The sequence below is a fragment of the Chenopodium quinoa genome, unplaced genomic scaffold (assembly GCF_001683475.1).
Source record: "Chenopodium quinoa cultivar QQ74 unplaced genomic scaffold, ASM168347v1, whole genome shotgun sequence".
Taxonomy (NCBI): domain Eukaryota; kingdom Viridiplantae; phylum Streptophyta; class Magnoliopsida; order Caryophyllales; family Amaranthaceae; genus Chenopodium; species Chenopodium quinoa.
The window spans coordinates 692,510-764,598 of NW_018744887.1; the positions used below are offsets into that span (position 1 = coordinate 692,510).

The 72,089-nt window shown below is 36.8% G+C and overlaps 2 protein-coding genes across 2 annotated transcripts; one reads left to right on the forward strand and one right to left on the reverse strand.

Annotated features, from left to right (window-relative positions):
• Positions 1-31,260: 31,260 nt before the first annotated feature.
• LOC110705899 (peroxidase 44-like) lies at positions 31,261-36,999 on the forward strand. The gene is made up of 3 exons (XM_021883817.1): positions 31,261-31,482; positions 32,022-32,669; positions 36,858-36,999. The coding sequence occupies exons 1-3, from the start codon at positions 31,261-31,263 to the stop codon at positions 36,963-36,965; spliced, it is 978 nt and encodes a 325-aa protein (XP_021739509.1). The 3' UTR covers positions 36,966-36,999.
• Positions 37,000-37,512: 513 nt separating this feature from the next.
• On the reverse strand, positions 37,513-41,026 carry LOC110705916 (peroxidase 57-like). Its single transcript, XM_021883838.1, has 2 exons — positions 40,764-41,026; positions 37,513-38,485 (listed from the first exon to the last, which is right to left on the reverse strand). The coding sequence occupies exons 1-2, from the start codon at positions 40,971-40,973 to the stop codon at positions 37,724-37,726; spliced, it is 972 nt and encodes a 323-aa protein (XP_021739530.1). The 5' UTR covers positions 40,974-41,026; the 3' UTR covers positions 37,513-37,723.
• Positions 41,027-72,089: the final 31,063 nt, after the last annotated feature.

Sequence of the window (72,089 nt, forward strand, 5' to 3'; positions counted from 1 at the left end):
GTCTTCCAAGATACGCCGTCTTCAAGACTTAACCAAACTATGCAAATACTAGTGTCTACGACTAGGAATAATCTAAATATTAAGGTACAAAAATACTTAACGGTGCGTAGACCGTATTTAGATTTACAAAAATACATAACGGCACGTAGTCCGTATTTTCTATCCTAATCGGGTCCCACTAATTGCCATTTCATAAAACCTGTGAGAGAGAATATACATTCCATTCATCCATTCACTATTTGTGAATGGCCCATGCAATTTACAATATCAAATAAGTAAAATGCATTTAAAAAACGCGCGCACTAGTAACTAATCTAGGTGGTTAATCCGATTAACACGCCTAATTTAAAACTAGTCAAAGTTGTTTAACCGATTATGTAATTTGACGTCATTAATTAATTGAAGCTCCCACTAAATTCCGCATTTTTCTTAATTAATCCAATTAATTAAGTCGATAGCACCCAAACTTGTCAAAATAAAATTTTGCCAATGCCGCTCAAAACCGAGGCCTAGCCTCCCAAAATTTTAATTAAAATAAACAAAATTAATTAAAATAAATAAAACGGCAAAATAAGCAATATTAAGCCAACCGCATTGTGGCTTTCGCTTTAAGCGTTTTGCCAAGGAAACTCGAATAATCGCGGCTCATGCAAACCAAGCATACTACAGCTATTCACCTCACTGCACCAAGCATATGCACACACAAAAAAACTCCGCACACACGGCCCGCAGCAAGCAGCCATAGGCTGCTGCCACTGCCGCACGCACGCGCACGCACAGCCATGGCTGCTGCGGCCGTGTGCTGCTGTCGCGCGTGTGGCCGCACGCAAGGCGGGGCAGCCACATGTGGGCTGCTATGCAGCCCGGCTAGCCAAGGGTGATTATTTGCCTCGTTTTGCGTGCCATGGCCTCGAGATTTGATCCCATTTCGCGAGACATAATTAATTAATTCTAAATTAATTTTAGAACTAACTTAATGAGCAAAAAATAAAAATTTTAAACAAGTCTAACTTAATAAAATTTCAAAGTCGAAATAACCAAAATAATTACAAGAACCATTCTTAATTAAATTGATTTAGCTTGGTGCAATAACAAAGTTGAGGCAATTTCTCACTTTTAATTTAATCAATTTAAATTAAACTTGAGAATTTGACAAAGTAAGGGGAAGTTGGAAAAACATGAACTTTTATGTTCAAATGAAAATTCCAACATCTAAATTTTGTGAATACTTGAATATTATATCTTCTAACATGAAGATAACCAAATTTCTATCACAAAAATTGAAACTTTATGTTTCCAATCAACTCAAAATGATTAAAAACAACAAAGTTAACACAAAATAACATGGAATTTAGTGGTTTTTAAAGTTTCAATCACTTATCACAAATAAAGATTGAATCTTTAACACTTAGGAAGCCTCAAAACAAAAATTTTCACACTAAAAAGCAATTAGTTTGCAATTATGTGAAAATAAATCAACCTTTAAGCATCAAATACTACCAAGTAAGTGTGCTTTAAGGGGACTTAAAAATGCAGAAAAATAATGCAAATAATCAACCACATAATCAACAAGTTATGCCATTAATTTCAAGGTTAGAAAAGACTTAAAAATTTTCGTCAAAAACGAAAAATCCCTCAAAAAAGGCATTTCTGGTTAGAATTTGGCTCAAATCACAGATCCCAAGGGGTAAAAACCTTTCCAGAACACCTTTTCCACGCAAAATTCACTATTTTTGGGCGAAAATCCGGGTTCTGGGCCAAATTCGACATTAAAAACGGGATTAAAATAAATAAAATCGAGCTACTAATCTAATTAGAAACTTAAACCAGAAAAAAAAAGCCAAAATAAACCTTGAAAAACATGATTATAAAAATAAACGAGCGGGGCTCCGATACCGCTGTTGGGGTTTGGTGAGTCCGACTCACCGCGGAAACAACCCCGACCCAAGGAACCACTCGTAATTAATAAAACCATAAAGCATTAATAAATAAATACAAGAAAAGGAAGAACGAATCATACCCTTGAAGCGAGCTTCGCCCTCTCAAAACGGGCTCTTACTTGAAAGCCTTGAGCACCGCAAATGTCGTGCCTCCAACGGTATCCACCCACAAAGGACGAACACGACTTTTTAGGTCCGCTGCATTGGAGTTAGCAAGGTCCAACCAAAACCCAAGTGTTAATGGATTTTAAGAGTTTTTCCAAAATATGGAATGCTCTTTCTAACTCCCACTAAAGCACTTTACTCCAAGTCCCAAGGTTGGTATTTATAAAGGAAAGTATGAGTGGGAATTTCTATCCCATCAATGTGGGATCATGAAATTCCACAAATTAATTTAAACCTAAATTAAATTAAAATTGCAAACTAATAATAAATCTACAAGTGGCATTACCATTTGAAATGGGTTGGTGAGGACCACATGGAGAGAAGGGGACCATACTTGCTCCCCACTCAATACTCTCCTTGTGCCACATGTCCTTACCCACTTGCTCCCATATTCCTCAAGCTTCACCATAGTGACCGGCCCTATGGCCCAGCCACGAGCCCAGCCCCGAGCCCAGCCCCGCACCAAGATGCAGGCTGCTTCTGTGCGCGCAAGCCACGCACTTGGTGCGGGCTTGCTGTCGTGCGTGGCTGCTAGTGCGTGCGCTGCTAGCACGCCTAGCTTGCGGCAGCTAGCTACTGCACGCACCACGTGCACGCGGCTGCTAGCTGCTGCTGTGCGTGGCTGCTAGCACGGTGCGCTAGCACGCACCTAGCCAGCTATGCTAGGCTCGGCTTGGTGCGCTTGCTAGCCACCTATGCTGGGACATTTTTGCCCCTAGCATTCAGATGCTCGGGGCATTCTGATGCTAGGGGTATTTTGGGAATATGGTCGATTTATTATTATTTTGCGCGTCTCGTCTTTTTATTATTTTTGACTCGACTTCCAACGATCGGTTTCGATGCTCTAAGCTCGAATTACTGACGTCTAAATATTTAACACTCGGGCGACGAGTTAATTTCTTCCGAATTAATTTGTCGAGTCAGTTCGTATATTTTGCTTGGGTGTGACCCGAAGGGTTCAGTCAAGATTAAGCTGTAATATTAATTATATTAATATTACTGAGCGGAAGCGGCCTCCACCCAGGCATTCCGATCACTTGACCTTACTAAATATATTAGCTTTCTAATAATTCTGAACCCGCTATCAGAATAATACACTTGTTCGAAGGACACCATTCCTTTCACCTTGGTACACTAGTTAGCCCCTATAAGCAATTTGACATGATTGAGTAGTCGATTTGATTACAATCGCAAATAAGTGATCGACCTGACGAAAAATCGTCTCACTTAGCTTAAAGCACCTAAACATTGGCTCATCACAAAGGCACCGACATACTGGTTTACAAGCAGCAGAAGCGCCGACGCACTGGCTAAAGAAAGTTTAAGCGAGCTTTAAAGATCGACAAGCGTTGGTCTTTGGTAGTTTTCTTCGGAATATTATTGCAACAACTGAGGATGACTTCAAGTAGAGTTATTTTCGACAGCGTTCGCTAAGATTGTGGAAGTTGTCACAAAGATTTGAGAAGATAGCACGAGATGGGCGGTCTTCGACAGCGTTTGCTAAGATTGTGGAAGTTATCACCAAAGATTTGAGAAGATAGCACGAGATGGGCGGTCTTCGACGGCATTCGCTAAGATTGTGGAGGTTGTCACCCAAGATTTGAGAAGATAGCACGAGATGGGCGGTCTTCGACGGCGTTCGCTAAGATTGTGGAGGTTGTCACCAAGATATGAGAAGAGCGGTTCATGATGAGGCGGTCTTCGACGACTTTTGCTATGATTGGAAAGGTTGTCACTATGATTCTAGAAAAGGCTCGAGATGTAGCAACATTGATCGACGGCGTTCCCTAGATTGCGGAAGATCGTCAAAACAAGCAGCAAGATGGCATTCCATAGATTGTGGAAAGTTGTCAAAAAGCAACTGAAGGTGATTTCAGGCGAAGTTGTCTTCGATCGTGTTCCCTTAGACGTGGAAGATGGTCATACAGCGGAAGGGGATAATTTCAAGCGAATTTATCTTCGATAGTATTCCCTTTGACGTGGAGTATTATCATAGCGAAAGAGGATTGTTCCAAGCGAAGCAATCTTCGATAGTATTCCCTTGGACGTGGCATATTATCAAAGCGGAAGAGGATTGTTTCAAGTGAAGCAATCTTCGATGATATTCCCTTGGACGTGGAGTATTATCAAAGCGGAGGAGGATCGTTTTGGGCGAAGCAATCTTCAATATTGGAAGCAGTTACAAGCGTAGCGGTTTTCAAGCGGGATGACATTCTCTTGGCAGGAGGTCATCAAAACAACAGTATAGCGGCAGCAAATCAGTTAATTTTAGAGACGTGTGCTCGACGGTGCAAGATACGTGTTTCTTAACTCTTTTATCTGTTTAACTAACGCTAGTTTGCTGGTATCGGCGTTACAAGAGTGATTTAGGATCGCAGAACGTTCTGAATCATTCTCCGTCCCTATCGATACTTTGACTTTTGTTTTCGAAACTTGCGTTTCTCCAAACTCAGTCAAAGTGGGGGCTTCTGTAGACACCCATTTGTGTCTCCCCAAAACCAAACCCGGTAATGAGTACCTTTCGCATCGAATCATAATCGAATGAAGTGAAAGTGTGGAAAGTTTAGTGTTGCGGATAGTTTTAATTTCTTTTCTCTTCACTCTGTTTTTGAAAACTTATTTTAAGAAAACAGTCAATCCAGTTTGGTTGGTCCATGATATGGGTCCAATAGTGGTGTAGTTGGATGGGGTTGACAAGAGTTTTCCAACGATATACTATAAGCCCAATTCCGATGAATATTGAGGAAGTTATGGCCAATTTACTAAACTGGGCCCGGTTTGAGCCTTATATTCGGACCAATGATCTAGGGGAGGGCCTAATATAGATTTATCATACCTAATGCAATTAGGAATGGTTTTAGTCTTCTAGATTCTTCTAGAAGGTTCTTTTCATTCCTAATTCAATTAACATTGATAAATTGACTTTTGTTGACTTTTCAGAGTTTTAATTAAAATCAAAGAGCATTTTTGAGGAAAATACGATTTTAACCTCCCGTACGGCAATTTTTATCTGATTTTAAGAAAACGCGTGATTTTCTGAATCAATGCCAAATGCCAGTTGTAGAGCCTGGTGCTACGTTTGGCGCCTGGCGCCGGCATTGGCGCATGGCGCCAATAGCCAGTGTTGGCGCTGGTTCAATTTTTTGTGCGCCAGACTCTGTTTTGATATTTTATCTTTTTGGCTGATTTTCTCTATAAATAACGTATTAAAAACTCCGTTTTCGATCACCAGTTTTCATCAATTCTCATCAGTTCTTATTTTAAAACCAGTTTTCACCTACAATCATCAATTTTAACCAACTCTCATCAAGATTCTCTTGATTACTCTCTCTTTCTCTTTTCTAAACTAGCTTCTCTCAAATACAAAATTCCGCATTCATTAGATCTAGATACACCTAGCCATATTCGAAGTTTCCTTCGCCCTAGACGTGAAAGGTTTAATTTCTGAGGCTTTGGTCCCAAATATCTCTTTCAATTATTTAATTTAATTGTTTGTTTATTTTTTCCTTGAAGTTACTAACGTGTGTATTTTGTTATTAGAAAGAGGTACGAGGTATCGAAGTAAGTACTTTAATGGTTTTTATTGTTATTATAATCATGCTTAGGTTGTTATTATGATATTTCTAGTATCATGTCTAGGGTAATTTTAATATCAAGTATGATTAAAAGTATGATGCCTCCTATGTTCTTCCTAATATTTATGATTGTTAGTATCATGTTAGAGTTAAAGCTTTGATTTTTATTGTTTAGTGACATGCTAGGGTTTGTTATTAATCTTGTTAGTATCATGCCTAGGATCTTGCTATTAATATGCTTTAACATGATTATTATGATTATGATTATTATAATTGTTATTATGATGATTATTGTTTTGATTATTATTTATCATGATTATAATTTTATTATGATGATTATATTATGTTGCCTGATATTTATTTTTATTGCTTAATCACACCTTTTATGCATGTTTAAAGGGAATTGATATTTGTAATCACGCTTAATAAGATAATTAATAATCTTGTTAGGGTTAAATTTGATTATAATTCAAGTGATCGCCAATAATAGATTTGTTTGTGCATTAAAATTCAACCAACATAGATAAACAGGTTTAGGCTTAATCCTATTAATTGTATGTTAGTCAGAAAGCGCACATGAATACGATCAGAATAAAGTAGAGGCCTATTATTAGGGCAGGTTCAATCTCTTTTAGGTTGGATTTGTACCTTCATCCCCGAACCCTTATTTGGTTCAAGACCTTATGGAGTTGACGATCTCTTGAATCGTTAAGGGGTGTAACCTTCACCCTGTGAACGGTTTACAAGTTCCTAAAACTTGTTGGCGACTCTTTTGCTCTATCTTCTTTCCCTTTGGACGCCACCGTACTTTAGTGTATGATCACAGTGGGGTTCAAGCTAGGGGATTAACGCTTGAAATATTCCCTACAGGGGTCAATTGCCTTCTCCTAACATAGCCTCTATACTTCCACATTAGAACGATATACTAGGAGGTGCTACCAAATAACAATCGATATAAATGAACCTAGCTAAGTCAACTTTCGTTTCATGTTAGCAAAGATTCACACTCCCAATCAACTAGCAACATGGATTTTGCAAATAGATTGAAGAATATCAAACATATAAAGACTTTAATCACAAATAAATTAATTCCAAACCCTAGAACATGCTCAAGATCCAACTACACCACAACCATCCCCTTAATGGGGAAATTACTCACTAATCATGATAATAATAAGATTAATTAACAAATAATCAAGAATCAACATGATTAACAAGCAACACTAACAACTAAAACAATAATCAAAAGAAAGCAAATAAAATAGAGGAGAGAGAGTTAGAGATTCTCATTTATTGAAGATGAAAGTCTACAAACAAGATGATCAATCGTGTTCTTCAAAATCCAAGCTCAACAATGGTGAAGTCCTCACTTTCTCTCTCTAAAACCCTAACTAAGAGAGAGAAACTCTCAACTTAAACTAATTAATTAAATAGAATGATTGATGATTGTTGAATAATAATGTATTTCCCCAAAAGGGGTATTTATACTAAGCTAGGAAAAATAGAAATAAAAAGGGAAAAATAAAATGAATTAAATAAAGAAGGATAATAAATAAAGAAGGAAAGAAAAGGAAAATAAAATGAAAAAGGGAGAATGAAATCCCCACAAAACGCATTAGACCCAAATCCTTCTTCTTCGATATTTCGGTTGCTTCAATGGGAATAATCCCATGCTTCACTCAACATCAAACTCCATCATCAACCATCATGATCAAATCAACACCGCTCATCAACATCTCCTATCATTGAGCATCAATCAAGGCCGTTCAATTTTTTAAACAACCACGTGAGAAGCTCGTGATTAAACACACATTTGCGCGCCTGCGAAGATATCGCGCATTGGTCGCGCATTTGCTACTGTCTCGACTCTGATTTTGGACTACGATTGTGTGCCTTCTGACAGAGCTGCGCGGCCGCAAATAACTCCAATCAAATTGGGGCTTAATTGAGGGTTTTCTGAGGTGAGAAGCAGCGTAGGAGATGCGGGCTGCTCTGTTTTGGTGCGTGAGGGGGCGAGAAGATTAAGGAGTTGTTGCAATTAAGGATGGCGAATTGAGATGGTTGTGCAGCGTTTGGTGGTAATTGGTGTTGCGTTTCTGGGTTGCACTACGGCTCGGTGAACTGGTGGTTGGAGTGTGGGTTTTGCGGGTTGGTGTTAACTGTGGTCAGGTGGCTGTTGTGATTGTGGTGGAGATTGATGGGCTGCTTGCGGTTTGTGGGGTTTTGAGAAGATGGAATAGGGGTTGCTACCATAGTGCGGTTTGGTGGAGATTGGCTGCAGTATGGGAGCAGGGGAATGTGGTGTAGGATAAGAGATGGTGGGGTGTAGGATAAGAGGTGGGCAGTAGTAAATGAGTGCTTGATTTAAACCTCGAACTTTGGAGTTCCGAATATGGCCTCAAATTAGAACACGAACCTTGACCCAAGCGCATAGCTACACACATCTAGAAAATCAAGAAGAGAAGTAAAACAAAAATAACATGAAAATAAATAAAGTAAAAATAACTAAAGCAAAATAAAAATAAGAGAAATAAAACTAAAACTAATAAAATAAAGAAGTCAAACTAAAACACTTCAAAATTACCAAAATAAACTAGAAACTTTATTAACGAGAAAGCAAGAGAATAAAAGGAAAGTAAGGGAAAAATAAACACGAAAAAAACTCTAAAACTACTCCCTAAGAGTGACATAAATGTCACTCATCAAATAGTATTAGAACCCCTAACTTTATCCGAAAGATATTCAACTTGATTAAAATCACCAATCAAAAGCACATTAGGATGGGTTCTAACAAAGTCAGCAATGGCAGTCCAAATAGCTAATCTATCTGCTAAATGAGGCGTTCCATACACAAACACTACATATTTTATTTCATTACCAACTGAAACTTGACAAACTACATAGTTTCGAGTTATATACAGTGGAACCACCGAAAAGGGGGCTAACCAAAATAATACTAAACCATCACTTAAACCAATTGCATCTAGACCATAACAACCCAAAAAAGGCATAGATGCTAACTTTTAAACAACATTATCTACAGGGAGCATAGTTTCCATTAAAAAAAAAACCAAAATCCAAGCCAAAAGAGCGTACTAGTGACAAAATATACGGAACCTTAGGGGAGTCCGACTGTCCGATGCCCCTACAGTTCCAAGTGCCTATCCTCATTCCGACCGTGGTGGCTATAAGGGGGGAGCCACCGAACCCATATCAGTCGAGCCTTGAGAAGGAGATGATCCATTGTGTCCTTTGCGTTTCTTAAAGGGTAAAAGACATGAAAGACATTCGGATGAATCTACATTGGTAACCTCAGTCGTCGACATAGGAGGAGCCAACGGAAGAGCTGCCGCAGCCCCCCTCTTTGTAGGACAGAGTTGAGAGACCTGTTGAACCCAGTGAAGCACTTTATTCCCTTTTTTCCTCGCCGGAGAACAAGGGCTGCGAAGCTTCTTAGCAACAGGTGTTGGTAAAATAACTGTTGAAATCAATAACAAACAAAATATTAGAACTTTCCTGGATTGAAGATCCCAAACTCACAGTCGCGCCGTGGAACAATAATCCACTGCCTTAGAAGCGAAATACGCCACCACCGGTACAAGTTTCCTAGTGACGCACGCCCCCCAAGTTTAACGCAACTCTCTCCGTAATCCTTGCACCCAAACTCGAAGAGTGGAATTGCTCAAGAACTGTTCAGATCTCAAAAGGTAGGTTTGTGTTTTTTGGCTAGAAAGTGAATGAATATCATGAAAAGGTATGACTCGTATTTATATGAGTCCTGGAAAAAGGAAACATGTAATCAAACCGACCTAGGAAAAAAGGCGGGCCCGATCGGGCGAGCTGCCGCCCGATCGGGCGCGAGATCAGATTTTTCCAGACGTAGCTTTGCGCTCGGTCGGGCGAAGCCCGCCCGATCGGGCGACCTGAAATCCCCATTCCGGGCGAGCCATCGGGCGAAGCCGCCCGATCGGGCTCGTCAAAACCTTGAGTCCGCCGCCCGGTCGGGTGAAGCCCGCCCGATCGGGCGCGAGAGATCTCGTAGAAAAACTCTTGTCCGTCGCCCGGTCGGGAGAAGCCGCCCGATCGGGCGCGAGAGTTCCCGTTTTTTCCTTGACCACCTTTGCCCGATCGGGTGAGAGCCGCCAGATTGGGCGCGAGTCATCCGATTGCATTACTATTTCCAACAATCCCCCACTAATGCGAGCGGATCTTCAACATGAAATCTGAACAGTAAATGAAAGTCTAAGTACTTAAATGCTAGTATCCAAAGGTTTGAACTAACACATTAGTGCACAAGGTTTTCAACACTTCCCTAGTGAGTATCCTAAGATTTGAACTCCTAGGAGCGAGGAAGGGACCTTGAATACACATACCTTGACTTTAGAGCTTAAGAAACTCCGCCAATCTTAGCCAACACTTGGGCTCTCATGAGTACTTCAGGAAAACAATACTCCAGTCTTCCCTTGAGAGAGGCCACCTCTCGTACTCACGTAAGTGTTCGTCCTATGTGTTATTCACACACGTTCCCAGCAAATTCAAAGATCTTTCCCTGCAGGCTTAAATGTGTTTAAGCACCTTGCAAACCTAAGAAATCCATGCAGTGGAACTAGAACATTAAGAACATAAGTTCAACCCTTCAACTTTCGGTGTCATTATCTATCCTGTTTTAAGAGCCACTTGGACAAAGGTCTTAACTATATAAGCACCTCCATCTATCCCTGCTCAAAAAACAACTGGACTAATGACATTAAGAGATAAACTCATCCTAACAGAATCAACTTACAACTCTTATAGAGTAATTGATTCAAACACATGATACACATATAACAAATCCACATGATTCATTTCAATGAAACAAATTAACCAAAACAGGTTCTTGAATTTATTATAACCAATGTATCATATCACATAGCTAGAATAGCTACCATTTCAAGTCATTACAACAAAGGTCCTAAACCCATACCAGTTGATGACTCCACCACTAGTCTACGACTCAAACCCTTAGTAAAAGGGTCTGCCAGGTTTTTCTCTGTTCGAACATAGTCCAACGAAATAACCCCATTCCCAATAAACTGCCTCACATACTCGTGTCTGACTCTTATGTGCCTTTTCTTGCCGTTGTAAACACTATTTTTAGCAACACATATAGCGGCTTGTGAATCACAATGCATAGAAACAGGTGGTGACGGCTTCCCCCACTGAGGAATATCAACAAGCAAATTTCTCAACCAATCTGCCTCTTGTGTGGCCAGATCCAATGCGATGAACTCAGCTTCCATAGTTGATCTAGCTATACACGTCTTCTTACCAGACTTCCATGAAACTGCACCCCCACTAAGGGTAAACACATAGCCACTTGTAGAGCTTGTTTCATCACTATCCGTTACCCAATTTGCATCACAATACCCTTCAAGAACCAAGGGATGACCAACAAAATTCAATCCCCAAGACATGGTTCCACATAGATATCTGAGTACACGCCTCAAAGCAACCCAATGTTGCTCACTAGGACAATGAGTATAGCGACTAAGTCTACTAACTGCAAAGGCAATATCAGGGCGAGTGCAATTCATTAAAAACATCAGACTACCAAGCACCTTAGCATATTCAGTTTGAGACACACCGTCCCCCACATTTTTCACCAAAGCTCTAGAAGGATCAAAAGGAGTTCTCAAAGGAGGCAAATCAAAACAATTAAAGTTCTTCAGAATTTTCTCCACATAATGAGACTGAGACAGAAAATATCCCTTCTTGGTTTTAGTAACTTTAACACCAAGGATCACATCTACCTCTCCCAAATCCTTCATCTCGAACTTTGAATTTAAATATTTCTTAGTTTCATTTATGACACACATGTTTGTGCCCAACAGGAGCATGTCGTCAACATACAGGCATAATATCACACATTGCGTACCATACATCTTAGAGTACACACATGCATCACTACCATTGACAACAAAACCAAAACTAAGAATAGTTTTATGAAATTTTTCATACCATTGCTTCGGAGCTTGTTTCAAGCCATATAAGGATTTCTTTAGTCTGCACACCTTATTCTCCATCCCAGGAACTACAAAACCCGAAGGTTTCTCCATGTAGATCTCCTCCTCCAAATCGCCATTCAGAAAAGCTGTCTTAACATCCATCTGATGCACAATCAAATTGTAAGATGAGGCTAAGGCAAACAAAACACGAATAGTGGCAATTTTAGTCACCGGAGAATAAGTGTAAAAATAATCAAGGCCAAATTTTTGAGTGAATCCTCTTATCACCAATCTAGCTTTGAACCTCTCCACGGTGCCGTCGGTTCTCATCTTTCTCTTGAAAATCCACTTGCACCTAATAGCTCTACTCCCTTTGAGCAGATCCACAAGCTCCCAGGTACCATTTGACATGATTGAGTCAAGCTCACTGTTTACAGCTTCCTTCAGAAGGTTGCATCAACTGAACTCATAGCTTCTTCAAACGATTTCGGATCTTCATCCACAACCTGAAGACACAGCATGATCTCATCTAGATCATATTCGAACTCACCTAGATTTCTGCATTCTACTATAAAGGCTGTTAGGAAATCAGGTCCAAAGCTTGTCTCCACTCTTTGCCTTTTACTTCTCCTAGGTTGAATCTCACTTTCAACCCTAGGGGAAGCAACTTCTGGCCCTGCAGATGAAGGAACTGAAGAAACATCGTCAGTAACTAAATTTCCCTTCAAAGGAAATACCTGTTCAAAGAATTCTGCATCACGAGATTCATATATAGAGCGATCTTCCAGACTCATAAACCTGTATGCGGCACTATTCTCAACGTAGCCAATGAATAATGTATCATAGGTCCTAGAACCTATAGTTGAGCGCTTGAACGATGGATAGCCCACCTTAGCTAGACACCCGCATACTTTCATGTGATTCAAGTTTGGAGCATAGCCCTTCCATATTTCATATAGAGTCTTGTCTAACTTCTTGTGAGTTACTCTGTTCTGTACATAATTAGCTGATAGTACCGCTTCACCCCACAAATTATCTGGCAGCCCGGAACTTAGGAGCATTGCATTCACCATTTTCTTCAAGGTCCTATTTTTCCTCTCTGCCACACCATTTTGTTGCGGAGTATACGGGGCCGAAACTTCATGAATTATTCCCTCACTTTCACATAAGTCCTTGAGGAAATTGGAGCCATACTCTCCACCCCTGTCTGAGCGAACTCTTTTTATTTTCTGCTCCAACTGATTTTCTACCTCTACCTTATACACAAGGAACTTGGACTCAGCTTCATCCTTCGTCCTCAGAAGATATACCCTGCTATATCTAGAGCAATCATCAACGAAGGTGATATAGTAGTGTTTCCCGCCTCTACTTTCCAAGTTCTTAAAGTCTGCTAAATCTGAATGAATTAGATTGAGTGGTGTGGTCTCTCTCTTCGTGACAGATTTATAGGGTTTCTTCATGAATTTAGACTCCGCACACACTTCACACTTTTCAAGTCCATCTAATGAAATATTTGGGAGCAAATTTAAACTTTTCATTTGTTTCAATTTTGTTACACCAACATGACCCAATCTACTATGCCATAATTCAAAGGACTCAACAATATAAGCAGAAGTAGAAATCTTATTCATTGAAGGAACGGTTACAATTTCAAGAACAAATAGGCCCCCACTAAGGTAACCCTTTCCAACATACTCCCCATTACGGGTTAACACAAGTTTATTAGCATCAAAAACTAACTTAACTCCTACTTTGTTCAACAAAGCACCAAAAATTAAATTTCTACGAAGAGAAGGAACATACAGCACATTGTGAAGAGCCAAGGTCTTTCCCGAAGTCAGCTTCATAACCACTTTTCCCTTTCCAAGTACCTCAGAGCTGCTTGAATTTCCCATGTAGACTTGTTCACCTTCCTTTGCATCTTCCATACTGGCAAACAGGTCCTTGTTAGCACAGAAGTGTTTAGATGCACCAGTGTCCACAATCCATTCACTGTTGTTCTCAACTAGATTGACTTCAGAGACAACTACAGCAATGACATCTTCATCCTCATTCTCAACCAGATGAGCATGATCCTTGTTTCCTCCACTAGATTTCAGATTTTTCTTCTTCTTGTTTTTGCACTGTGAAGCAAAGTGCCCCACTCCACCACATGAACAACACTTGCCAGTGACTTTCTTCCCAATCTTGCCCTTAGCTTGGAGATTTCCCTTCTTCTCAGAGTTCCCCTTCTTGGCACGATTATCACTTACTTTCTTTTCAGAGTCAGCACCAGATTCAACAAGGTTAGCCTTGATTGCTAACACATTTTTAGGCTTAGAGGAAACATCCTTAAGCCTATTGGCTTCCTCAATCTTCATGTGGCTCACAAGTTCTTCTAGGGTTAGATCCCTCTTTTGATGCTTGAGGTGATTTCTATAATCAGACCAGGAATCAGGCAATTTTTCAATCAAGACATTAGCCTGAAGGATTTCACACATCTTCATACCCTGAGCAAGAATTTCAGCAACATAATTTTCATACACATGGACTTGGTCCATGATAGGCTTAGTATCAACCAAATTAAAATTCAACAAATTTCCAGTCACATACTTCTTTTTCCCAGCATCATCAGCACCATATTTCTTCTCTAAGGACTCCCACATCTCCTTAGAATATTTCATATTAACATACAAATCAAAAATGTTGTTTTTCATGCTGTTCAAAAGATGACCTCTAACAAATTTATTATCACGATCAAATTTCTTGATTTCAGATTCATTAGCAACAACAGTAGTGGTCATCTGACTAGAGCTAGATTCTTTATTCCCAGGAATAGGAGTACTAGGAATTTCAATCATGGTATTGGTTTGCTCAATAGGTTTTGGAGCATCCCTAAACAAAACATAATCAATTTCTCCTCTTCTTCAGAAAGCGACGAAGCACTAACAACAATGAAGAAACTACTTGTTCAAAAGCAATTAACATCCTTTGTGACCATCTCTTATAATTAATTCCATCAAGAGACTCAACCTTAGAAAATCTAGGTATAGACGAGTTTGAGAACTGCTAGTCATGATATCAACAGAATAAATCAAAATATTTCGCTTCTAAATTGTTGGTAAAATAACTGTTGAAATCAATAACAAACAAAAGATTAGAACTTTCCTGGATTGAAGATCCCAAACTCACAGTCGCGCCGTGGAACAATAATCCACTACCTTAGAAGCGAAATACGCCACCACCGGTACAAGTTTCCTAGTGACGCAAGCCCCCCAAGTTCAACGCAACTCTCTCCGTAATCCGTGCACCCGAACTCGAAGAGTGGAATTGCTCAAGAACTGTTCAGATCTCAAAAGGTAGGTTTATGTTTTTTGGCTAGAAAGTGAATGAATATCATGAAAAAGGTATGACTCATATTTATATGAGTCCTGGAAAAAGGAAACACGTAATCAAACCGACCTAGGAAAAAAGGCAGGCCCGATCGGGCGAGCTGCCGCCCGATCGGGCGCGAGATCAGATTTTTCCAGACATAGATTCGCGCCCGGTCGGGCGAAGCCTGCCCGATCGGGCGATCTGAAATCCCCATTCCGGGCGAGCCATCGGGCGAAGCCGCCCGATCGGGCTCGTCAAAACCTTGAGTCCGCCGCCCGATCGGGCGAAGCCTGCCTGATCGGGCGCGAGAGTTCCCGTTTTTTCCTTGACCACCTTCGCCCGATCGGGCGAGAGCCGCCCGATCGGGCGCGATTCATCCGATTGCATTACTATTTCCAACAACAGGACGAGCTGATTCGTCACCCATTAAGGCCCAGGAAGCTGCCGAAGTAGAAGAATCCGATTAGCTGGGGGTGTTTGATGGCACCGGAAAACAGTCCATGGGAACAGCTTCATCTTGTGGTGGAGGAGAACCTCCGTCAGTAGGAGTATCTGATTGAGGATTGGATAAAAAGGAGAACTGAATCGAAGAAGAATCTGCCATGTAACCCGAGCTTGCTGACGAAGTGGTAGGAAACGATTATGATAGAGAAGGGGAATGCTGAGAAACCTGGTCTCCCAACCAATTACTCGGGCCTGGCCCAAACGGGTCATTAATAAGAGGGCCAGAAGGGCCTAAAGGAGGTGTAAAGAATCCACTTGCAAAGAGATCCATTTCTGGGACTCTTTGATCCATAGTAGGAGCTTGGGTCGTCCTTTCCTGATCCATATTTTAACCCATAACACTATCCATATTGGGCTGGCCCATGTGGTTAGTTGAATTCCTCAAAACGGGCCCACGTGATTCATGCATTCAGAAGAAACAATTCTAAAACTTAAACCCCACATGGAGGTAGATTAGCCCAAATTAGAGGACTTAATCGCTTCATGATGTAAGTGTTCACGTGATGCCACCTGGCGATAAGGATCCCCTTTGTCTTACAGTAGATAAGAAATGCACAGTAGGGCCCCACCAACAGCATTAGAAGGTGATTGTTGGCTCCAACCATCAACACTTGTTGTAGAGTTCTGTCATCCTCCCATATAATTCCATTGTGAATTATCATGAACTGTTGTAGATAAAACACATCAGTTATGTGTTTGTACTTTTTGAAAGGTTAACTTTTATATAACCACACAAAAATGTAACCATATTTGAACTAATCATCCGTTTAACTTTTTATTTCAAATTGCCACCCCTTAAATAAAATAAATGCTCAAATTACCACCCACTTCAAAAATCTGGTGGCGTTTCCGTCTATGGGCCCCACAATAACGCTTATTTTAACCATTTTGACTGATTTTTCTCTTTAAAAACGCTCTCCGAACTTCAATTCATATTTCCTTCACCAATTTCTACCAAATTTCACTATGATGGGGGTAAATAGGTAGATTTGGGAATTAGGGTTCATGGAATCAAATCGAATTGGGGCTGAAATTGGGGCGTTGAATTCAAATTGAATTGGGGCTGAAATTGGGGCTTTGAATTCACGAGCTTCCTCGAAAACAATGGAATCCCATTGAAGAATGATCTTCTCCACTGTCTCAACCACCTTCTCTTCGCCAGAGCCACCATCTTCAGCTTTTAGTAGTGAGGGGAAGAGAGAGAAAATGAATGAGAAGGGTCACTGTAATGGATTTTTTGTTTGAAATTGTAAAATTTGGGGGTTTAGAAATGAAATTAAATTTGTGTTGAATTCAATGAAGGAAACGATGATAGGGTGAGTGAAATATATCATTAAGATGATTAAATCGAGAGAAAAAAAAAAGAAAAAATAGGATGGAAGTTAGTTAGGTGGGCCCCACAGACGAAAAATCGACTTGAAATGGGTGGTAATTTGAGCATTTATTTAATTTAAGGGGTGGTAATTTAAAATAAAAAATTAAACGGGTGTTTAGTTTGAAAATGGTTATATTGTTTTCCCCTTTAATGTTTCTCTTTAGAAGGGTTTGTTAGTTCCCTCAAGGGTTTTCTCTTGGGAGGGTTTTTTCAGCCTCCATTGCTAAATTTTTTTTTACTTTTTTTAAAGGTTTTCCTTCTGTAGGCTTCGTTTGAAGTGCGCCTAGGTTAAGCATGTGTGAATATGCTTGACACTCATAGGAAGTGGGAATTGACATATTCAATTAGGGACAAATAAAGTTGGGAGTCGCCAACAAGTTTTTAAGGAACTTGCCAACCAATCATGGGTCATTAAAGGCAACCACGATTAAGGGACAACGAAAGGCAACAACGATTAACCAGTTGTGGTTACACCCCATTCATAATCCATGAGATTACTTACTTCATATGGTTCAGAACCCCGAAAGAAGGATCGGGGATGATGGTACGAAGTGATTCATGGAGTCACATTCGCCCGTATTGGCCTCTACTTGATTCTTATATTGAAAAGTAATTCTTGCGATCTCAAAAGCATACAAACAAAGATTCAATTCGGTCCAAACTATTATTATGCTAAATTGGTTGAATATTAATGCAAAATATAATCCTAAAATATTGTGATCATTTGATATAACAACAAGATTAAAAGGAACATAAACCGGTTGTCCAAATTATCTTATTGGTCGTGATTTTTAATTATATATTCCCTTTAATATGCAGTATGGTGATCATAAAAAATAATATAATCAACATTAATATCGGAAGCGATTCAACAATAATTCCAACAACTAATATATGACAAACATAATAGAATTTGTTAGAAAAGTAATAGAAATAATAAAAGGAACATGATTCCTTACTTTAAATTGATTTTATTTGCTTGCAACTACAAAATAATAGACATGTTAGTAACTTCATGGAAATTAATAAAACAATAATAATTAAAATTCAATTAAATAAAGTTGATTTGGAGCTAAACCCTCAAAGAGTTCTACCTTTCATACCTTGGTTTAAGGATGGAATTTCGTGTAAAGTATGGACTCCTTGGAGTGTTTAGGGGAAATATTGTGAGAGAATAGAGAGGCTAGTGTTTAGGCTAGAGCATAGAAGAGAGAATGATTTTTGTGTAGAAGAGAGGAAGAGAGGATGATTTGGTGCTCCGAACTGTAGAGATGAGGCTCGTATTTATAGAGGAAATGATTAGGGGATTACATAGAACCCTAGAAAAGATAAAAACCCTAATTTGGTTCACCGTGACACGACATTTGTCTGTCGTGACACGGTACAGGTTACCATGTCGCGGTGCGCCATTTTGCCCTTAATACGTGTAAATTAACAACACACGTGAAAATTGTACGCGGAGAGCACACAGACAAAACTCGTGTCACATGTGTACCGTGACACTGCAAAGGACACCGCAACGTGTCATTGTCCACCGTGGCATGGCACGTGGCACCGTGTCACTACAGTGCACATTCTACCTGAAATTGCGTCCAAATTCATAAAATGCGGAATAGACACGGAAAAGCTCTATGTCACGATATGTGTACCACGATACGGTGCAGAATACCATGTCACGGTATTAAGCACTGTGACACGTTAAAAATTGTCGTGACGCGGCAATTTAGTTGTTGCCCTGTAATTCCATTTTTTACGCGTTTTTAAAACTATGATAACTTTTGATCCGTAAATTGGAATAAGACATATAATATATCATTGAAAATCTTATCAAGTCTACTTTCCAATTCAATTAGAATCAGGTCAAAATCATGTGTTGATTTTAAGATATAGCCCTTTTAGGTAAAGGGTGACGGTTTTGGGGCGAGTTTAGTGTATGGCTCATATCTTTTTCATTTTAAATCAAAATTGGACTTATGATATATCGTTGAAATCATATTGAAAGGACAATCCAACCAAATAATAATTGGATTAAAATTATAGAGCCACAAAATCAGTTTCTCTCGGTTTTGTGATGTGGGCATGAAAAGAGAAAAATAAGTTATGGTTTAGCAAAATGGGCTACGAATTGAGTTGGTTTATGAAATGTATTGAATGAAAATATAGATTAAGCACTCCAAAGATTAAATACATAATCCGACCAATAATGGCAGTGAAATGTTGTTTATCATCGGGTTTGGTTTTGAGAGACATTTTCAGGTGTCTACATCTTCCCTCTTCTCTTTTTTCTCTTTCTCTTTCATCTCTTTTCTTCTTATCTCAATTGGAAATTTTTGTAGGGGCTTCTACCGGTGTTTTCAATGGTGGTAAGCTCCAAAAAACTTTTTATTTGCTTTCAATAAATGGATCTCATTTTTATGATGATGATTATTTTATTAGGCTTAATTTCTTTGTTTGTTCGTCTGCAAAAGAACAGGGCCTAAGGCAGAAACATTGGCTAAAGAGAGTAATTACGACATATGCAATATTGTACTAAAATACACATAAGAATATTAAAAAACTAATAATAAAATTTAAAAATAAGAACGTTTATAGAACATTCTCTTTTTATCTTTAGTAACCTTTTCACATAAGCCCTTAAACTAACTTTTTGAGCTAGATATGTTTTACAACGAACCAAGCTTTGCAAAATAATATTTCCATTTGGTACCATTGTGCTTTGAGTTTTTTTCATTTGGTATTTAATTTTTTCTTTAAATTCAAAATGATAAGTGTCGTGCTACGTTGGATACATTTAAATAGACTTTATTTACAAGATTAAAAAAAAATTAGTTTAGAAATTTTTTTGGATAGAATTTTAGGATAAAATTGTTGAATTAGAATTTTATTTTCGATAAAATACCAATATTTCAAATGTAGAAATTGAATTATAATTCTATTCAAAAAATTATTAGATTATAATTCTACAAAATTATAATATAAATTTATTTTTTATATCATAATATATTTTGGAGCTAATGGAGTAGTTCAAAGTGTAAAAATCCATAATCTAATAGAATTTTATTACTATGTAGACCTGCCAATTAGGGTTAGGTCATGAGTCATCTCGGATTGGGTCACTTCAAGTTACAAGTCAAGAAATTTTCAACCCTTGCCCAAAGTTTTGGTTTCGCGTCAACCCAACGGGTTTTAAACATTTATTTAATTTAATTTTTTTTGCTATTTTTTTATTTTTTAATGTAATTAAATCGAATATTTCCACCAACATTATTATTAGTCATTATATGCCTACTAGATAACAAATCATCACAAAAGAACGTCAATTACTAACTAATTTTGTATCAATGATCTTTTTTAAAATTAGACATCTTAAAATTCAATTAAAAAAAAACTCAGGCATCATCGCACGGGCGTGCGATGCCCGGGTTGTTTATTGAATTTTATGATAAATTTTTAATCTATATATCAATTTTTTAGTAAATCATTGATACAAAATTAGTTAGGAATTGATGTGCTTTTGTGATGATTAGTTATCTAGTAGGTATGTAATGACTAATAATAATGTTGGTGGAAATGTTCGATTTAATACATTAAAAAAATAAAAAAATAAGCAAAAAAATAAATTAAAAAAGTAAATGTTCAAAACCCGTTGGGTTGACCCAAACCCAAAACTTTGGGCAAGGGTTGAACATTTCTTGACCCGTAACCTGAAATGATCCAATTCGAGATGACTCATGACCCGATCCTAATTGACAGGTCTACATAGTAATAAAATTCTATTAGATTTTGAAGTATATTATTTTAACCGAATAGTATATATATTATAAATGTATGTGTTTACACGTTGAATTACTTCCTTCGCTCCAATAAAATATTATGATATAAAAAATAAAATTATATGATAATTTTTTAAAATAATTATCTAATATTTTTTTTGAATAAATTAATAATTCAATTTGTACATCTAAAACATTGGTATTTTATCAAAAATAAAAATCTAAACTAATAATTTTATCCTAAACTTTATCCAAATAAAATTCTAAACTAATTTTTTTATCTTATGAAGTTTATTTAAATTTATCCAACGTGGCGCGACACTTGGCGAAAAGTTAGAACGCCAAGTGTCACTGCCTCTTGACCTGTCTAAAAGTTTAGCTTTATATATTAGTTATATGATATGATAATCCAATGAGAAGCATAAGAAGGAATCTTAATTGTACAATTTTTTATATTCTTCAAACATTTGTTATGTATAACGCAAGTATTTTAGAATTATGATATTTTAATGTTACATAATTCATTTTAAAAAGTATTTTGAGAATTATTTATAACACTACCTCCGTTTATTTTTAGTTGACAAGACGTATTCTTTTTTAGGAAGTTTTTTTTTAAGTTGATACGTTTCCTTTTAGGGTAACTTTTTAACCTTGCATTTACAAGCTACCCCAATTGCTTTTTCATTCTCTCTCACCTCTCCTTAATATGTGAGCCTAAATCAATTCAAACGCGCCAACTAAATAGAAACGGAGGAAGTATATTTTAATTGATTATAAATAAAACTTACAATCTAATATATATATATATATATATATATATATATATATATATATATATATATAATATACACACACACACAAAAACTTTTAGGAGTGTAGGTCATGTATTATTTGTTGAGAAGGTATTGCATCAATTTGGACTGACGAAATATTTTGTGAGTCTAGTGGATTTTTGATATTTTGTATTGGCTTGATGATATCCTCTATTGGGTGGATGATATCCTCTACTGGCTGGATGATATTTTCTATTGACTGTATCATATATCCAACGTCGGACATCATCCAGCTAGTAGTGGATATCATCCAACCAATAGAGAATATCATCTAGCCAATAAAGGATATCAAATAGTTTGTGATATTTATTTTACAAATTTCTTATCACTAGTATATAAAGTGGAATCCCGCGGCCAAGTCACAAGACAACGACACTTGGTGTTCCAAATTTTTGCCAAGTGTCGAGACATAGAGGCAACAACTACGCATAAATTGATACGATAGACATCATGTAATAAGAAAAATCGGTTAGTTAGTTTAAGATAAATTAATTATTTTAGAGATAGATTTTTGATAAACTTTTATCTATCACATACATAAAGTAATTATAAATTAAATATACATGTTTTAAAATTGTAATTTCCATCATTAAATCCATTTTTTCTTAAAAAAAATACTTTAAACAATATCCATTTATGATATATTTTAACCAATTATAAATATTTTCTTTCAATTCAACATATATAGATAAAATTATAAGAAAAACTTCCAATATATTATATGTGTAACAAATTATAATTTTATTTTTTTCTTTTTAGAAATCATAAAAACGTTTTAAAAAGTAATTAATGCATTGTTTTCTTCACCTTACAAGAATTAAAATTCATTAAAATTTCCGTAAAAATAATTGCAACCTTGGTAAAAAAAATCTCAATCCAATTAAATCTAATATATATATATATATATATATATATATATATATATATATATATATATATATATAAAGGGGAGTTTTTTCTAGATGTTTTAGAGAGCCACGTTGGATTTAATTTTCTTAGCGCGCCATGTAAGATTATAAATTTTAGTTATAACCATTAAATAAGAGATTATTAATTTCTTTAACAATTAATTAATTCAAATTCCATGTAAGCAAAATTGGCGAATGATATTTTTAATTTTAAATTAATTAAATATAAAATATTATCTTTTAATATTAGGAATTTTATCTAAATATGTAACAAATGTTAGCACATAAATACAAAAAAAAAAATATTTTAAAAAATTCAAACAAAACGTGCATCTAGGGCTGTACAGAGTGCGGTTTAGACCGCACCAAACCGCAAACCAAACCGCAATTTTGTGGTTTGAAATTTGCGGTGCGGTTTTTAAAAATGACCAAACTGCGGTTTGCGGTTTGGTGCGGTTTCAAAGAATATTGAGACCAAACCGCACCGCAAACCGCACTTTAATGCGGTTTATGATTTTTATACTATATTTTCATTAATAATATATATAAGAACTAAATTATATGAGCTAATCTTTAACTATTAGTTAATTAAAGATTAATTAAAAGAGTTTAATATTTGAATTATAAACTAATAATTATAAAATAAAATAAAAGTTTTGCTTTTAAAAGAATAATTACAATTTTAATAAAATACGGTTAAACCGCAAACCACACCACACCAAACCACATTTTGCGGTGTGGTTTTTGTAAAAGTATGGATTGAAAAAATTACAAACCACACTTTTGCGGTTTGGTGCGGTTTATGATCCAAACCGCACCGCGAACACCCCTACGTGCATCGCACGAGCTTCATCTAGTTAATATTTAATCAGTAACTTTAGGGAAAAAATATAATAGATAATATTAGTTTTAATATGTAAAAATAATTTTAGTTTAGTAAAAATAATTTAAATTTATTAAAAATAATTTCAGTTCAATAATTTTTTTAAAAGGTTCAACAAAATATGGTGAACAAATAAGGACCATAAATTAAGGATGTAGTTTAATTGATTAAAAAAATTCACAATCTAATAAAATCTATAATAACAATATATTAAAAGGAGTTCGTAAGATGGTGGATGTGTTACGTAGGCTCTTTTTAATTACACTACATTGAAAACAACGTTACATGATATAAAAACATAAGTATAAGGAGATTAGAATACCCAACCTCTTATAAGAATGATGAATAATTAATCATCTAAAGCAATCGACAATCATGTTATCAATAAATAAAAAAAAATTAAAAAAAAAATGAAAAAACACAAGGTTCAATTATAATACTCAAAGAATAAACTCAATATGTATATAATGTAACCATTACTTCATACCTCCTGCAGAAGAAAGGCGTAAAATTTCATCTACATTATGAGTGTGTTCTATTCACTTGATTTTCACTTATCTAAACTTATCTAAACTAGTCTAAACTTACCTTAACTTATCCAAACGTATCTAAACTTATATGAAATTATTAGACCTTATTAAACATATTTCAGTTGTAATTTGTACTTGGGCAACCCTTATCAGAACTTATTAAACTTGAACTGAACTTATCGATCTGAACTTAACTGAACTTATTACACCTGAAATAAGTGAAAATAAGGTGAATATAACAAACTCTAATACATGAAAACTATAATACAATAATATATAACGTATGATTTGAGGTATTGTCCAGGCTAACGCTAGTAATATTATACCTTGTAACATTGTACAATTGTCCTATATATCCGTTAAAGTCATACTTCGTAGTACATGTTTATATACTACATATCATATCATATCATATAACTAATATATAAAGCTAAACTTTTAGCCAGATCACGAAATAGCGACACTTGGCATTGTAACTTTTCGCCAAGTGTCGCGCCACCTTGGATAAATTTAAATAGACTTCATATGATAAAAAAAAAAAAAACCTTCAAGTGTCACGCCACCTTGGATAGATTTCATAAGATAAAAAATAAATTAGGTAAGAATTCTATAGGATAGAATTTTAGAATAAGATTATTAGTTAAGAATTATATTTTTTATAAAATACCAAATAATAAATTTATAAATAGGCTATAAGACAACATCATTTAGCGTTTTAATTTTTCGCCAAGTATCCACGTTGGATAAATATAGATTGACTTTGTAGCAAAAAGAGTTAATTTAGAATTCTATTTTTAATCAAATTGAATTATAATACGTAGTATAATTTTATCTTAAAAGTCTATAAACTATCCGGGCATTACCGGGGTACAAAACTAGTTATATTTATATTTATAAACTACTCATTACTATCAATAAATTAAAAGGCGGCGCTATGTATTATGTGTTGAAGACCAAAATTTGAAGCTGTAATTTTTGTCCAATATTCTGATCTCCTTTAATTGCGAACTAGATGTAAGCCGTGCGATGCACGATTCTAGTAATAATTTTATTTAATTTTAAATTGTGTATATTTATGAAGATCATTCATGAAATATATGGATAAAATTACTAATATCATAAGATAATTTTTTAATTTTATTACGAAAGTTATCTTTTGTTGTTTATTTATTTTATGTGACGCTTAAATTTAAAATCCCAAACCTTATTCACTAATTTTGCTTATGTGACAATTTAAATTTAAATTTAAAAAAGAAATGACAAATCTCTTTTTTTTATTGATCAAAATAAGTTTTTTGCCTTTGCGTTTATTTAATATACTCGTTCTATTTAAAATGTTAGTCTCATTTTTAATCATTTAACTATAAAATATTATGGAAAATTTAGTGAGAGATTAAAGATATTTGTGATTAAAAATTTGCATCCATATATAAAAAAGATAATTATTGCTTTGTTTTTTTTTGTTTTTGTTTTTGTTTTTGTTTTGTTTTGTTTTTTTAGAGATGATAATTGTTGGTTTTTAAAAATAATTTAGATTTTAATTATTCTCTATTCGTTGTTTTTACCTATATGTTAAAATTCTTAAATCTTATTGTCATTTTTGCTTAGGTGGCAAGTAAATTTTTTAATTCTAAAATAAATTATTAATCTAATTTTTCATTGGACAAAATAATACCTTTTCTATGTGGCGCGTCAAATGCTCTCGAAAAATGTCTACTTTATTTATATATATTAGATTAGATTGTTATGCCTATTCTACATTGAAGCAATTAAGAACAAATAAGTCTGAACCAAGCAATAGTTGAAAGATGTATAGCGAAGGCAAACTAAGGCCAACTTCTAAGAAATTGCGTGCATGAAAGTTTAATATCAAGTTGCTAATAATATGATCGACCTTTACGAATGATACAAAAACTCATAATATAAGAATGCATAATTTTCTCAATTGCACTTCATAATGCTGGAGATTCTGAAACTCATTAGTAGTCTTGTCTTACTTATAGTATGTGTAGCTGGCCAAAAAAATTTGAAATAAATAAATAAATAAGCTAATGCATGAGAATATAATGATCAACGGTTTGATAAGAAAGTCACCCTTAACCCAAACAAGGAGAAGAAAAATTTTATTCACAAACACGACTCAAGGAACCTCTATATTAAAATTAAACCAATTGGTTAAAATAGAAGTAACTTCTCTACCTTATAATATGGAACCGGATTTTCTCTTTTTCCATGTCGAATAGATACTCATAAGTGAGAGTACAATGAGTTGCAATAGCAACCATGCACGTGAAAATATCTACCTAACATTAAAAAATTTTTGAGATATATATGATAATTGCACTGATTTTATTTTTTTGAAATGAATTCTTTTACTGTTTTTGGATATGATAATTGTTTTTAGAAAGTACTACTTCCTCCATTCGATTAATATTGCAACAAGGAGGAAATTACGCATCCCAAAGCACATTTTATATGCTAAATATCTATAATTATGTAAGAGTAAAAATTATAAAAAATTGATATTGTGAAAGTATTTTATGAGACGAATCCAATAAGATCCCACATGACTATATTTTACTTAACGTATAAATCTATATTATAAGGTCAAACAAGAGTGATGAATAGTGCAAAAAGTCCGTTGTTGCAATATTAATAGAACGGAGGAAGTATTATGTTATATTACCTCCGATTTTATTTTTTTTAGTTGCAACTTTGGTGTATTATTTGTTAGATATAAAATATTCCAAAGTTGCAACTATAAAAAAAATCGGAGGTAATATATATTGTTATAAAAGTACAAACCATCTACTTCTCTGTTTTTTTTAATTATTTTTTTTATTTAACTTGCAACACAAATTTTTTGATATGTTGTTTTAGGAGATGATTAGTGAAGGTAACTCAGCAATTTTATCATAATAATTTTATCACGAGGATTAGAGTAGGGTTAGGTACTTTGTGTAAAATTTATTTTGAATACTTTATCCAATTACAATCTAATCATATAACTAATATATAAAGCTAAACTTTTAGCCAGGTAACGAGGCAGTGACACTTGGCGTTACAACTTTTCGCCTAGTGTCGCGCCACGTTGGATAGATTTAAATAGACTTTAAAAGATATTAAAAAAAACAAAAGTTAGTTTAGGATTCTATTTGGATATAATTTTAGGATAAAATTGTTAGTATAGAGTTTTATTTTCGATAAAATATCAATATTTCAGATGTACAAATTGAATTATAATTTTATTCAAAAAAATTTTAAATTATAATTATAAAAAATTATCATAAAATTTATTTTTTATATCATAATATTTTTTTTGAGCGAACGAAATAGTTTAAAGCGTAAAACATACATTTATAATATATACTAATCGGTTTAAATAATATACTAATTGGCAGGTCTATAGAGTTCTATAGACCTGCCAATTAGGGTCGGGTCATGAGATATCTCGGATTGGGTCACTTTAGGTTATGAGTCAAGAAATGTTCAACCCTTGCCTTAAGTTTTGGGTTCGGGTCAACCCAACGGGCTTTGAACATTTAGTTTATTTAATTTATTTTTGCTATTTTTTTATTGTATTAAATTAAATCGAACATTTCCACTAACATTATTATTAATCATTACATGCCTACTAAATAGCAAATCGTCACAAAACACATCAATTCCTAATTAAGTTTGTATCAATGATATATTTTAAAATTTGACATATAGATTGATAATTTATCTTAAAATTCAATAAGCAACTCGGGCATCGCACGGGCACAAAACTAGTATATATATATATATATATATATAAAGGGGAGTTTTTTCCCGAGTTTTTAGAGAGCCACATAGGATCTAATTTTCTTAGTGTGCCATGTAGGATTATAAATTTTAGTAGTAACCAATTAAATAGGAGATTATTAACTCTTTTATAATTAAATAATTCAAATGCCACGTAAGCAAAATTGGCGAATGAGATTTTCCAATTTAAATTAATTAAATATAAAATATTATCTTTTGATATTAGCAATTTTATCTAAATATATAACAAATTTTAGCACTTAAATATATGTATAAAAAAATTATTTTTAAAAATTCAAACAAACCGTGCATCGCACGGGCTTCATCTAGTAATATATAATCTCAACCTCAAAGCACGTGCCATAATTCTGTGTTGCAAGTAAATGAAAACGAAGAAATTATATGATAAAGAAATTTTCACGGCAACTTTAATTTCCAAAACCTTAATTCTTCAATTTTAGTTTTTGCACTTTTTTTGGGGGTAACCTTCAAATAACTTCCACCACTCCAAATTACCCAAAAAAATAATTAAAACAAAAAAAAACTTTTTCTATAACTTCTACATCTTAATTACTATTTTTTTAAGACATTATTCATACTAGGTACATTGTACATACGTATTATATATCTCTTCCATTACCATAGATACACTCTAAATAAAAATATAACATTATGTTTTTTTTTTGCAAAATTTATGTGTAAATAAAATACTTCCTTAATTGCGTGCATTGCTTATTAGTTATCTACATATTATATTTCCAGCTTGACTCATTTGCACGCTAAGATATTATTTGCCTAATCCTCTACTCTGTATTTTGCATAGGGATGTTAATGGGAATGGAGATGAAAAGACCAACATTATATATAGGTGATGTATTTAATAAAAAATAGAGATAATTTTTTTGTTAAAATAAACTTACAAATACCATACCCCGCTAACTTTCTAGTGGACCCACTTTTTTTTTTTTGTAAAACTATCAATGTTCAAATAAATTAAAGTGGTATAGAATATGCTCACTTCGTAATTATTTAATTGTATCATTGGCATATGCACCGAGTTTAATGCAAGTGAAATAAAGGGGGTATTTTATAAAGTGTACGTAAGTGGGTGATGAGTTGAGAATTAAATATATACTACCTCCGTTTCTTTTTAGTTGACACGTTTTGACTTAGCACTATTCATCCATTTCTCTTTGACCGTATTTTGTGCTTTATACGTAATGAAAAATATAGTTATGTGAGATCTTGTTAGATTTGTAACGTTATATACTTTCAAAATATCAACTTTTTAAAATTTTTGCTCATCGATAATTAAATGTATTAATGATTGAATAAGTGCATTGGCAAACGTGACTAAAGAAACGTGTCAACTAAAAAGAAACGGAGGAAGTATGTTGATAGAAGAATATAAGTTGACGGAGAGGTTAATTTATTCTAAAAAATCAATGATGTAAGTATATGTGGAGGCAATGAGAAAATTTGAGAAATGCTAAAGAGTATGTAATTGCCTAATGGGTAGGTTTACTAGTACAAAAATGTTCAAAGAGATCTTAGATAAGAGACCCTTTGATTAAATAAAAGGTCTCTCTGTTTTAAGAGACTGAATGTTACAAATAACATGTCTAATCTTGTTGAATAATAAACCTCTCAAGTATCACTACATGTAAGTGTCCCACATCGGTTGAAGAAGAGATAATTAAACATTTTATAAGGCTAAGGGGCTACTCCTCCTATTGCCATATGATTTTGAGATGGAACCTCCCTTGGACTTGTGAAGTGAACTCTCTCTCTTAGTTTGCGGGTGCGGCCCAGACCCGCATTTAACATGGTATCAGAGCTAGGCCAACGCTATGGAACCTCTAATGGTTTGAGTATATTTCCAGGTCCAAAGTGTGGGACCTTTAATGGCATTAAGTAGTCTGGGCCAAATGGAATTGGATCAAGTGATCCTTGAGTTAAAGGGACCTTACATGTGAAGGGGAGTGTTGAAGAATAAACCTCTCAAGTGTCACCACATGTAAGTGTCTCACATTGGTTGAAGAAGAGATAATTAAACACTTTATAAGGCTAAGGGGCTACTCCTCCTATTGCCATATGGTTTTGGGATGGAACCTTATTGGACTTGTGAAGTGAACTCTCTCTCTTAATTTGGGGGTGCGGCCCAGACTCGCATTTAACAAATCTCTGATCTTTAAATTTAACGTAGACTTTCCCTTAGAGGTAACAGAGAAATAATAAAATAAAAAGAAATATTTTTATATAAGAAAGTGATACACTTCAAATTTATTTATTTTTAGAAAGTAAGTCACTTATTAAGATACAAATGGAGTACAAAAGATTACAAATTTTAGATTAAGATAATGTAGATTGGAAAGATTCTTTACTACTAAACACATTTAAAATAGGAAAAATTGCTCCCATTAATCTGAACTTTGCCTCGTCCGTTGAAAATAATCCCAACTTTCGTTTATTATCTATTGCACTGAACTTTGGGGGGTATTAATTTTCGTTGCACCCAACTTACCTGCAACCGGTTAATCCGATCAACATTTGTGTGTTACATTTTTTTTGGACACGTGTCACTACATGAATGGTCAAATAAAAAAAAAATTTAAAAAACAAAATTTAAAAAAAAAAATAAAACAAAATTAAAAAAAAACAAAATTTAAAAAAAAAAAAAAAAACATAAACCCACCCCTTCCCCCTTAACCACCAGCCCCCCACCCAAACCACCCCATCCACCAGCCCTCCCCCACCCTTCCACCAGACCCCACCTGAAAACACCCCCACGCAGCCGGAAAATCGCCCCCACCCCCGACCACCACTCCCCACCTGCCGAAAACGAAGGGGAAGGGGGCGAAAACGACGGGGAGGGGGAAACGACGAAAACGAAGGGGAAGGGGAAGGGGATTCGGGTCGGAAAACGGCGGGGGAGAGGGGAGGAAATAGGGGTGGGGGAGGGGTTTTTGGGGGTGGGGAAAGGGAAAGGGGGAGTTTTGAGGGAAGGGGGAGGGTTGTGCGGTGGTTTTTGGGAGTGAGGGAGGGGTTTTCTGGGGTGGGGGAATGGTTTTCGGGGGTGGGGGAAGGGAAAGGGTAGGTTTCGAGGTAGGGGGAAGGCTGGGCGGCGGTTTCCGGCAGCAGGGAGGGCTTTTTCGTGGGTGGGGGTGATTTTCCGGCGTAGTGGGGGTGGGGGTGTGGTGGCAGCCGCTGGGCGTGGGTGGTTTGGGTTTTTTTTTATTTTTTTGTTTTTTGTTTTTTTTTTAAAAAAAATTTAAGCCGATCATACGCTGACACGTGTCTAGGTAACTTGCTACATCAGGTTAGATGACCTGTTGGGTGCAACAAAAATTAATACCCCCCAAAGTTCGGTGCAATAGATAATAAATGAAAGTTGGATTATTTTCGGCGGACGAGGCAAAGTTCAGATTAGTGGGAGTAATTTTTCCTTTAAAATAACATATTGGTGTATGTCTATCAATCAATTGTACTACCCACCCTGTCTATTGACTTTCATTTAGTCTCCCATCTTATCTAGCTGCCTCAAAACATATATATATAACCACCTCTCCATTTTCAATTTTGTACACTCAAAACAAAAAAAGCATTGCATCATATAATAATTAACTAGTACTTGTAGTAACACTATCAAAATGGCAAGCTTTCATAAGCATTTGAGTATCACTTCATGCATTATATTCTTGTTCTTATGCTTTGCTATATCTTTGAGTTCAGCTCTTCAAGTTGGTTTTTATATTAAATCTTGTCCTAATGCTGAAAATGTTGTTCGACAAGTAGTTCAGCAGCAATACAAGACTGATCGATCAATCCCCGCTGCCTTGTTACGTATGCATTTTCATGATTGTTTTGTTAGGGTAAGATTATTTTTGCAAGGGTGTTTTACTTTTTATTTTCATTTTTATATTGTATGAAAGTTAAAAGAAAGTGAGGGATAGCTCAATTGGTTAGAACGTCCCTTCCGATTCCAGAAGATCTTATGATCGATTTTCATCATGCACCCTTGTGGCTCTCTAAACACCAAAAAAAAGTATGAATGTTTTAAAAATATAATAAAGGGAGTATCTCTGTACATATAAACAAAATTAAATGATCAAAATGCATGTTAATATAATAATATGAGAAAGATATGATGTGCACACTATCTAAATATAATATGCTTTTTTTAATTTTTTACTAAACATGTAACTTTTTATAATTCGTTCATATTTACCATGTATATTTTGTGCATATATATATGTGTACCTTTGTGTTATTACACTAATATGTTTGATTTCACAATAATCCTTTATGTTTATATTGGTCTATCAATCATATTAAATACTTGTGTATACAAATAATTAAAAGATAAATGATTCATTATTAACTTATTATATTTATATAATTGTATACGTAGGGATGCGATGCATCAATATTGATTGACTCAACAAGCAATAACCAAGCAGAGAAAGATGCTGGAGCAAATGGATCAGTTAGAGGGTATGAACTCATTGACAAAATCAAGGCCGCTCTAGAAAAAGCATGCCCTCAAAAGGTTTCTTGTGCCGATATCATAACGCTAGCTACTCGAGATGCAGTTTACTTAGCTGGAGGTCCTAACTACAATGTACCAACAGGTAGACGTGACGGGCTCATTTCAAGGGCTAGTGAAGTAAATCTTCCTGGTTTAAGATTTACCGTTTCGCAAGCCCAACAGTCCTTTAGTGCTCTTGGGCTAACCATTAATGACATGGTGGTTTTATTGGGTGCTGGTCATACCATAGGAGTAGCTCATTGCAATTTCTTTAAAGATCGGTTATCCAACTTTCAAGGAACAGGTTCACCTGACCATACCATGGACAAGGCATTGGTTAAAAATTTTAACGTACTTTGTGGTTCTAATCCAAATCTAAATCCTAGTACTTTTCTTGACCAAAACACATCGTTTGTTTTTGATAACAAGTACTACAACCAAATTAGAAAAAATCGAGGGATATTGCAAATTGACCAAGAGCTAGCACTCGACTCTTTAAGTGCCAAATTGGTCTCAAACCTAGCCGCCAATACCTTCATTTCCCATGCAAATCATCTCATCCAAGAGCACAACCCAGATCTCATGTTTATTTCGAAAACTAAAACTAGTAGAGCCCATACCCAACATATAATCAAGGACCTTCCCTTTAATAGCTATTACCTTGCTGAGCCGGAGGGCGTGTCGGGTGGCATTCTGCTGCTGTGGAACTCTGCTAACATGGACTTCAGCTCTGTGAGCAGGGAATGTCATGCGTCCATGCCGTGGTGAAGGTACAAAATTCTTCTTTTTTTATTTCAGCTATTTATGCTAGTACAAAATTTAAATCTAGATGTGATTCCTAGTCTGATTTGACGCGTTTGAGTGATAATATGGCCCTACCCTGGTTAGTTATAGGTGACTTCAATGAAGTTACAAGTCAGTTTGAAAAGTTAGGGGGTAAACCCATTAAAATAAATAGAGTAAATAAATTCTTAGATTGCATGAGTTACTCTGGCTTGGTTGATTCTGGTTTTTCTGGCAATAAGTTCACTTGGTCAAACAAAAGAAAAAGAAGGCCCATTTTGCAGAGATTGGATAGGGCCTGGATAAGCACTTCTTGGATCCAACTCTATCCCGATACTTCCCTCACCCATCTTCCAAGAGAGAGCTCTGATCACAGCCCCATTCTCCTATATACTGAACCTGCTGCCCCTCATCATCCTAGTTCTAGGGCTTTTAAAATGGAATCTTTCTGGTACAACCAACCTGGCTTTGCCCCTTTTGTTCATACATCTTAGAATGCCCTATAGGGTAACCTCACATCAAAACTCATGTGCATCACCCCCAAAATCCAATCTTTGGTCAATGATAATGTTCCTAACCCTAAAAAGACTATTACTAGACTTCTAAGAAGACTTGAGGGAACTTAAAGGGCTATAGAGATAGAACCAAATAACTCCTACCTTCATGACCTTGAACATGATCTATGTTCAAATCTGGCCATTTTCTAAAACAGGAGGAGGCTTTTTGGGCTATTAGATCCAGAATCACTTGGTTAGCTGAGGGGGATAGGAATACTGTTTTCTTCCACAAATCTGTGCTCATTAGAAGGAGAAGGAATAAGATTCAGAATCTTAAGTCTCCTGTTGGTGAGGATATCCCTGACCACCTCCTCACCAACCACATCTCTTCATATTTCTCCTCTCTTTTCTCTTCCCAGGAAACCTCCCTCCCTGAAGAGATCTTTCCCAATCCTTCAATTTCTGTCTCCCACCAGCCTTCTCTAGGGGAGATCCATTCTGCTGTTTTCTCTATGGGGAAGTTCAAAGCCCCTGGTCCTGATGGCTATCACCCTTTCTTCTTTCAAAATCATTGGGACACCCTTTGGTCTGATCTTCTTCAGTTCTGTCAGGATTGCTTCTCTTCAAAGTCCATCCCTTCTGAGGCTAATAAAACCATCATCTCCTTGATTCCCAAGGTGAAAGATCCTGAATCCATTAAGCAGTTTAGACCCATCAGCTTGTGTAACACTTCCTATAAGATAGTCTCTAAAATCCTTGTTTAGAGGATCATACCTTATCTTAATGACATCATCTCCCCTAACCAGAGTAGTTTCCTTCCTGGCAGGGGTTGTGACAATAACTACATTGTTGCCACTGAGATCCTTCATTTTATGAGGAAGAAAACATGAAGGAAAGCTTGGTTTTGTCTCAAAATTGACTTAGAGAAAGCCTATGACAGACTTGAATGGCCTTTTGTTAGATTCTTCCTTCTTAGGACTGGGTTTGACTCTGATTCCATATCCCTGATCATGAACTGTATCTCTAACCCTTCTTTTCAGGTTATGGTTAATGGTTCTCCCTCCCCACCTTTCCCTGCCTCTAGAGGTATTAGGCAGGGGGACCCCCTGTCCCCCTACATCTTCATCATTTGTATGAACTACCTATCCTACCTCATTGAATCTACATGCTCTGAGGGAAATTGGACCCCCTTTAGGTTTAGAAATAACAGTACCCCCATCTCCCACCTCCTGTTTGCTGATGATCTCCTTCTGTTTGGAGAATCATCTTTTGGTACCTTTCATGCTCTTCAGGACACCCTTGATCTGTTCTGGGCCAGGTCAGGCCAATGCATGAACAGTAGCAAAAGCAAACTTTATTTTTCAAAGAATGCCTCTCCTTTCTCTGTTGATCTCTTCAGCTCTAGTCTAGGTGTCCCTGTCAGCCAGGACCTGGGTATATATCTAGGCTTCCCCCTCACTGATAAAAGACCCACTAAGGCTCCGTTAAACCACATCATTCAAAAAATTAGGACTAAGCTTAGTAGCTGGAAAGCTAAGCACTTGTCTAAGGCTGGTAGAGCCATTCTAATTAATTAAACCCTCTCCTCCATCCCTGCTTACTCCATGCAGACTATCTGCTTGCCTAAGACCTTAACAAGTCAGATTGACTAGGTTTGCTCTCATTTCTTCTGGGGGACTACCCCTGAAACCAAAAAAGTTCCTCTAATTGCTTGGGATAAGCTTTGGTGTTCTAGACAGAGGGGGGGGTATAAATCTCAGTCTCACTTATCTTCAAAATAGGGTCTCTATGGCTAAGTTGTGTTGGAAGCCGCAAAATTCAAACAACCTCTCTGCCACTATTGTTAGGGAAAAATATTGTAGTAGATCTATGGCTACCCCTTTCCATAAGGGTTCTCACATTTGGCAGGATGCTGGGAAAGGATGGTATATTCTCACTCACTTTACTCAGTGGGGGGTAGGTAAAGGGGATAATTGTATCTTTTGGGAGGATAATTGGACTGGATTAGGACCTATCAGAGCCTCTTTCTCTGGCCCCTTACCTAGGAATGAGTTTGAAAGAACAGTCTCCTCTTCTTTCCAAAATGGCAGACTTAAAGATGATCTTTTTACCCTTTTCCCTATGATCCCACCCAACTTTGCTACCTATCTTTCCTCTACTGTCATTCCTTGTCATGGTGAGGATTTTATCTTCTCTTCTCTTGGGAGAGGGGGTTTCTTTGACAGTTCCATGGCTTACAACTATCTTTGGGACTCCACTCATAAGGATCAAGCATCAAAATCCTTCAATCATACATTCTGGGATTTGCATATCCCCCCCTGCTAAGTTTTTCCTGTGGTTATGTCTTTGGGATAGGCTGCCCACTGCTGCCTATCTCAACTATAGACACATAATACCCTCAGGCTTCTGTCCTTTCTGTCCCTTTATTAATGAAACTTGCTTGCATATCTTTAGAGACTGTAATAGAGCTAGGGAGATCTGGAACATTATCAACCCTCCAAGCCTTGGTCTACACCTTACTTCAGCTGAGTGGTGGGAGGAAAACCTTAAAGTACTTCAAACCACCCTCTCTTCAATCTCCCCTGGAATGAGTGCTTTGCTCTCCTTACATGGAGACTTTGGCTAAGAAGGAATGACTGGGTATTCAATAAGAAATCAACTCCTCCTGATAAATGGGTGACTTCTGTCAAACACTTAAGCAGTGAACTCATTCTCATGGGTTCACCTCCCCTAACTAAGGCTATCCATGGCAACCTGTTATCTTAGAAAAGTCTGCAAGATCATAACATTTATGTGGATGCTTCTTTTCTGCCAAATTCTTTTGATGCCACCATTGCTTGCATATGCAGAGATAGACAGGGCAGATGGGTCAAGGGTATTGCTGCTCATTGCACTGCTACATCAGCTGTGATGGCTGAGACTTTGGCCATCATTGCTGCTGCAGCATGGTCCATTTGGGAAGCTTGGGATTCTACAGTCATATTCTCTGATTTCCTTAGAGCTATCCAGGGAATTCTCAAGTCTGTTATGGGTGCTGATGAAATGGAAAACTATTATGCTTTGTGCAGGGACCTGATGGGAACAGGAGGAAGGGTAAAGCTGCTCAAGACAACTAGACAAGCAGTAGGGGAAGCAGATTTGGTGGCCAGACAAGCCATGTTGGGTCTACAGCGAACTACTATTAGTTTGTGTAATCAAAGAAGTATTTTGGGACATTTTGTAATTATTCTAAGGCCAGATGTGGCTGATACTATGATCTGTAGCAGCTCAAATGTCCATTTTGGAGCAAGACTTGTTAATTCTGAACAACTTAACTTAGGGGAGGGTGCTATCCCTCAGTATCAACCACCGTAGATATGGTGTGTTGCTTTTGTAAGTTGGCTACGGCCATTAACTTTGGTGTTTTAATCTAATCAGTTCTGTTGCTTATCAAAAAAAAAACAATAATTTTAGACAAAGCTTTGTACAAGCCATTGTAAAAATGGGAAACATTCAACAAGGAAATGCCGGCGAAATTAGGGAAAATTGTAGGAGAATAAATTATTAAACAAATGTAAGGCCATCTTATTAAAAATGTGAGAGGCCCATCTTTATTCACCACCTTCAAGTGTAATATGGTAAATTTAAATAATTTGTTTCAATTGAAGACTTGTGATCAACTTATTACTCTATTTGTTTCTTTATTACCGTCTCAATTAAAATGTTGAAAGATTTTAAAGAAACAATGTAGTCTGATAAAATAATGCACATTCAAACGTTTTTGCCTTATTTAATTGTCGCATTTTGCGCAACAATTTGCTTTATATTAACAATAAGTTTCTTTTGGTGTTTCACCTGGATCATCTTTTAAGCTAATCTGATTTCGGGGATCAATTTTGGGTGGTTAGGTACTTAGATTCCAGTCCCCTCTCAATTATTGTTGCTGAGGATCAAACACTGGTCCTTTCTATCAAGTACAGTCTCAATCACTCCTAGCTATACCAACAATCAATTGGTTTACATTAACACTAAGTATAATCATTGACTATTTTTTCAACTCCAAGAATAATTTTGAAGTTCATATATGATAGAAGCACATTTATATACTAATAATGTTCTTGGAAAAACTAAAATAAATCAACCATTTTATTATTGCAATCCATATATTACACTTAATTCTTTAATGTATTGATGTATGTATCTAGCTTTTTTCACATGATACTTAACATCTTATGGAGCACATATGCCACAACATTTCAATAATTATACAATTTAAAAATATAAAAATACATTTATTTTTTATACAAATATAAATATGGCGGCTATTTAGCTCTTGTTAAGGACCCTACAATTTTGTCTAATTTCTCCAGAAGTTCCTTGAAGAACTTGAATGCTCCCCATTTTAACCATGGCTTTTGCAAAACTTTGTCCAAACCCAACATTATTTGCTGCCATATTAGTAACCAACGTAGAACTTAACGAGTCCAATGCTAGCTCTTGGTCAATTTGTAACACCCCCATGTTACTTTTAATCTGGTTGTAGTATTGGTTATCAAACACAAAAGGCGTCTTTTGATCAAGAAAAGCAGTAGGATCTACGTTCGGGTTTGATCCACAAACACCCGTAAGCTTTGTAACTAAAGCTTTATTCATAGTAGGATCAGGAGATCCCGTTCCCTGGAAGTTGGATAACCTATCTTGAAAAAGACTACAATGTGCGATTCCAACAGTATGTGCACCTAATAAGACTACCATGTCATTAAGGGTTAATCCTTTGTCACTAAAGGATTTTTGGGCTTGGGAGACGGTGAAAGATGGGCCGGGTACGTTCACTTCACTCGAACGTGAGATGAGCCCGTCACGTCTACCCGTTGGGACATTGTACTTTGGACCCCCTGCTAGGACAACCGAGTCTCGGGTTGCTAGTGTTATGATATCTGCACAAGAGACGGTTTTTGGACATGATTGTTCGAGTTTGGACTTGATTTGATCGATTAGTGCAAATTCGCGAACCGACCCGTTTGGGCCTGCTGCTTTTTCAGCTTGGTTGGTAGAAGTGGAGTCTATCAATATAGAGGCATCACAACCCTGTAAAATGACTAACATGGTTAAGGAAATGTATCATATAATGAGAATATATCACTAAATGTTTTAATTAATCACATAATTGTATTGAGGTGTACAAGTGGACAAAACTGTGAGCTAGCTTGCTAGCCTAAATAGTAAAATAGGTATGGAGTAACTAACCCAAATATTTTAGGAAAATTTGTCAAAAACAACCTGTTAAAGTGTCCACTTTATTTAAAACAACTTTTAAATTTTTTTTTTTGCAATTTCAGACCACATTATAAATTTTTTTTATCAAAGACAACCAAATGCTATTTTTCGGCGTTTGACTCTATTTGTCCCGATATTAACCACTAGTGTGCAACGCACATGAACTCGTATATTGCTTAATACACCAATTTTCACTCCAATTCACTCGTACTAAAAGAGGGATGAAAGAGAAGCAGAGGTTTTAATAGGAGTTAATTGGAGGAAAAAGGGGTGTATTAAGCAATGTAGGAGGTCACGTGACTCGCACACTCGTGGTCAACGTCGGCAAAAATTGAGTCAACGCCGGAAAGTAACATTTGGTTGTTTTTAATAAAAAAAATTTATAATGTGGTCTTAAATTGCAAAAAAAAAAAATTTAAAAGGTTTTAAATAAAGTGGACACTTTAAAAGGTTATTTTTGACAAATTTTCCAATATTTTAAAGAGAAATACAAAAGCCATCGTATAAAATGCAACAACCAAATCAAAATTTTGCGTGCTAATATCTATGGTAGGTTATACCATGTTCTACAATATTTATATTGTCATTAGAAACATCACAAATGATTTAGAGGAGAAGGAAATATAGTTATGATTATACCAATAAGTAGTTCGTGAAAGCTTGGGTGTATCGTACACCTCGGGGTTATTTGCTCATTACTTTTTACTCAATTAAATAAGCAAGTCATTTAGTAAATGAGCAAATAACCCCGAACATACCGTAGACCCATGTGTATCGTATACTCGGGTGTATATAACAAATTATAATTGTTATACAATTAAATTTATTCTTAAAATTATTTAATATTTTCATTTTTGTTCTTTTTTTAAAGCCCTTAATAGTCTCACTTTATTTCTTTTTCGATAAATCCCATTACTATCTTACCTCACATTATATCTCTATGCATTTTTGTATACTTTTCTTATTTTAATCAAACATTTTCTATCACACATGCACACCTATTTACAATCCCATTATACTCTGAAAATTCTATAGTGGTCGTGTGAAATATGACTATCATAATATTTTAATGATTATATAGTTCATAATTAAATTATTTTATCCAAATAATTAATTATATTACTCTATTTTTGCTACAAAATATTATTATCAACATTTTTTTTAATTTATCAAATTTTTAGTTTTATTTATGTAATTTTTACTCTTATTTTATAGTTTCTCGAAAAAATATTAATTTATGTTGGATTAAAATTTTCAAAAAATATATTTGCATTGTAGAAATTAGAATACTAATTGTGTCCAATTTATAGCGTGAAAAAATGGATCGCTCATGTTGCTTATCATTAAAATAATAATTTAGTCATATTTCAAACGACCGTTGTAAAAAATATCTTCAATTGTCTTAATTTGTGTATAAACTGTTTAAACCTTTTGAATTCAAGGTCGCATTTATTTATGTAAAAAAAACATTATTCAAGACTGAATTGGTATGAAAAGCTCATTTTTAAGAAGAAAATAATTAGTGTTTATATTTATTATGGAAGGAAAAGGAGGGAATGAAGGATAAAGGAAGGAAAAAGAACAAGGTGATGAAAGAAAAGATTTAATTAAACTTGAATTAATCTTTCAAATAAATATTTTCAAACATTAAAAGGATTTAATCTATTAAAAAAGCGATAGAGGGCATTGATTCTTTTAAATCCATGTAACATCCAACTAATAAGGGATGATCACCATCATTTTCTTCCTTCGTTTTCCCTCCATATTAATCAATCCAAACACACAATAAAAGTCATAAATTAAAATGAGTAATTTTTGAACGAGTTTTGACCGAGAGAATAACCCCTATAACACTAACAAAATAACTCCGTAATGGTTGGTTACACGGTGTGGCAAGCCACATATAAACATTTGTGGATCAACAAAAACAATAAAAATAACACTTTGGATTTTAGGAAGATACCTATATAAGTTGGGATTATTCCAAAATTATCAAAAGTTAGAGATTTTTTAAACAAAATTGATTAAAGTTGAGATTATTAAAACCAATTTTTCCAAAACATATGCTAAGAAGAAATAAATTTCTCACCCTCACAAAACAATCATGAAAATGCATACGAAGCAAAGCCGGGGTAATAGACTTATCCGCCGCAAACCGCTGTTGCACCACCTGCTGAACGATAGTTTCGGCGTTTGGACAAGTTTTACTATAAAACCCAACTTGAAGGGCTAAAGTAAGAGGAAGAATTAAAGACAAGAAAAAGAATGTAACACTTATATATTTGTGGTAACTTTCCATTTTTAGTGTAATCAAAATCACTAATAAATGATAATGCAAAGTGATGTGGTAAAGGAGAGTATGTATATATAGGAGAGTATTGCAGGGAAGCTGAGTTGTTAAAATAGTGGCGTGGGGTTGGTTGTTGAAAGTCAAATAAGATGCATAGTATATAGTACTCAGACATTAGTGAGTGAGTCGATAAAACGTGGATTCTAGCATAAAAGTGTACAATAATGGAAGTGTTTTCTAAAGTTTAAGGAAGTAAAATGATATTTGGTTAAAAGTTGATAGCGAAATATATGCATTGCATGCATGGCAGCTGGCTCTGGTATAATTCCATGGGCGTATTGGACGTGTTTCATTTATGCATTCCAGCAATTTGATCTCCTCGTAATTTCTCACTTTCTAACTAAAATAAAGTAATCCCTTCTGTCTCCGAAAAAACAACTCATTTGGCCTAATTTTAGTCCCAAAAAAAATAATCCATTAGCATTAAACTATCCATTAATTTGCAACAATATTTGTGTAAAATTAGCCTCCTCATATAAAATTTGTTTTTCCATATACTTTTATTACTATCTCTCTTTTACTTTTTTGTAAACCCCATGTAAATTTACCTTTTCAATATACTGTTAATTCTTTTATTTAACTTTATTAATACCCGCGAAATCAACCTAAAATGGCCATTCTTTTGGGGACGGAGGGCGTATTAGGTAAGGAGTGTTTTGGATTGAGTTGAATGCCAATTTGATACCTTTTTTGTGTTCGGTCAAGTGTAAAGCTAAACTGCATACATTATTATTTGTAATTAAATATTTTTGAATTGATTATAATATGATGTAAGATGGTTTTGAATAAGATGTAAGTAAAGATATCGCATTGATAATTTATTAGAGAGTAAAAAGTAATAAAGTTGAGATAAAAAATATAATGAAAACAAAGAAAAATAGTTTGTATGGGTATCAAGGTCCTTTTTAACCAACCTTGGTTTGGGTTGGGTCAATCTCGGGGGAAACATATATTGAGTCAGGGTCGCGTTAGGGTCATGTCAACTTTTAGTCGGTTCACATTTATTTCAAATAAATTTGTTTCATGTTGAGTTCAAGTTAGGTCAAACTGGTGTTGATTTGAGTCAATGTGGGTCAAAATGGCATCGAGTTGAGTCAATGTGGGTCAAAATGGCATCAAGTTAAATTGTTGCATGTTATATTGGATCGGATCTAATTTGGATCTAATTGAGTTTAGATTGGTTACATATGGTGATAAGTCGTATATTGTGCGTGTATTTAGAGTCCATTTAGGTAGTTTTGAGTCTAGATTAGTTGTTCATAGCTTATTTTAGCTTGATTTGGTTCGGTTGTGATCATATTATGCTTTTATAGGTAATTTCGGTTTTATTGATGTATTTCAGGATGAACGAGACTAATTTTGATGGTCACGAGAGTTCATTATGATAAAGGAGTGATTTTCCATGTTCGCCCTAGCAGGGCAACACTGCCAGCAGCTAGGGCAAAGGAAGGTGGAGGAAAAAGGGCAAAGTAGTAAATAGATGTATCATACCCCCATCACCTTGGCAGGGCAAGTACTGTGAGGTTATCAACATTATAATTAAGCTTCGAAAGTCAGAAATTATACTTGTTGCTTCTCACACCCGATTGTGCTTAGATGCCCTAGCTGCCCGGGTAGAATTTCGCGAAGCGTATTTTCACTCTTTTTCGGGTTTCTTATTTTAAGGGATATAAATACCCTTTGTAAACCTCGACTGAAGAAACTTAGGCCCCGTTTTCTTCACCTTATTTTTGTTGAACTGGAATTATTTTTACTAAAACACATTATATTTGCTGAACTTAAATTATTTTTACTGAACTTAAATTAATTTCACTGAATTGAAATTACTTTTGCTGAATTGAAATTATTTTTACTGATTTTCTATTATAATTCTTCATTAAGAAAACTGAATTTTACAAAACTGAAATTATTTTTACTGAACTGAAATTAATTTAACTTAACTGCACTTATTTTTACTGAATTGAAATTATTTTTACTTAATATTATTTTTTTAGGTGAAGAGAACAGGGCCTTAGTTATTATTTTCCAGCCTAAAACTTTTATGAGAACCCTAATATTCTCTCTAGATCTAGTTAATTTGCACTTTCAGATCTTTGTTCATCAACAATTGGTACTTTCCTTCATTCAAGTAATTGGTATTCATCTTTTTTTCTTCTTTCACTTATATTTGTCTATTAATCATGTTTTCTTCATTAAATATTGTTTTGGAAAAATTGCTCGGAATAATCCCACCTTTACCTCATTCGCCCAAAATAATCCCACCTTTCGATTATTTTTTAATAATCCGACCTTTATACCATATCCGCTCCTAATTGTCCCAAGTGACCTGAAACCGGCTAAACAAGTTACCATTTGTAATTTGGGATTGTTTGCACACGTGTTACCACTCAATTAGTCAAAAAAAATTTATTTAAAAAAAAAAAAAAAAAACCAACTGCCACCCTCACTCCAGCAAACCCACCACTAAAACGACCTCCTCTACCCAGTCCACCCACCGAAACAACCTCCTCTACCCAGTCCACCCCACCGAAATTGTCCCTCGATCTTCCCTAGGAATGACTGTTGTGATGGGTTTAATTTTGCGATTTTGGGGCTGATTTGTGGGCGTCGAACTGTCGAAGCGGTTGCTCTATTTGTGGTGTCTGGCGGCAGTTAATGGTGCAGTTGTGTTGGGAAGAGGTTGATTAAGATGGTGGGTCCGTTGGTGTTTGCTGCGGGAAGAGTGGTTGTGATGTTGCGGGTTTGTGGGTGGTGCGTTTGCGAAGGAGAAGAAGAAGCGCTGATTTTAGGTGGTTTTGCGGGCTAGTGTTGGGGTTGGGTCGGCCGAAAATAGGGAGGGAGTGGTCGGAATCGGGAAGGGGAAGAGATTGGTGGTCAGATTCGAGGAGGGAAAGGGGTATGGTGGCCGGAAATGGGTAGGGAACTGGTGGTTGGGGCTGCCGGAATATGGGTTTGGGATTTTTTATTTTTTTTTTAAATTTTGATTTTTAATTTAATTTAATTTTATGTTTAAATTGTTTTTTAATTTTTGACCAATCATAGGTTGACAAGTGTCTAGTAACTTGTAATAACAAGTTAGATGACCGGTTGGGACCATTTAAAGCGGAAGAGTTATAAAGGTCGGATTATTAAAAAATAATCGAAAGGTGGGATTATTTTGGGCGGATGAGGCAAAGGTCGGATTTTTCCGAGCAATTTTTCCTATTGTTTTTGCTTCCATTAATATGTGTGAGTAATCTTGTAATCCGGGATCTTGCGGAGCCCAAATATGATTGATGCATGAATTAAATCTTTAAATAATCCAATAATAATCTCAATTGACATGCTTAATTGATTGTGCTTATGCCAATACTATATTAGAGATAATTAGTATTGTTATTCCATTGTTTTAATCGCAACGAGAGTTGGGTTTTAATGGAATTGAATGATTAATTAAGGGTTTAAAGTTCATCATGAAAATAGTTGAATGAATGATTAGGATGTTAGAGTAATGTGCTTAATGTCTCTAATTTACATGATTTCATGAGATCGAATGGGTATGATTGTCATCATAGAAGCCATTGATAACTTGAGAGAGACCTTTGGTATTATCTAGGGATTACTTTTCCTCTTGTTGATTGATTTATATATTGGGGGTAGAATTATTACTGTGTTGAATGTATTCGTGGTAATGCTTGATCTTGGATGTCTTTAACAATCGATTTATCATATTATATTTAGTTTAATCGTCCTTCATTGATATTTAGTTATTAATTCCTAATTATTAAATTTGGTTACTTGCTTAGTAGTTATTTGAGTCTATATAACTAGTTAAACCATAATCTCTTGGGATCCGACCCTTACTAGCCTGTCCACATAGTAGTGGTTTAGTTAGGTTTATTTTTGTTGAGTACGCGACACGCCTATCATATGGGATTTGGGTCTTGAATTTCTCAATTAAAATTAGGTCGATTATAATTCAAAACATATGATTTGTTTGGGTATGGTTGGTTTGACACCTCTAATTTGTTTGGGCCATTTGGTTCGAGTTTATATTGGAACTAGTTTGGTGCCTCGTGTGATGCTCGGGTCGTTTATTGAATTTTAACATAAACTTTTTACCTATTTTTAAAATATATCATTGATACAAAATTAGTTAGGAATTGATGTGACATTGTGACGATTTAAATTGTGTAGTATTCATGTAATGACTAATAATAATATTGGTGAAAATGTTTATTTTTAAAAAGTATATATAAATTTTTTTTAAAAAAAAGCAAAGTAATTTAATTTTTTATCCTATAAACTCTATCTATATCTTCCAACTTTTTTTATCCTATAAAATTTATCTAAATCTATCTAACTTTTTTTCATATTCTATAAAAAAAATTTATATTTAAATAAATCCTACACGTCATACTAATAATTTAATTGTTGCCTACATGGCACAACACTTGGTGCTTTATATATATTTGTTACTAAATTTGTGCATGGGCGATGTCCAGATTGTTAATAAAATTTAGGATAGGCTTTTTGGCTTGAATGATGGTCATATAAACCCTTTTAATTATGCAGGATATTTAGACATATATACGATGTCATGTCATTTATTTATATAATAGTTTAATTTTTGTAAATTGATATATATGTTATTTCAACTTGAAATTCTTTTTATTGAATATAAATTATTTATACTAAACTAGAAGTATTTTTACCATTATTTTTACTGGTTAAAAGTTATTTTTTTTTCTAATTCTATATTTTTTTATTAATAATTTAAATATATTATAAATGGATCTTATTTTAAAAACCTTTTTAAAATGAATTTTATGATGGAAATAAAAATGAGTTATAAGATATCTATTAAAAGTTATAATTAATTTTGTATATATGGGTTATTAGAAGTATATCGACAATAAAACTCTATATAACATATTTATATTAAAAAATCTATCAAAAATTTGCTTACCTAGAATCATATGTGTCACAATAATATGTATATGTGGCGCGACACCTGGCAAAAAACTGAAATGCAAAGTGTCGATGTCTCGTGACCTGGTTGTGAGACCGGCTCTATATATTAATGATATGATGAGTTTTGTTGTCTTGTCTACTTGCTACATACTCTTTCACTGTCATTTTTACCCAAAACCAATTTTTGTATAAATTGTTCTTACACAAACTTAAACTTAAACTTAAACTGTGGCTCCAATTTTAGTTGTTCTAAATAGAATTATGCTACAAAAAAAAGGCAATGATAGTGATCATACATATGAAACAATACAGTGGTGTATATATAATACTGTTGGAATTGTCTAATGAATATATTTTTAATATCCAATTGTTATACTTTATCCTTATTGATAATTATAATATATTATTGGTCAAATTTCTACATCGACATAGACGAAAATTGACCTAACCAAAATAGACCCGACCTGAATAGACCTGACCCGAATTTGACCCAACCCAAACTTGATCAGATAATTAAGCCCAAAGACTGGCCCAACCCGCATTGACCCGACCCAAAATGACCCATGTAATACCCCGTATTTTTATACGTATTTTATTTTAAATAAGTATTTTGTGAGGTATTTAAATAATTTGAAATATTATTTATAGCATTTTAATTATTTATTTCAAATAAGTTTGGAAATATTTTATAAAAGGAAAGTGTTATTTAATTAATTATTTTATTAAGTTCGCATTTAATTTAGGAAAGTTTTATTTTAGTAAAGTTTTATTAGGAAAAAGATTAGGAAAGATTATAAAAAGGAAATTTTAGGTAAAAGGGTTTCTAGAGAAATGGGTATAAATATTCAACACTTGGGCAAATTAAACTTTGCCCATAGTGGAGAATACCCAAGGTAAAATTTCTCTCCCTTCTCCTTTATTTCTTTTTCCTTTTCTTTCTTTTCCCCTTCCCCTTTTCGGCACTCACCACCGCCGGCCACCACCACACCACTGGTGGGCCACCGGCCACCACCAGCCACAAGCAACAGCCGGTTGTGGTGTCGTGGCTGTTATCCGGCCACCCTTTCAAAAAAAAAATTATTCTTTTTATTTTTTTTCTTTTGTTTTATCCTAGGTCTAATTATAAATTATGAGTTTGTGATGGTTTTATGATTATTGATTTTAAGTATGATGTGAATTAATTTTCAGATTTTAAATTTAATTAAAAAAAGCCCCAATTTTTGAAACCCTAAATTTATAAACAATTGATTATTGAATGAATATCATTTAGGGTGGTTTAATTAAACCTTTAAATGAGGGTTTTAAAGTATAGTTACAACAAGTTTTCATGAATTAATATTGCTCAAATTTTTGTTAATAAGCTAAAAATTAAAGTTTCTTGAAAGAATTTTGACTACCCGTTATTTGGGATTAAAGTATGAGGTTTTAAATTAGTTTTCAGCTTGTTTTAATTAAATTATGAGTGGTTTAATAAGAGTATATATTGCTAGAAATTTGTGGGGAGTAGATTTTAATGCCCTATTATGATTTTGGATTGTAGGAGACTTTGAAGTGGGCGATTTCTATTAGTCGTGGCGATTTTAAGATCGTATACAAGGTACGTTCGCGTACTTAACATATTTTTTTGATGATGTAGCATCATGCTAGGCTTGATTATTTGATCCCAAGTAGTATCATGCTAGATTATGATTGGAAATTGTGATTTTGGTTGATATTGGTGATTGAATTATGAAGCATGATTTATTGGTGATGGATTAATGATTGTAAAATAATCATTTGACATGTTGAATATGAACCACCCTTTTATTTATGGCATGATAGAAAGCAAGTTTAATTAAATACATGTTTAATTTGATTTGGAATATTAAAAAAGAATTTTATTATGGTTCATATAATTTTTATTGATGCTATAAGCATGAGAAAGGAGCTATGTAAGTGTCTATGTACACGAGGAATAGATTATATGTTGGTGCCTTAGTGCACTTAAGGTGTTTCTAACACCGAGGGATAGGAATTTTGGCGCATTACGCGTTTAAGGTATCTTTTACACCGAGCTGAGGTAGATTAAAAAAGGTTTCAACATGAAATATTATGTGGTCACTAATTATTCAAGAATTAAATTGGTATGTTTGATTGTTTGAATAATTATTATGATTATAGTTTGAGAGTCACCACCAAGTCTAATAATTTGTAAATAAAATAAAGTGAAAGAGATTACGCACCAAAACTCTTAAAACGTATATACCTTGAGTATGAACATATGGGGGGAGTTATGTAACTTTATATTTGACCATAACTTCTATTAAGAGTACAGGACGCTGTATTTTCCTTTTATTATTATGCACAGGAATTTCACCACTCACGGGTGGTTCTTTTATACTGCCACGTTTAGCTCCCGTGTTAGTACCCCTTTATTGGGGCAGGTCAGGGGAAACTCGTCCGATGCGTAATCAATACTAAATAAATTATTTCGTTACTTAGTTGAGAAGTCTTTTTGTATGTTGTGTGCTTGTAAACAAGTGCAACGAGGTAAGTTGTGTGTTGATAGGTGAAAGCATGTTAGTGTGTTTAATTACGCTTATGTACTCAGATTTGCTGATTGTGTGTTTATTGGCCTTGTCTTTACCTTGGCCCTATGATAACCCATTTTTAATGGAGAGTAGTGCAAACAAGTAGAGAGAAGTTTTTCAGGTGTTGAAGCATATTCATGATGGGCATGAGTGAAGAGCGAATCATGCTAGTTTCCATAAGTTTACGATGTGTTTAATGCTTTCATTATTTTATTATATTACGTTTGTGAGACTAACGCAAAGGTTTTGAATTGGTTCGGTTTTGTTAAGGGCCTACAATGGTTCCAAGTTATAGGTTGACTTTGTTTTACTTTGGGTTAACTTTACTTTCGTTGGTTGACTTTTTAAGTTGAACTGTTTTGAAGATTTTTAAACTAGTCTTTGATAGTTGCCTTAGCCGTTTTCATGGTGGCGGTAATGTCTTTGATTTTCCTATTTTGAGTTTTAAACAAAGCAAAACAGGTATTTTAAAAGAAAGGAATTTCTAGGGTGTTGCAACCCAACCCAAATTCGACCCCGAAGTGTTGACCCTATACCCGACTCGACCCTAATTACCATTGAATCGAAACCCAAATTGACCCGACCCAACCCAAATATTGATTGACCCGACCCAAACTGACCTAACACATACTCGACCTGAACGACCCGTTTATCAGGTCTTGTTGTTCTGAATAAAAAGATGTCCATTGCCACCATAATTTCTGAATAAGGCAAACTTTCACAAAATTATTGTAACGAGTTAAAATAACCCTAAAATTATTTAAAGTTATCGTCACATACTACATGTAACTAACCATTTTTATAACATAAATTTTACCCTTAACAAAACACTTAAAATAATATAATATATTTATTATATTAGCCTTTGTAAGCACATACATGTTCTTTTCACCTTAATATAATAATCTTTGATAAAAATGATTTCAGTTCCAGTCAAATAATTATATTTCAATAATAAAAAAAGTTCAATTTTAACAAAAACAAAATTTAAGTTCACTAAAAAAGTTTTTATCAATAAAAATCAGTAACCTTAATGAAAAAATATAATAATAATTATTAAAAATAAGTTTTAATTAGTAAAAATAATTTCAATTCAATAAAATTTATTTAAATTTAATAAAAATAATTGAATTTCAATAACAATAATTTCCGTTTCTCATAAAAAATAATAATTTAAGCTCAGTAAAAATATTTTAAATAAATATGAATTGAACAAGTACCTTGTAATACCTCGTATTTTCATACGTATTTTTCTAATTAATTATTATTTTCTAAAAAGGGTATTTTAGTAATTCAATTTACTATTTAAATCTTGGAGCCAAAATGATATTTGAATTTTGGCGCCAAAAGTATTTTGAAAACTAATCATTATTTTGGATAAGATTTTTTATCCATTTATCCTATTTTAAAAACCAGATTATTTATATATTTCGGATATTTTAATTAAGGCAAAAGCTATATTTTATTATTATTTTAATAAGTTCGAAAATCCCATTTATTTAGCTAATAATTTCAGATTTTCTTATTTATAAAATATGATTTTTATTAGTTAAATTATTTGGTGAATATTTTGTATTTTATTATTTAATTATTTATTACAATAAATATTATTTACACAATTATTTTTAATTCCTTTAAACTAGCATAAATATATTCCTAAATACTAAATAGGAAGGCCGAAAATATGAGCTTAGGAAAGCTCAATAATTTCGGCCATCCCATAAAGATTTTGGGAAAATATTTTGGTAATTTGTATTTTTAATTATCTCCCTTAAATCTCCTATTTTCCATAATTCTAATTCTCCATCTTTTTGATATCCAATCATTATATTTTCTTGCCATTCATTCTTCTTAATTATTACCCAAGCAATTCCAATTTCCTTAATCTTTTTCATGACATACATACTTTCCATATTCAATTATACACAATCCCTTCAAATATCAAAACTTTCCTTAAATCTTTGCTCACTTCTCCAAGTATTCTCTTAAACCCTAATTACCATAATTCTTCCTACATTTTCCTACCATAATTCATGCTCATACTAGCCTATAAATACCCCTTCATACCTCTCAAATTCTTCACACCAATTCTCTTCTTTTTCTTCTCCTCAATTTTACACAAATCATCCCGTTCATCTTTGAAGCCAATTTTCGGGCACTTCTGGTCAGTTTTTGGGCTAGTAATGTTTCACATAAAGTTGTTCCTCTCAAAAACTCCTAAAGGTTAGGCTCAAGAATCACCCAATTCGGAGCTATATCGAAGGAGTTAAATCCTCTGAAATTTCTGCCTTTTATTTCCTACGAAATCCAATTCGTTTCTTCTCCTTTTCTTTTATTCAATTATTATTATTGTGGGAGATTAATATAAAACTATTATGAGTAGTTTTAATTATATAAAATCAGATTTTAATAATGTTCATGTTGAATTAATTTAAGAGGTTCATGTACATTTAGTTTGGAAGGTTTAATTTAATTATTTGTGATTATTTGTTAACCTTATATTGATTAAGGTTATATTTATTTGTAGGGTGTTTTTGATCAAGCTACTTGATAGTTCTTTTGAATTGTTTTTGGCTAAGTGAAGATCAAGGTACGTTTGGTGGCTAGATACCTTGGAAGTGATCGATTTGAATGAAACATGCTTGAATGATTTATGTTGTTTGAATTAAATTGAATTGAATTATGGTTTATGAAATAAAAGTATGTTTAAAAGATTGGTTTTAATAATTAAATTGGAGTATTGATTTTTATAACATGTTTTGATTATTTAATTTATTATTCATGTTTAAAAAGGATTGATTTTGAAAGCAAGTTGGATTTATGGAAAAGGAGTTTGGATTGTTTTCATTAAAGGTTGAATTATTGGATTTAAAAGAGGATTTATTGAATCATGGATTTATTATTATTAATGCTTTATAAGCATGTTGGTAATCCCACTATGCGGATTTGGTTTATTGATAAGGCCTTGGACTTTGCATGACCGGGTCTTTTCTCAAGAATAGCCTTGTAACATAAGGAGACTAGCTTGGGGGTGTGCACACTTGGGAGAGGAATTGGTTTTAATATGAGGAATTGATTTTAAAATAATTGGATTTTGTTTTATTAATTATTGATATTGGAATTATTGAGAATTGGTTTTAAACCATGAGTTTGGGATTATTAGATTATTTATTGGAAATTGGTTTCAAAGCATGTTTGCGAATAAATTGAGTTTAATTATGTTGCACTTATCGTACTTAGCATATTTTTCTAACTCGTACTTCTTATTTGTTTTGGTTCGCCCTGTTTACCATAATGGTAAGCAGTGTTGCTTATTTTCAGGTTGGAGTCTATAAATGATGCGTTGGAGTCCCGGGATTGGTTTTCACTAAATTAGGAATTTGGTCTTGTATCTATTTTGAGTACTCTTAACATTGGTTACTATTATGGTTATCATTAATAAAGAAGAGTATTGAAGTTTCCGCTGCAAAGTATTGTTATTTTTAGTAAGTTTGAGTAGCCTTGCGTTTTCACGCGGCGGTAATACGCCTAAGTCTATCTCTACGGTATAATTATACGTATTATACTAGTATATCCGTAGAGGGAGATTTGGGGGTGTTACTGACAAGCGCACATTAGGGCGCGCTTTAAGGCATATAAATGGGTGATTTTGGATGTATTTAGGCCCGTTTTGGTCGTTTATTGCCTTGTTACACTCGTTTCCTTCATATTACGTGCTTCACGGGTTTTGGTCTGTTTTTGGTGTGATAACAGGTATAGTTGACAAAGTTATGTCGAGTCCCGAACCATTGGTGCGTAATCAGGCTATTATCGATCCTAGTCCACCAAGCTAAGGCTTTGCTGCGATTCTCAAGGCCTTGAAAGGCAAGTTAAGTAGCAGGCAAGGCAGAACAGTTCACAAATATGACACCTGTTCACTATTTTGCTCACAACTTTCGGTATACAAATGATAATGGAGTGATTTTAATTGCATTGGAAAGTAGACTTGAAGAGCTTTCCAACGATATATTGCACGCCTCAAACGGAGCTCAGGATAAGAAGTTGTGACTGTTTTAAGAAGACCAAAGTGCCTGCAACCTTCCTGCCTATGCTGCACGGCCGTGCCAGATTCAGCACGGCCGTGCCAGGCATTAGCACGGCCGTGCCAGATTCAGCACGGCCGTGCCAGGCATTAGCACGGCCGTGCCAAGCCAATTTTCATGCCCGTGCCAGTGCCAGATTCAGCACGGCCGTGCCAGATTCAGCACGGTCGTGCCAGGCATTAGCACGGCCGTGCCAGATTCAGCACGGTCGTGCCAGGCATTAGCACGGCCGTGCCAAATTCAGCACGGCCGTGCCAGGAAGCTGCACGGCCGTGCCATATATAGCACGGCCGTGCCAATTTGAAGAAGAAACCCGGTTTACTTACTGACATGCTAGCACGGCCGTGCCAAATACAGCACGGCCGTGCTGATCCTGGGTTAACTACGCGCTTGACTTCTCCGAATTAGAAGACGTATATAAGGCCCAACTTTAAGAGGATTCCGGAGACAGTTTTAGAGATAGTTTTTGAGAGCCTTTGTAGAGAGTTATTGGAGAACGTTCTTAGTATTAGAGATTCATTAGTTTTCTTAGAGAATTTCCTAGAGATTTTAGTTTTCTTGGATTGATTTGAAGCAAGATTTGTGAAGATTCTTTGTATTATTCATTAACGACGGATATCAAAGTTCTGAACTTTTCCATTGATTCGCATCAATACAATTGGTATTATTCATTCTTGTTTATTAATCAAGCTTTATTATTCCTTAATCAGAATTCATGTTTATATCTATTATGCTTTTGGAATTCATTATTGCTTTGATTATGAATATGTGTGAGTAGTCTCCTAGCTAGGGTTTCGGGATGAAACCCAGCCTAGGTGATCTATGTAATTGAGGATTGATTTTGATAAACGGATTGTGATTAAATTGATTATATGCGATTGCATGTTAATTCATTATAATAGGAGTAGCTAACCTAGAATCTTGAATTTGATTGCATGATATCCTTGATTTGAACAAGAGATTGTGAATTGAGTATTTCATTATTGAATGTGGTTTGATTATGTATCGAGTAATGTTAAGTGCATGAGAAATCCAAGCTTAGTATTGCCCGTTGTCTTCCTATCACATGATATTGATCAGACATATAGTCTTTGCATATCCCGTTTGTCTCTGTGATTCCTTGTTGCGTAGTTACCGATGGTTTGGTGAATTCCCGTTCTCCCTAGTGTCTTAGTTTATTGATTTATTCCATCTTATTAGTAGTATTTTAGAACACCATTTTCCATTGATTTCGAACTAGCTTAGGTTTAAGATTGATTTTCAATTACTCTCATTCCTCGTGGACCGAACCTTTATTTGCCATTGTACTTGGTTATAGGGTGTTCGTATAAGTATTGTTTGATTGAGAGTTAGATTGTAGCGACCGATTTAACCCTCGTCAGTTACATACAGTAGGCGTCGTTCGAAGTGCGCCTACGTTAAAAGCATGTGGTGAATATGCTTGACACTCATAGGAAGTGGGAATTGACATTACGATTAGGGACAAATAAAGTAGGGAGCCGCCAACAAGTTTTTAAGGAACTTATAAACCGTTCACGGATCATAAAAGACAACCACGATAAAGGGACAACGATAGGCAACAACGATTGACCCGTGAAGGTTACACCCCATTCATAATCCATGAGATTACTAACTCCATATGGTTCGGAACCACGAAAGGAGGATCGGGGATGATGGTACGAAGTGAGTCATGGAGTCACATTCGCCTGTATTGGCCTCTACTCGATTTTTATATTGAAAAGCATTCCTGTGATCTCAAAGGCATACAAACAATAATTCAATTCGCTCCAAACTATTATTTAGCTAAATTGGTTTAAAATTAACGCACACATAATTCTAAAAATTTGGTGATCACTTCAATCAATAATAAGATTAAAAGGATCCTAAACCGGTTGTCCAGATTATCTTATTAGGCGTGATTTTCAATTACATATTCCCTTTAAACATGCAATATGGTAATCATAATAAAAACAATAGAATAAACATTAATATTAAAACCAATTTAATTAGGATTCCAACAACATAAAATCGTTAGAAAAATAATAAAAACAAAAGGAGCATGATCCTTACTTTGAATCTGTTTGTTTGCAACTACAAAATAATAAACGAGTTAGTAACTTCAAGGAAATAATAGAACAATAAGTAAATTTAATTAAATAAAATAAGGTTGATTTTGGGGCCAAACCCTCAAACGATTCTACCTTTCACGCCTTGGCTTAAGGACAGAACCTCGAGTAAAATATGGACTCCTTTGAGTGCTTGAAGAAGGAATTTTGAAGTGAAAAGGGTAGGCTAGTGTTTAGGTTAATAGCATAGAAGAGAGAAAATAAGAATAATAAAATTCTGGTTGCCCCGTACATCAGAAATGAGGGGGTATTTATAGGGAAATGTGCTGAGGGAGCACACGGAACCCTAAAATGATTAAAACCCTAAAAAAGTATCTCGTGACATGGTCAGACTGTACCGTGACACGGTTAGACTGTACCGTCAGACGGTACACTTTCCCGTGACACGGTCAGTTTTGGAGTGACGCGGGAAATTTTCAGAAAACGGAATGAAAAACGCGTTAAGGGTTTACGCGGAAAGGACACGGAACATCCCGTGTCACAAAAGACCTCCCGTGTCACGGGAAGTCCCACCGTCAGACAGGAAGGGTTCCTGTGACACGGTCAGGCTGTACCGTGACACGGTCAGTTCCAGTCCATTTTTCCGTCTAAATTCATTTTTAACCCTAATTGCTTTCGGCTTTTTAAGTGCCGATTGTTAATTTCGGGCTTTTTCCTGACTTTTATTATTCGGGCTAAAATAAGAAAATAATGAAATAAAAATAAATAAAATATTTGGGCCAAAAATAAATAATAAAATAATAAAATAAAAAGGTTTAGGCTTAAAATTAATTAACAAGCTTGGGCTAAAATTAAAACTATGCTTTTACCAAACATCAAGACTAATCCATGGACCTTTCAAAGGTATGAATTTAATAAAATACGATTTTTCAAGCACTCTCGGGATTAAATACTAAACCCGACCAACAGTGGCGGTGAAAGGTTATTTATCATCAGGTTTGGTTTTGGGGAGACATTTTTAGGTGTCTACAGAAGCCCCCACTTTGACTGAGTTTGTTGAAACGTTAGTTTCGAAAACGATAGTCAAAGTAGTCGATAGGGACGGTGAATGATTTAAGACGTTCTGCGATCCTAAATCACTCTGCATACGCCGATACCTGCAGAAAAATGTTAATTCCACAGATAGGAGAGTAAAGGGATAGAAACGTATCTGGCACCAGTGTGTCGGTGACAAACGAGTTTGGCAGCTTCCTAAGCTTGAAGGAATCCACCGAGTGACATTTGTTGAAATGCTTCCCATGCTTGAGGAAAGCCGACTGAAGAGTTTGGTACCTTTCTAAGCCTGAAGAAAGCTACCAAATAATACTTTCCATGCCTGAGGAAAGTCGACGAACAAATTTGGTGTCATTCTATGCTTGAAGAAATCCATCGCTAATGCCTTCCATACTTGAGGAAAGCCGACAAAGGAATTTTGTGGTTTTCTATACTTGAAGAAAAATCCACTGATGATGCTTTCCATGCCCGAGGAAAGCCGACTTGGCGGTTTTCTATACTTGAAGAAAAATCCACCGATAACGCTTTCCAAGCCTGAAGAAAGCCGACTTGGCGGTTTTCTATACTTGAAGAAAAATCCACCGATAACGCTTTCCAAGCCTGAGGAAAGCCGACTTGGCGGTTTTCTATACTTGAAGAAAAATCCACCGATTAGCTTTCCAAGCCGGAGGAAAGCCGACGATTGCTGAAAATTGATAAGTGTATGGTGGTTCGATTATCCCCGAACGTGGGCCGCAGATGATTCACAATTCTTAAGCTGATTGTTCGACCATATTAAATGATTGAAATGCCGAAAAATAGGCTTTGACGCTTGTCAGGGGTAAAATGGTAATTTTAGCCCCCCTTAAATATCAGTTGGGATTTTCCGCGTAACTGTAGCGAAAAATAATCGCCCAATAAGCTCAGAAAGTCAGCCAAACTAGTCAAAAAGCTAAGAATATTCCCCGAGCAAGCTCTGTTTTGCCGCGCCACGTCATCAGGTTCCCGTGACACGGTCAGGGGTTCCCGTTAGACGGGACCCCTATTTTTTTCTTTTTCTTTTTTTTTCTTTTCGATGTTTGAATCAGTCAACAACGGTCACTTTTGCTCTTTTTTGTCCTTTTTTGTCTTTAAATCTGCGTGCTTGTTTTCACCATTTCACCATTTTACACTTCTTCTTCATACTTGCTTTCACACTTCACCATTTTTGCTTCTTTCTTACCAAAAACTGCCGTGCCACGCCTGAGGTTAACCGCCGGCCGTCGAAGCTCGCCGTGACACGGTAACGGCGACTGTGACACGGTTAGTCTGATTTTTTTCTTCTCCTTTTTCTTGTTTTGCTGCGGTTTTTTGGCTACTGTACTGCGGTGCTGCTGTTTCCGTTGCTGCTTCTGTTTCTGTCCCGGAGCTGCCGCCCAGATTGTCGGAGCTCCGTCAGGCTTGAAGTTCGCCGTGACACGGTTAGTCTTGACCGTGACACGGTTAGTCTTGCCAAAGTCGCGGCAGCTACGCTGGAGGCCGGAACACGTTTTTGAGTTTTGGAGTTCGAATTTCACCAATTTTTTTGTAATTTCTCGATCTTCTCCTCATTTTCGACCCTTTACAAACATTCATGTAAGCTCCCTTTGATTTTTGCTTTGAATTTGCTTCGCATTAACAGTTTCATGACAAACCCTAAAAAATCAATTTGGGGGTTTTTTATTTTTAAGCTTTATGTTGAAATTCTTGCCATGATTTTACTTGTATATGTGTACATGTGTGTTTGTGAGAAATTTGAGACAAAAATCGCATGATTTGATGGAGAATTGAGCAAATCACCATTTTTGGGTGCTACTTTGTGAAATAATGTTCATGCTTTGAAACGGTGAAAAAATGGTGGTGAATCTTGTGAAATGATGTGTTGATTCATATTTTGCATATGTACTATATTGTCATGGAGAACATAGTATCATACGGGTAGGAGAACTGTAGTATTAGTTTGTCATGGAGAAACTAAATACCATAATTTTTGCCAATTTTTAGCCTTGAGGTAAAAATTTAGCATATAATTCAATAAACAACTAAATAGCTTAGGAAATGATGCTAAGTATTCAGATTGTTATTGTAAATATGCGACTTGAATTAAATGTTTAGGAAATGATGCTAAACATTTAAATCTGCAACTTGAATTAAATGTTTAGGAAATGATGCTAAACATTTAAATATGCAACTTGAATTAAATGTTTAGGAAATGATGCTAAACATTTAGATTTTTATAATAGCATGCCTAGACGACGAGATTGCGACCTTTCTATCCGCGGCCGGCGTCGGGCTTTTCGGGAGGACACTCCCACTGTCCCTGAGGGCGTGGACGACGACGTCTTGAAGTCCGAGCCTCGGAATTCTACGAGTAGGGGTAGGTGGGTTCCACCTTCGTGGACCCCAGACCAGTTGGTTTTCTGCCGTGAAAACCACGTCTCTCACCGCGCACTCTCCGGAATAGTCGATGGCACACTCCGCTAGCATGGTTCCGGGGCCGGTGATTTGATCCCTCGACTTTACCAGGTCATTATGGGGGATCCTGCTACGAGCGCCCTATGGGAGTCGTCTGGCTTGGTCGATTTCTACGTGGCGGTTGTAGGGTCTCGCAGCCCCCGGGGTTGCGGCGCGACGGTCGTTCGCACATTGTTGGAGTATTTCTGGGATACTACCAACACGTTTCACTTTGCTTGGGGGGAGATGACGGTGACCCCCTTTGACTTCAGCATGATCAGCAGGCTGCGCTTTACTGACCGGGCAGTAGGCTAGATGTCTGATCTATCTTGGACATCGGCTGAGGTAGCTGATTTGTTGGGTCCGGTCGTTCAGCATATCAGGACCCGACCGGTGTCTCGAGGTGGTCCTAGGAGTGGACGATCGGAGTCGGCTTCAGTTCTTGCTCGCGGCTTCGATATGGAGGATACGACGGCCGAGCAGCGGGTGCGGATCTTCATCTTGATCCTGATCTCTATGACCCTCTCTCCCGACAGGAGTTCACGCGTGCTCCTCTGCTACCTCCCCTCTTTGGCCAGGATTCCCAAGATAGGATCCTACAGCTGGGCCAGTCTTGGGTACGCGGATCTTCTTCTATCTCTACGTCATGGCTGCCGTCAGCTGAATGACGAGTCCCCTATCACCGTTTACGGCCTGTAAAGAGTCGTAGAGCTGATGATCTTTTCCCTTCTTGTTTCATTTCAGCTTGTTCGATTCGTGTGCTGTATGTTATTTTTGTTGCAGTTATGGTTCTAGGAGTACTTCCCAGGCTTGGCTCCTCGCCGGCATCGGGGAGTGGTCCATGACTTCCCCGTCGGAGCCAGCTGGCGTGACCGAGGAGAGTCACGGGTGGAGTCTGTTCCGGCGCTACGTGGGCTACTACGCCGAGGCACCTCTTCTGTTGGCGTAAGGATTAGCTTTGATGCGTTTTTTCCTTCTGATGTTGTTTCTGTTGTTTCACGCCTAACTTTTTATGGTTTCCAAGTTCCCATCGATGTCCAGTATCGTCCTTGGGCCGGGATGAATGATCTACCCGAGGCCCTACGTCTTTCAGTGTACCGTACCATTTTGGTTGGTACTGGGCGCTTCGTCTGGTATTTGGGGGAGCGAGTCGACCGTCAGCATAGCGACGATCGCTTTGTGGTGCCTTCATCCCCACCAGAGTCGATGCTGGAATCCCGCTTGATCAGAGGGTTGATCAACAGGGGAGAGCGCTACACTCTTCCGTGGCAGGAGCTCGTTTACATGGAGAGCGACTACGCACGGGATTTGCTTCCTTCTCTGGCTCCTCCACCCCGTCTTCCCGAGGTATAATTTCTTTCGAGAATCTTCTTTTCCAGTCTCTGTTTTAAATAGTCGAATAACTTGATTATTCAATCATATTTTCAGACGACCATCCACCCTGTGGGGAGGATTCAGATTCCTCCTCAGTCTGTCCGCTACCCTGGGCTGATTGGTATCACGGAGGACCATATTGCCGACGCGCCGGAGGGTTATAGACAGGCGCAGGAGTCAGTGCCCGAGGTTTTTGAGCCGGTGAGTTTTCTTCGACGCATTATCCACTCTTTTAATGCTACTTATTACTGATTTTTCTTTGTTTTATCCTCAGCCTAACCGCCCGGAGGTGATGGGAATTATGAAGCTGGTGGACGCGCTGAAGTATTGCATCATCAAGCTTCGGCGTGGTGCGAGTTGTCGGACCTCTAGCGACGTTCTTGAGGTATCACTTATTTTTTTTCATTCCTGCCATTTGTTTTATTTTGCATCATTTGTGTTTTTCAGGAGCGACGGAGGTCCCGCTCGCGCTCGAGGCCCAGAGGCTCGGACGAGGAGGAGCTTGGTCGTGTTAGACGGTCTCCTGAGGTTCACCGGCGTTCTCAGCGAGAGCCTCAGACTACTCAGCCATTCCAGGAGGCTCAGTGGCAGCAGGGTCAGTCTTCTAAGCGTCCGTCATTTTCACAGCCTCCAGTTCCCGAGTTTGGGTCTCCTTTCGATCGTGGTTCATTCTCGGCTCCATTATCCGGGATTCCTCCACCGCTGTCGGGCTTGTTCTCGGTTCCGATGTATGGGACGATGCCTTCGCCGACGATTCCAGTATCTTTGGGCCAGTCTACTCCATTTTTCGGTTGGACGAGTCCTGCCTTGAGCTTAGCTACTGCCGGGCCTATGGGGACTAGTAGGGACGCTACTCCCGGTACTCGGATGGTCGAGGGACTCTTCGGTTCGACGTTCCCATACACACAGGGAGGTCCACATGCACAGGGTCAAGATGAGACTAATTCTGATTCTAGAGATTTTTGACCGAGGTTTTTTGTGCATACTGTGATGACACTTGACACATTTATGTATTACGACTCTTTGTACATTATTTACAGTTTATATATCTACTATTGTGTGTGTTAGTGTGTGTTTGAGACTCTTTGTGTGTGATTGTGTATTTATTAATTACACGACGAAAAAACATAAGTGGAGTAATGGAGGGTACCGACCTTCCCCAAAAGAAAAGAAATAAAAAACACTCAAAATAAAATTACTTTCCCCAAAAGAAAAGAAAAGAAAAGAAAAGAAATAAAAATAAAATGATGAATAAATAAATATAAAAAATATCTTCCCCAAAAGAAAAATAAAATAAAAAACAAAAGAAATAAAATCTTAAAATAAAATAAAGATAAAAATAAAAAAGGTGAGAATTTTATTAGAAATAAAACTCTCAGAAAAGACTGAAAAATAAACGTTAAAGATAAGAAAATACAAAAAATCCGGATAGATACGGAAAAGATGAAAAAATATAGCGCAAGGTGCCGTGTCACGGTACTGTTCACCGTGTCACGGCAAAACCTGTCGTGTCACGGCAAAGATTCCCGTGACACGGGACGCGTATTATTCCGCGGTTTGTTTTACGCGTGTGAAAAGATAAATTCTGGGCAGTTTCGAGCGCTTTTTCTATAAAATAAGACCAGATTATTCATGATATGCATAATTACGAAACACAAAATAATTTAGAATTTCATATTTCAATAACCATGTCTCAGAATTTTGATAATACGTTGCGCGACTGGTCTTATTCTTTGACCAATGCTGAAAAAAGAGAGTTAGAATTATTTCATGTCAGGGGTTTGCTAGCCCTGCGGCATGTAGCTATTGAACATGATTTTCTTAGAACAGCATTAGACTATTGGAGTCCAGAAACACACCGTTTCAAATTTGATTATGATGAAATCTGTCCTCTGCCGGAGGAATTTGGTGCAATCTTTGGATTTCTTGCTAGAAATCTTATTGCCATGCCTACCTTACGTGAATATTATTACCAAGACTTTGAACGCCATCTGAATCTAACAGATCCAGATTTAAATAGAATTTTTTGTGGTAATGAAGTAGACTTAGAAAAACTTGCTAATTTATATTTTAATCGCCCTATCTCTGAGTCTTATCATGTGTATCGTAGAAGGGCATATATTTTTTGCATGTTTAGCAAGCTACTATTTGCAAACGGTAGGGTAGGACATGCTTGTCTAGCGTCTGTACTTGAGCATGTAGAATTCGGAAGATCTCCTATGCCAACGTGCCTTGGAGAAACATTTCGTGGCCTTGACGAGGCAAAAGCTGACCGGAAAGCCATCAGGAAGGGCTCTCTGGTACTATTACAGGTAAAAATACGCTCCAAATAGCCCCCGTGACACAAAACAGTCGCCGTGTCACGGTTGGGGTCTGCCGTGACACGGTTAGAACTGCCGTGTCACGGGAATCTGCAGTTTTTTTTTTTAATATTTTTTTTTCTTTTTTTTTCGCAGATTTGGTTGATGGAGCGTTTGGAATTATTTGAAGCACCCGACGATATTGAAAAATATGGCCCTAACGACTTAGTCCGTAGGAAGAAGAATAACTCTGCGAACATGTCGTATGAAGATTGGAAAAATTTCTTTGCAAAGAGAGAATTTTCCACTCATTGGGTGGTGTCTTGGTGGAGGCTTACTAGGATGGTTGGCACGAATGAAACTCCATATTGCCGTGTTCCTAGTATCTCCAAACTGGCCTTTTACTGTCCCTCTCGACTGATGCGGCAGTATGGACTTGAACAAGTAATTCCACGCTATAACGATAGTCCTCGTGAAGTATCGTTGCATGAAAGTAACGTTCACAAGTACGAGGCTTATTGGATTGGAAGACCTTTGTGGACCGTTTCTGCAAGTGACCAAGCTCCTCCTCCCTTATCTAGTGCATACAAGGCATGGTTGAACCCTAGAAGTAGGAGGGAAAGATTCGGATCGCGCAAGTCTGATGTAAAGAGTCGTCTTGGAGAGAAGAAAGCTCCTCTTAAAGATCGCCTAGGTCCGAGAACACAAGGAATTGAGTTTAAGACTCCTAAGATGCCAAGAAAGAAGACCTACGTGAATGGAAAGGGTAAAGAAAAGATGGTGTATAGGGAGAAACAACCGAAAAAGTTCAAGAAAAGTGAAAGGGGTGAGAGTTCGACTAGGGGTGTGACGGTTCGGGCTACAAAAGACACACTAATGGTGAAGACTGACCTAATTGAGCAAGGAAAGGATGTTCCTAAAGAGAAGAGGGATTAGATCAATAGTGCTTTGCATTTTATAATTTATAATTTTTATTTAAAATAAGGCATTTGATGCCAATATTTGTAGTCGCATTTATTTTAATAATAGCATATTTATTTCAGCCTTTAAAATAAAAATTACAATGACTTTTATTAATTATCCGAGTCAAGGAGACGGACGCAATGGAAGAACGAAAACAAAAACTCGAACAATAAATTCGCAACGAATGCACTAATAAATAAAACGGGAAACTGAAAATCTGCCGTGTCACGGTCGAAGGGTCCCGTGACACGGTTAAAGTTCCCGCGTCACGACAAAACTTTTTTTTTTTGACAGACAAGGGTGACGTGGCATGGAACAATTCTCCCGTCAGACGGGAGAAATTCCCGTGTCACGGAAGTCACCCTGTCCTTTTTGCCGTTCAGGGGTTGTCGTGACACGGGAATTTCTCCCGTCAGACGGGAAGAAATCCCGTGTCGCGGCATTTTTACCTTTTTTTTTTTAAAAATTATTTTTCCGTGACGCAATGCTGAACCGACGCGCATATTAGATCAATAGAAGGAGAATTTTTTTATTTTAAAGTGGTCGGGCCCCCTTGAGGGGTTGCCTACGTATCCTAAAAAGGAATGAGGCCAGACGTAGCTCAATTGGGTCATGAACCCATACGACTAGGCGTAGAATTTCTTGAGTTGATCCAAGTTGGTTAAATTATGGAAGCCGTTACCGTCCATGTCTACTAATTGTGCCGCTCCGCCAGACAGGATGGCTTTAACAATATACGGGCCTGACCAGTTTGGTCTGAACTTTCCTCTTGGATCTAACACATTTTTACGAAGTGCCTTAAGCACTAGGTCACCCTCTTTAATATTCCTGGTCTTGACTTTTTTATTAAAATGTCGTGCCATACGCTGTTGGTAGGTTTGGACATGATGCAAAGCTGCCAAGCGTTTTTCATCAAGTAAGACCAGTTCGTCATATCTTACTCTAATCCAGTCGACTTCATCTAGTTGGCTTTCCAATGCGATTCGGAGAGAAGGTATCTCGAGCTCGATTGGTTGTACAGCTTCGACGCCATAGACTAAAGAAAAAGGGGTAGCCCCTGTCGATGTACGAACAGAGGTTCGATAACCCCAAAGGGCGAAATGTAGCTTACTTGGCCAATCCTTATAATTTTCCGTCATCTTTTCGATGATGGTCTTCACATTTTTGTTGGCCGATTCGACTGCTCCGTTCGTTTGTGGTCTGTAAGGTGATGATCGATGATGTTTGATATGATATTTCTGCAACAATTCCGCGCATTCGGCTTGGAAATGTGTTCCATTGTCACTGATCATCTCATGTGGTACCCCATAGCGGCATATAATATTTTTCTCAATGAATTGAGCTACATGTTTTGCCGTCAGCTTGGCATATGAGGCTGCCTCGACCCATTTGGTGAAGTAATCGATTGCTATGAGAATGAATTCATGCCCCCATTGTCCTGGTGGTGTGATTTTTCCAATGATGTCAATGCCCCAAGTGGAGAAAGGCCATGGAGAAGTATATGTGTAGAGAAGAGAAGGTGGAACATGTTGTAAGTTTGCGTAGATTTGACACTTCATACATTTCTTGACGTACTCGTGACAATCTTGCTCCATAGTAGTCCAACAGTAACCTTGTCGTTGAATCTTTTTGACTAACATCTTTGCATTCATGTGAGTTCCACATACACCAGCATGAAGGTTTTCCATGGTTTTATGTGCTTATTTTTTGGCTATACATAAGAGATTCCTTCCCGTTGCGGTTCTCTTGTGGAGTTCTCCCCTAATGAGCACATAATGTGAGGCCAGGAGCCTCAAAGCACGGCGTGCCCTTTTGTCAGTATTAGGAGGATATGCTGCTCTTGTCACATAATTAAGGATTCTTTATACCATGGTTCTTCATCTTCTTCCTGTGATTTTTGTTCATCATCGAGTGCATGAACATAAGCTGGTTCATATCTCCTCTCTATGGTCAGTGGCATCCTGATCGTGTCAGCTAGAATTCACACCATTGATGCTAACTTAGCTAGTGCGTCGGCGAACTGGTTTTCTTCTCTTGGCAAATACATATATTCCACTTCATCTAGTTGCTCTGTGAGAGTTTCCAGATGAGCTTGATACGTAGCGAGACTTTCACTTCTCACTTTCCATCTCTTTGAGATTTGGTTAATGATTAGTGAAGAGTCACCGTAGATTCTGAGTTTCTTGATTCCCAAGGCGACAACTGTTTCTAATCCCAAAATGCATGCTTCATATTCTACGGCATTGTTGGTGACATCAAAGTCGAGCTTCATGGAAATTGGGATGTGTTCTTCATTGGGCGATATGAGCAAGACTCCTACACCACATCCTTTTTGGTTTGAAGCTCCATCGAAATAGAGCGTCCAACTATCGTCTTTGGTCACGAGTAAATCTTCGTCAGGGAAATTGTACTCATCTTCTTCTTTTTCAGCTTCTTCTAACGGGAAGTCTGCTAAGAAGTCAGAAACTGCGGAACCTTTGATAGCTTTTTGTGGCACAAATCTCAAGTCAAATTGAGCCAGATTGACTATCCACCTTGATAATCTGCCGTTGAGTGTTGCTTTCTCGAACAGGTATTTGAGAGGATCCATCTTAGACACGACATGCACCGTATGAGTGAGCATGTAATGTCTTAGTTTCTGTGCGGCCCATACAAGTGCGAGACACAACTTCTCGAGAGGCGTGTATCGCGTCCCATATCCTTGGAGTTTCTTGCTCAGGTAATAAATTGCATTCTCCTTGCTTTCGATCTCTTGTGCTAGCATTGCCCCCATCGTTTCTCTTGTGACCGTAAGGTAGAGTCGAAGAGGAAAGTCAGGTATAGCTGGCGCTAGCACGGGTGGGTTTGCCAAATACTCTTTGATTTTGTCGAAAGCCTTTTGGCAGTCATCATCCCATGTGACTGGGACATTCTTCTTGAGCTTCTTGAATATAGGTTCACATATCGTTGTGAGCTTTGATATGAACCTGCTTATGTACTGCAACCTTCCAATGAAGCCTCGAATCTCCTTATCGTTTTTTGGTGGTGGCATGGCCATGATTGCTTTTAATTTTTAAGGATCTATTTCAATTCCTCGAGAACTGATCACATATCCAAGTAATTTGCCTGACGTGACTCCGAATGCACATTTTGCTGGATTTAATCTCATGTTTTACTTACGGAGTCTTTTAAAAAACTTGCTAAGTGCGACGATATGGCCTGGGCGATCCTTAGACTTGACAATCATATCATCGACATAGACCTCCACTTCTTTGTGCATCATGTCATGTAAGAGTGCTGTAGCTGCTCTTTGGTAGGTGGCACCCGCGTTTTTCAACCCGAATGGCATTACCGTATAACAATATGTACCCCACTGTGTGATGAATGTGGTTTTCTCCATGTCTTCTTCGGCCATCAATACCTGATTATATCCGGCATAACCATCCATGAATGACAGGAGTGCATGGTTTGCTGTATTATCTACCAGAATGTCAATGTAAGGTAGAGGGAACCCATCTTTTGGGCTTGATTTATTGAGATCCCTGTAATCAACACACATTCTGACCCTTCCATCCTTCTTTGGAACTGGAACTACATTTTCTATCCATTCCGGATACTTGGATACTCTGATGAAACCTGCGGCCAATTGCTTCCTGATTTCTTCTTTGATTTTGAGAGCCACATCTGGTTTCATTCGGCGCAACTTTTGTTTGACAGGCTTCATACCTGGAATGAGTGGTATCGTATGTTGAGCTATATCCCTGTCAATTCCTGGCATATCTTGATATGACCAAGCAAATACATCAACAAATTCACTAAGCAAGTTAATTAGCTCTTTGCGTTCATCTTGACTTAATGTTAATCCAATTTTTACTTCTTTAACAGTCGTATCATTGGAAATATTAACTGTTTCTGTATCTTTTATAACTGTTGTTTTATTTTCGTGTTCTTCCATTGCTTTTATTATTTCTTTGTCATTTTTATCATTAGCAAAGCAATATTGATCAGGACTAGGGGAATGGCACGCGTCGTAAGCAAAGGTATTCATTTCATTGAATTTATTGGCTAATACATCAAGAGAGGCAAGGTCGGCTGCAACCTCACCAGAATTATTAGGACTAGGAAGAGAGGACTCAACAAGAGACTCAGGGCTGAACTCTATAGCAGAAAGAGGGTCAGCCTCAGACTCTAAGGACTCATCTACAGACTTAGACTCAGACTCGGACTCAGACCCGGACGATTCAAACTCATCAAACATAGGACCCTCGCCATCGGTTATTTCCAACTTCTCTCCACTCGGCGTAGTGATCCTTAATGTCTTGCGCCATCCCCTTGAAATGTTGTCAGCTTGGACGATTAACTCGGAGGGGTCGAAATCTTTGTTTTCTATGACGGCTTGAACGAGCTCAGAGTTATCATTGCAGACCGGCTAGGATTCATTCTTGTCCATTCCAAAAAGAAGGTTGATTCCCAGATCATCAGAGTTCAGGCTAGCTGACTTCTCGACTGTGGAGAGCTCTTCATCGATGAAGTCACAATCGAGGAACACCTCGAATCCCGGTTCACGGATCCCATGATGGACAAATGGTTCAGGGAATTAATAGCATGGGAAGTCTTCCCCTTCTTTGATGTACTGGCCATTGAGGGTGAACGGATATGGATCCATGGCCATTTCCGTCTTCGTGATTCGAGCGTTGTTGCGAGCTTCATTTTCAATGCAGCTTGTTTGAGATCTTCTTTTGTTGGCTCGATACCCAAGCCGAAAGTATCCTTCTTGAGCGCACCGGGATGGCCCCAAGATTTAGCCATTTTCTTCTTGAGCCCAAGGGTCATTCCAAGGAAGTGACCTTGCTTCTTCAGAATGACGTTGATACTGGTGTTTGAATAGGGATCGAAGTCGAGATAACACTTTTCCTCTTCTTCGATCGCAAGAACATCATCTAGTGAAAAACCCCAAAGATCTTCATCTTCTTCTTCATGTTCAACATGGACGATAGGAGTATCAATAACTTGAATGTGCATAGGAGAAGCATCGATAGTAATCGCAACCCCTCCAACTATGGCTTTCACTTTTTGGTGGAGCGATGACGGAATCGCCTTTAGCTCATGAAGCCAAGGGCGTCCTAACAACAGATTGAAAGAGGCCTTAATGTCCACCACCTGAAACTTGGTGCGACGTTCAATGGCCCCAGTAGTTATATTCAATATGATAGTACCCACGGCTTGACGGCGAGTATTATCGTAAGCTCGAATCCCTTGAGTGGAGGGAGTCAACTCTTCATTCTTTATACCCAACTTCCTTGCAGTATGGAGTGGGCACACATTGATTGCAGAGCCATTATCGACAAGGCTCATAGGAACATTCATCCGCCTACACACTACAGTGAGGTAAAAGGCCTTATTATGTTGGTCCCCTTCCGGGGGTAGATCTTTATCAGAAAAGGAGATCAGATTGCTAGTACTTGGCAGCTTAATAGTGAGAAAAGTTGACCAATCCTTGAGGAGTTATGTCATCATCAACTCCTATCTTCACCAGAGCATTCATTACAACCTTTCGATGCTCGTGGGAAGTGGCCAAAAGCTTCCATACATTCATCTCCACCTTGGTCTTTTGCAGCTGTTTGACCACATCGCTATTCACAGGGTCGATGGGATCAACTATCAGATTTGATTGTGGTGGAGGTGGAGGTGGGTTAGGTTGTTGCAACCGTCCACTTATGGTGAGAACCTTGACCTCAAGGCCCCCCAAACATCTTCACTAGTGCCGAGAGATGAACAGGCTATGTCTTTTGAGATAGACGTCTTCATCATCACTATCCCAGATCCCATTCACTTCTTCAGTGCTTGAGATAAATACAACTTCCGGCAGAGGTTCATTCACAAATTGAATGAGTATCGACGGATCAAAGGAGACTTCATCTCCCATGATAGCCAGAGCATCAGAAAGAGGACCTGTTTGAATGTTAGGCTTCTTTCCCCCTGGAGGGACAAGAAGTTGGTTAGCATCAATCAGGTCTTGGATTGCGTCTTTCAACCTCCAACACTTCTCAGTGTTATAACCCTTGCCTTGGTGATACTTGCAATAAGCGTTGGGGTGATAGTTAGCGGTCCTATTCTCAGGTCGAGGTTCTGGAAACGGTCCGATTGGCATAATCAGTCCCTGACCATGAAGACGGTCATAAGCAGCATCATAAGTCATTCCCAAAGGCGTATAAACCCTCCTTTGCCTTTGGAATCTTTGAGGAGGAGAATTAAGGGCTAGCACATCATTGATGTTGATATTGTTGGTAGTATTATTGGGCTTAGAAGACGAAGAAGAAGGAGTGTCGTTCTTCTTGTTTTTTCAAGTACTGTTGTTATTGTTGCTACCAACAGATTTCATCAGTTCGTCTTCGATATTGATTCCAATATCGTATACAGCATCAAAGGTACTTAAGGGCAGAAACATTAGGTGTTGCTTGTACTTATGAGTCAGGTTGGCAATGAACAAGCGAACCATTTCCTTCTCCTTGGAGGATCCACCAAGAGCGCAACTGTTTCTCTCCACCTGCTTAGGTAAGTGCTGAAAGCCTTCATTCTCATTCTGTTTGAGGAGGAGAGTTCACGTTCATAAGTCTTGGCCTGGATGTTACACTTGTACCGATTCATAAAACTTTCAGTAACATCCTCCCAGGTCGCGACATGCTTGGATTCCAAAGAATAGAACCACTGTTGACAGGCATGTTCTAAGGAAAGAGGAAACACCGTAGGGAAGAGTGTCACATCTACTCCCTTAGGAGCCATAGTTGCAGAAAAACCCTTCAAATGGAAAAGTGGATTATCAGTAGGCTTGAACTTGGGAATATCAGCAGTGGAAAACTTCTCAGGAAACTTCTCTCTTATGGAAGAGGAGGTGATAGGCTGTTCCACATAAGTGAACTCTTCGGAAATCTTTCTCATCTATTCCTTGATCTTGTCCATCGCATCAGTAGTGACACTGTTTTTCTTGTCTTGCTCTACAGTGCTGACTCTAGTAGTGAGTATTTGCATCATGTCAGACAATCTTTCGATTGTCCTGTTGAGGTTCTCGATGTCTTCCTTAGTGGCCATTGGTTGGGTAGTAGACTGGAGACAGATCTTGTGGAGATGACTGAGGTGGTTTCCTCGTACGCCTCTTTGGTATAAGAGGTTGTTGAGGTATGGACTCGAACCGTAACAATCTACCCTTGCTTCTTGCCCAAGTGCTGTGACACCGAAACAAACACACTTTTAATGACCAAAACTTGACCTTAACCTATCCGGATTAAAAAAGAATTTTTTTTTTTATTTATTGAAGCTCTACTTATTAAAAAAAAGAAAACATGGGAGGATACCATCCGACTTACTCCGAAAAAAAAACGACACAAAAAAACGAAACTTCCCTAAAAATACGGTCAAAAGTGGTGCATGACTAAAAAAAAAAGTGTGTGGACATAATATGTGAGTGATTAGGTGAGGTTATAGACGCGTGTTTTGACCGAATAGCTAGACACGACTCAATACTGGACACAAAAATCGAGAAAAAAGACTGAAAGGACACTGTCCTGGGCACCGTGTCACGGTGCAGACTGGCGTGACACGGTACAGTCTACCGTCAGACGGTAGACTTTCCCGTGTCACGCACTGTTCACCGTGACACGGCAGAACCTGCCGTGACACGGTGCGCAGTTCCAGGTCAGTTTTTGTGATTTTTCAGATTTTAATCGATTTTAAGTCCGTACTAATTACTATGTGAGAATAAAAACCTCGGTCATGGGTTAAACAAAAAGAGTAAACACATGAGGGTTAGCACCAAGCAAACACATAGCATTTAGGCACGATGATGTAAAAAAAGTTCGCAACCTAAAGTCAAGACCTATGTTTAACTATTGGTCAAGATTTGGGTGTCAAAAGGGTACCATGGTTAAGAGTTTGGACGCGTTAGCAAAGGCAGCCTCCCTTGAGGGTGTATGCCAACGGGCGGCTCCGCGAGTTCGTGATGAAATCGAACTCAACTCCATGGTTTGGGTGGATTTAATGACTCGGATGAACCCTTATTGCCATGAGCGTTTTTGGGTTGATAGAGCTTAAATCCCCGGGGCTAAGACGCATGTAGAACACATACGTTTTTTCAGAAAAATCGAAGGAAGTCGACTGTGAGAAAAGAAAATAGGCCACCGGACTGATTTTAGGACTGCCGTGACACACACCAGGTGGTTCTGCCGTGACACGGCAGTCAGAAAATCTGACTGGTGCCCTGTTTGCTTTTGCGCGCAACCGAGTTATCCAATTTTTCCTACGGGACAGACCTGAATGCGACGTTAAAACGTCTATGCAGATGCAAAAATGCCAAATTAATCACAGGAATATTTTTTCAAGAATCTTTCAAGTCTCATCCACTCATCTTAATTAAATACCGATCACTCAAATCGATAAATAATTAAGAATCCTCCCAGTGGAGTCGCCAAATTGTAGGCGTCGTTCGAAGTGCGCCTACGTTAAAAGCATGTGTGAATATGCTTGGCACTCATAGGAAGTGGGAATTGACATTACGATTAGGGACAAATAAAGTAGGGAGCCGCCAACAAGTTTTTAAGGAACTTGTAAACCGTTCACGGATCATAAAAGGCAACCACGATAAGGGACAACGAAGGCAACAACGATTGACCCGTGAAGGTTACACCCCATTCATAATCCATGAGATTACTAACTCCATATGGTTCGGAACCACGAAAGGAGGATCGGGGATGATGGTACGAAGTGAGTCATGGAGTCACATTCGCCCGTATTTGGCCTCTACTCGATTCTTATATTGAAAAGCATTCCTGTGATCTCAAAGGCATACAAACAATAATTCAATTCGCTCCAAACTATTATTTAACTAAATTGGTTTAAAATTAATGCACACATAATTCTAAAAATTTGGTGATCACTTCAATTAATAATAAGATTTAAAAGGATCCTAAACCGGTTGTCCAAATTATCTTATTAGGCGTGATTTTCAATTACATATTCCCTTTAAACATGCAATATGTGATCATAATAAAAATAATAGAATCAACATTAATATTAAAACCAATTTAATCAATTCCAACAACATAAAATGTTAGAAAAATAATAAATAAAAAAGAGCATGATCCTTACTTTGAATCTGTTTGCTTGCAACTACAAAATAATAAACGAGTTAGTAACTTCAAGAAATAATAAAACAATAAACTAAATTAAATTAAAAAAAATAAGGTTGATTTTGGGGCCAAACCCTCAAACGATTCTACCT

What these genes read in the sequence shown, in the direction of transcription:
- LOC110705899 (XM_021883817.1), top strand. Translation starts at nt 31,261, where the DNA reads ATGGCAAGCTTTCATAAGCATTTGAGTATCACTTCATGCATTATATTC. An exon ending in TTCATGATTGTTTTGTTAGG is followed by an intron (nt 31,483 to 32,021) that starts GTAAGATTATTT and finishes TTGTATACGTAG; the next exon opens with GGATGCGATGCATCAATATT. An exon ending in TCTCAAACCTAGCCGCCAAT is followed by an intron (nt 32,670 to 36,857) that starts ACCTTCATTTCC and finishes TATCAAAAAAAA; the next exon opens with AACAATAATTTTAGACAAAG.
- LOC110705916 (XM_021883838.1), bottom strand. Translation starts at nt 40,973, where the DNA reads ATGGAAAGTTACCACAAATATATAAGTGTTACATTCTTTTTCTTGTCT. An exon ending in TTCATGATTGTTTTGTGAGG is followed by an intron (nt 38,486 to 40,763) that starts GTGAGAAATTTA and finishes GTCATTTTACAG; the next exon opens with GGTTGTGATGCCTCTATATT.